The sequence below is a fragment of the Opisthocomus hoazin genome, chromosome Z, assembly GCF_030867145.1.
Source record: "Opisthocomus hoazin isolate bOpiHoa1 chromosome Z, bOpiHoa1.hap1, whole genome shotgun sequence".
In the NCBI taxonomy this organism is placed as follows: Eukaryota; Metazoa; Chordata; class Aves; order Opisthocomiformes; family Opisthocomidae; genus Opisthocomus; species Opisthocomus hoazin.
The window spans coordinates 12632866-12704954 of NC_134454.1; positions in this window are offsets into that span (position 1 = coordinate 12632866).

Sequence of the window (72089 nt, forward strand, 5' to 3'; positions counted from 1 at the left end):
AACACTATTCAAGGCTCTAAAGGGAAAGAGGGGTAAAACAAACCTACATATACCAGGGCTGACCCAACCCCACAACAGCCACTGCAGCTAAACCAGAAAAGCAACCCGTGCTTCTATCAGTCACCCCCATACAGAAAGAGATATACACAAAAAAACATTTCATCCAGTAACGCATGGTGATGAACCAGGGCCATCAGGAGAGCAGGAGGAACAGGCACACCCGGAGACAGTCTCTTGATCCCTGTCCCCGAGTCAGCTGTGAGATATGCGGAAAGATTTCAGCCGCCACCCAGGCAAGCACATCGTTACCTGACTGCACTCGTACCAGGATAATGAGGCCAGTAAATTGGAATTAGAGGGCAAGGAAGCCAAGCAGCTGGGATCCCTGTCTAGAGAGCGGGGCATTGACAAGGCAATTGAAAAAAAAGACACAGGCCATCAGCCTCTGGAGGGGACTTCTGTCAGGCATGAGGGAAAGGTATCCCTTCAGTGGAGACATGGTAGATTATGCAGGCAAGTGGACAACCACAGAGAGAGGTATCCAGTACATGAGGGAATGAGCCATGTGGCAGACTGTTTACTATGACCTGAACAATGCACAATTACCCACCAACCCAAATGAAGTCCAGTGCATACGACCCATGTGACAGAACATTGTATGGAACGCACAATCGTCATATGACAACTCATTGGCAATAAAGTTTACGAGGCCTTCTACAAGCAGCTGAAAATAGCCTCACAGTCACAGGCCCTGATTCTCGTGGGGGACTTCAACCACCCTGAAATCAGATGGCAAGATCGTACAGGCAGGCACATGCAGTCCTGGACATTCCTGCAGAGCATTGATGATAACTTTCTGATGCAAGTAGTGGAGGAACCAACAAAGAGAGGAGCTCTGCTCGGTCTTGTACTAACGAACAAAGAGGGTCTGGTTGAGGATGTGAAAGTTGGAGGTAGACTCTGGTGCAGTGACCATGAAATTGTGGAGTTCAGGATCCTGCGTGGAGGGAGCAGGGCGACAAGTAGGATCAAAACCTTGGACTTCAGTATGGCTAACTTTGGCCTCTTCAAGGAGCTACTGGGAGGAATCCTGTGGGTCAGGGCTCTAGAAAGCAGGGGGGTCCAAGAGAGCTGGTTGCTGTTTAAACATCATGTCTTCCATGCTCAGGAGCGGTGCAACCCCCTCAGAAAGAAATCTAGAAAAGGAGGCAGGAGATCCTTATGGATGAGCGAGGAGCTTCTAGGGGAGATCAGGTGGAAAACAAAGGTCCATGAAAAGTGGAAAGAGGGACAGGCCACTTGGGAACAGTATAGGAATGTTGTCAGAGCATGCAGGGATGCAACAAGGAAGGCTAAGGTCCACCTGGAACTGAATCTGGCAAGGGATGTCGAAGACAACAAGAAGGGCTTCTTCAAGTACACCAGCAGCAAACGGAAGACTAAGGAAAATGTGGGGCCGCTGCTGAATGAGGCGGGTGCCCTGGTGATGGAGGATGCCGAGAAATTAGAGCTACTGAATGCCTGCGTTTCTTCAGTCTTCAGTGCCAAGGCCAACCCTCACGAATCCCAGGCCCTAGAAGTAATAGAGGAAGCCAGCAGAAAGGATGAACCTCCCTTGGTTGAGGAGGACTGTGTGAGAGATTGATTAAGCAATCTGGATGCCCACAGATCCATGGGCCTTAATGGAATGCACCCACGAGTGCTGAGGGAGCTGGCGGATGTCACTGCTGAGCCACTCTCCATCATCTTTGAGACGTCCTGGCGGACAGGAGAGGTGCCCGAGGACTGGAGAAAGGCCAAAGTCACTCCAATCTTCAAAAAGGGCAAGAAGGAGGACCCAGGGAACTACAGGCTGGTCAGCCTCACCTCCATCCCGGGAAAGATGATGGGGCAACTTATTCTGGAGGCCATCATGAAGCAAGTGGAGGAAAAGAAGGTTATCAGGAGTAGTCAGCATGGATTCACCAAGGGGAAATCATGCCTGACCAATATGATAGCTTTCTATGATGGCATGTCTGGCTGGGTAGATGAGGGGAGAGCAGTGGATGTTGTCTACCTTAACTTCAGCAACGCTTTCGACACAGTCTCTCATAATATCCTGCTAGGGAAGCTCAGGAAGTGTGGGCTGGATGAGTGGACAGTGAGGTGGATTGAGAAATGGCTGAGTGGCAGAGCTCAGAGTGTTGTCATCAATGGCACTGAGTCTAGTTGGAGGTGATGTCCCACAGTGGTCACTACTAGGCCCAGTCTTGTTTAACTTCTTCATCAATGATCTGGATGAAGGGACAAAGTGTACCCTCAGCAAGTTTGCTGATGACACAGAACTGGGAGGGGTGGCTGATACACTGGAAGGCTGTGCTGCCATCCAGCGAGACCTGGACAGGCTGGAGAGTTGGGTGCAGAGGAACCTGACTAAGTACAACAAAGGCAAGTGCAGGTTCCTGCACCTGGGAAGGAACAACCCCATGCACCAGTACAGGCTTGGGGAGGACCTGCTGGAGAGCAGCTCTGCGGAGAGGGACCTGGGTGTCCTGGTGGACGACAGGTTAACCATGAGCCAGCAGTGTGCCCTTGTTGCCAAGAAGGTCAATGGGATCCTGGGGTGCATTAGGAGGAATGTGGTCAGCAGGTCGAGGGAGATTGTCCTCCCCCTCTACTTTGCCCTAGTGAGGCCGCATCTGGAGTACTCTGTCCACTTCTGGTCTGCCCAGTTCAAGAAAGATGAGGAGCTGCTGGAGAGAGCCCAGCGGAGGGCTATGAGGATGATGAGGGGACTGGAGCATCTCTCCTACAAGGAGAGGCTGAGGGAGCTGGGCTTCTCTAGCCTGAAGAAGAGAAGACTGAGAGAGGATGCTTATAAATGCCTACAAATATCTGAAGGGAGGGTGACAGGAGGATGGGGCTAGACTCCTTTCAGTGGTGCCCAGCAACAGGACAAGGGGCAACAGGCACAGACTGAAGCATTGGATGTTCAACCTGAACATGAGGAAGATCTTCACTTTGAAGGTGGCGGAGCACTGGAACAGGTTGCCCAGGGAGGCTGTGGATTCCCCTTCTTTCTAGATATTCAAGACCCGCCTGGAGGCAGTCCTGTGCAGCCTGCTGTAGGTGACCCTGCTTTGGCATATGGGTTGGGCTGGATGACCTACAGAGGTTCCTTTCAAACCCCTAACATTCTGTGATTCTGTGATTCTGTGATTCTGTGATTCTGTGATTCTGTGATTCTGTGATTCTGTGATTGGAAAGGCAAAGAGGCACCAATGGCATGTGAAGTAGCTGGACAACTCTGGCAATACAAAGAAGGTCTCTCTTCCTCCCTCATCTCAGCTGTGGAGAAACTGTCCCAACAGTTAGAACAAATCAAAGAGAGCATGTCCTACTCCTCATCTGCATGAACCAGTATCTCAGCTATTATTACTAAGCGTTCCTCTGCTCAAGAGACAGGATACAGAGAGCACACACCATGAGGCACCCTGTAGTTTTACCTGCATGACCACAGATAGGACAAGAGGAAGTGAGATGGAAAACACACCTCAACCCCAGAGGCATGAGTGCGTGAATTGCAAGAAAATACAATCACAAAAGGGGATTCTTCTAGGAAACATGTCCCTACAGTTTCTAGCAGGCAGTTTCCCAGACAAAGCAGACAGTTTGATCTTACTTCTAATCTTCTTAAAGGGACTTCTAAGTTTTTTTTACAGGAAATGAGTAACAAATACCAAGACCAGGATTACAGGGGCCCTGCCTCCAGCCAGGCGGAGGAAAGGAACAAACAGGTTTATTGGACAGTGTGGATTCAATGGTCTGGCACATCAGATCCACAAGAGCATAAAGCTCTAGTGGACACTAGTTCACAGGGTACCTTAATATCATCAAGCTATAAAGAGGCAGAACTCATCTGTATTTCTGAAGTGCTGGCGAATCCCAACAGCTACCTATATTGGAGGCTGAAGTGAGCCCAACTAGGAATGAGTGGCAAAAGCAGCCGATTGTGACTAGCCCTGAGGCTCCGTGCATCCTTGACATAGACTATCTTAGGAGAGGGTATTTTTGAAGGACCTGAAACCGTATTGGTGGGCTTTTGGTATAGCTGCCTTAAAGACAGAAGAAATTAAACAGGAATCTACCTTGCCTGGCACCTTGGATGACCCTTCGGATGTGGGGTTGCTAAGGCCTGAAGAGCAACAGGTGACAATTGCTACCGCAAAGGTGCACTGGTGGCAGTGTTGCACCAGCCAGGACTTCCTGATCCCTATCCATAAACTGATTTATCAACTGGAGATTCAAGGAGAGATTAGCAAGACTCACTCAGTCCCATATGGCCAGTGCAAAAATCTAATGGAAGGTGGAGACTGACAGTAGAGTATGGTGAGTGAAGTCACACCGCCACAGAGTGCTGCTGTACCAGATACGCTAGAGCTTCAAAACCAAGTGGGGTCAGAGGCAGCGAAGTGGTGTGCCACCATTAATACTGCTAGTGCATTCTTCTTCATTCGTTTGGTGGCAGAGTGCAGGCCACTCTTTACTTTCACTTGGAGGGGTGTCCAGTACATCTGGAATCAACTGCCCCACGGGGGGAAATACATTCCCATCATTTGCCATGGACTAATCCAGACTGCACTGGAAAAGGGTGATGCTCCAGAACATCTGCAGTACATCAATGACATTATTGTATGGGGTGACACAGCGGAGGCAGTCTTTGAGAAAGGGGATAAAACTGTTCAGATCCTTCTGAAAGCCGGTTTCGCCATTAAAAGAAGTAAAGTCAAGGGACCTGCCCAAGAGACCCAGTTTTTAGGAATAAAATGGCAGGATGGGCGCTGTCAAATCCCAATGGATGTCATCAACAAAATAGCAGCTATGTCTCCACCAACCAGCAAAAAGGAAGCAGAAGTCTTCTTAGGTGTTGTGGATTTCTGGAGCATGCACATTCCAAATTGCAGTCAGATTGTAAGCCCTCTCTACCGAGTGACCCAAAAGAAGAATGATTTTGAATGGGGCCTTGAGCCACGACAAACATTTGAACAAATTAAACAAGAGATAGCTCTTGCAGTAGCCCGTGATCCAGTCAGATCAGGGCAAGATGTTAAAAATATGCTATACACCACCGCCGGGGAGAATGGCCCTATCTGGAGTCTCTGGCAAAAAGTACCAGGGGACACTCATGGTTGACCCCTTGGGTTTTGGAGTCAGGGATACAAAGGATCCAAGGCCCACTATATTCCCACTGAAAAAGAGATTCTGGCAGCATATCAAGGCATTTGTTCTGCTTCAGAAGTGGTCGGCACTAAAGCACAGCTCCTTTTAGCACCCTGACCGCCAGTTCAGGGCTGGATGTTCAAAGAGTGTGTCCCCTCTACATACCTTGCCACTGATACTACATGGAGTAAATGGGTCACACTGATCACACAGTGGGCGTGAATGGGAAACCCCAGTCACCCAGGAATTTTGTAAGTGATCATGGACTGGGCAGAAGACAAATATTTTCAAATGTCACCATAGAAGAAGGTGACACATGCTGAAGAGGCCCCACTGTATAATAAACTGCCAGAAAATGAGAAGCAATATGCCCTGTTCACTGACGGATCCTGTGTGAAAGTGTTGGAGGTGGAAGGCTGCTGTATGGAGGCTACAAAACAAGTCACAAAAGCTGCTGAAGGAGAAGGTGAGTCAAGCCAGTTTGCTGTCATGAAAGACATCCAGCTGGCTTTAGACATTGCTGATCAAGAGAAGTGACCAGTGCTCTGACTCTATACTGACTTATGGATGGTGGTAAATGCCTTGTGGGGGTGGCTGCAGCAATGGAAGAAGAACAACTGGCAAAGCAGAGACAAACCCATGTGGGCTGCCCCATTGTGGAAAGAAATTGCCACCCAGGTAGAGAAGCTGATTGTAAAAGTACATCATATGGATTTCCACTTCCCTACCAGCCAGGCCAGTGAAGAACATCAGAGCAACCAACAGGAGGATCAGACTGCCAAGATTGAAGTGGCTCAGGTGGATCCGGTCTGGCAACAGAAGGGTGAACTGTTGATAGCTCAGTGGGTCCATGACACCTCAGGCCATCAAGGAAAAGACGCGACATACAGATGGGTTCGTGACCAAGGGGTGGACTTGACCATGGTCACCATCGCACAGGTTATCCAGGAATGTAAAACATGCACTGTAATCGAGCAAGCCAAGTGGTTAAAGCCTCAGGGGTATGGAGGACAAAGGCTGAAATACAAATATGGGGAGGCCTGGCAGATTGATTATATCACTCTCCCAGAAATCCACCAAGGCAAGCACTGTGTGCTCACAATAGTGGAAGCAACCACTGGATGGCTGGAAACCTACCCTGTGCCCCATGTCACTGCCTGGAACACCATCGTGGGCCTTGAACATCAAGAACTATGGCAACAAGGCATCCTGGAAAGAATTGAGTCAGGGAACGGAACTTATTCCCAAAACAACCTCATAGACACCTGGGCCAAAGAGAAAGGTAATGAGTGGGTGTATCAGATCCCCTATTATGCCTGAGCCTCTGGGAAAATTGAACAATACAACAGACTGCTAAGAACTACTCTGAGAGCAATGGGAAGTGGGATCTTCAAACATGGGGATAGCATTTAGCATCACCAGAGGATCCACCTATTGAGCCAACCCTGCTCAATCAAAACTTCCACATACTGTAGGAGGGGATAAAGTCCCAGCAGTGCCCATGAAGAATATGTCAGGGAATACAGTCTGAGTTTGTCCTGCCTCTGGCAATGGTAAACCTACCCACAGGATTGCTTTTGCTCAAGGACCTGGGTGCACTTGATTGGTGATGCAGAATGATGGGGTAGTCTGATGTATACCTCAGGGGGATTAGAATTTGGGTGAGAATAGCTGTAATCGATGGCCTTGCTGGACTTGTCGAATGCAAGACAAAAGACAAACGGACTGAGGCATCAAGAGCCGAAGAGCTAACAAACGAAGTAAATAACTGGTGCTTATCTTATCAGACAAAAGTAAGGGGGGATAGCCCATCACTGTAAACTCAGTGATCTGTGGGGCGCCGCGGAGGCTGCGCAGCCAGAGATTGCTTCAGAGATTGGTTTGGACAAAGCACAGATGGCCCCCGAATGCACATACCAAGATGCCCGCTCTGAAGGCGTGTCACACTGCTGAGTCCTGCTTCTGACGACATGACATTCCATGCCAAGAGCCAATCGATACACAATAATTGACTTAGTCCCACCTCGCAAAAAGATTTCTAAACATATAAAAATTGGCACTTGAAAACTCTCTTTGGAAGGAAGAGCCAAGCGAGAACTTCACCTGACGGACAGGTCGACGGGCCTGAACCTCTCTTCCCCCCCCAAGAAGGGACGCCTTTTTGGTAAGAGTCGCGCCTCTGACTTTGTCAGATGTATCCCCGGGAACACATTGTTAACTAAAGCGCTAAACTATTACTTTGAGCTCAACTTTTGTAGACAGTGAATTTATCAACGGCAATTCCAAATCTGTGATAACTGTCGCTTGAATAAATTACCTATTGTTTCAACTTAGCGAAACTGTTTCAGTGAAAGTCCTTGGAAGGGCTCTGGCAGGCTAGTTGAATATCAGACTCCCCTTACTCCCCCCCTTTAACGCGACAAAATAGCCAATAAATTATATTGTATGGTGTTAATTGCTAAATAACCGTGTCACTGCATGTCATCACTACTATAGTTTTTTGTATGTTCCATCAATAGTATCACAGTAAGAATCACCCAAATCAATGAAGGAAGGACTTTGATGAAACCAAGCAAAAAGCAGTGGTGATGAGACTGGACCTGGTTTCAGCAACTGACACCCTGTAACTTCATCATGATCGACATGTGCAACTCACAGACCACGGGCATGGACCACACCAGATACACCAGCTGCAAGCTCTGGATGCATCATGCAACCGCACAACACCACACATCATCTCTGCTGCCCTGAAAGACAGTTACAAGAGATGGAGACCAACATCATGGATTAAATGAACTCCAGGGACATTTTAGAGAGGTGGTCCATAGACTAAGGGAGTAATATTTATGTGTATGTATTAAAGACAGAGAAAGTGGTGGTAATTAACTGCAAAACAGGGGACCTGGGCAAGATGCTGATGGCATAGAATAAGGGGTGGATAATTTCCTGGGTTCATCTGGGAGAGGGTTAAATTTCACAGGAAGTCAAGAGGGGACACAGCTGGGACAGCTGACCCAAACTGGACAAACAAAAGGAGTATTCGATACCATTCATGCTCAGGTTTGAGTGGGGGAACTGGCCAGGGGGAGGTTAATAATTGCTCAGGAGTGTTCTGGGCATTGGATGCTGAGAGCTGCTCTGTGTATTTGCTTGTTCTTATCAGTATCTTTATTGTTACTGTTCACTTCCTCTGCTGTTTCATCAAACTGTGCTTCTTCTGACCCACATGTTTTGCCTTTTTCTTCCAATTCTCTTCCTCACGCCACCAGGGTGAGAGGCTGCACTGTGCTTTGTTGCTGGCCGGGGCTAAACCACCACACCCTTTTAAATAAAAATATGGTGTGGGGCTTCCATGGCTTTGGTAACTTTAAATACGCACAAAAATATCACAATGTAAAAGCGTAAATCTAGGAGTAACAACACGATGTTTCTGAAGCGAACTACCTCTCCAGATGTTGTTTGCCTATACAGCACAACACTCAGAAGTAAAGCTGATGTGAACATTACATAACTTCTCTACAGGTTTCAAACACTAGACTTAGTTACAGTGTTTAACATCAAAATACTTTGTTTTGGTGTAGACTTCTGTAATCAGAATATTTTGTTGCTGTGTAAGGACTTGTGTAAGAAGTATGAAAAAGCCGTATAAATAAAGAATCAAAGGCCACATGTCTAAAAGAAATTTAAGAATATGTTTTTATGTAATTGATGAGATGAGAATTTTGAAACGATTTATTTTGATTTATTTTGATTTATTATGTCATGCAATTTTTCTCTTTTAAGTAAACTGTCATTTGAAAAAATAGAAAAATATTTCAAAATTCAATTTATAAATACTTTATGAAAACCTTATTTACAATTTCATCTTTCAAGTTCGATTGTAGCCAAACAATCCAGTTAAATATTCTCACTAGATGCTCAAATGTGCCAGAAACACATAGAATGTGTTAAAGTAATACTTCTTTGAAAAGTTTGCTCTACGTCTATTCCCTTATAAACCACAGAATAGTGTTCAGAACCTATGGAAACTGAAAAGTTAGATACTATACTCTGTCACCCAATGACATGAATCTATCAAGTAAGGAAAATCCCTTTGTGTATATTGATTTACTTTGTTCAAGCTAGACATGGGGATCTGAACTAATGAGAGGAACTCAAGCAAAGATAAAGTTTGCCTAATAGAAACAGAAATTTATAGAGACAAACCTTTTGCCCAAATGCCTATTTAGCTAAGCACAGAGTCACTTTTTTTGTCTGCAAAATTTTGTGTTCTAAGTTACTCAGATAGATCTGAGTGTTTTACAGTGCTGGGTGTTACAAAGACATTTTTCCACTATTTGCAAGAAGATGCAAGTTCCAGCACAAGTAGGTCAGTATGCCTGCTTAAAACTCATTGGCACCATTGGGCCTGGCATCTTCATATGTTTTACACACAGGAGGACTGGCTAATATGGAGGAGGGGTCTGGTAATTCATGCAGCTCCTGCTCTGGTTTCGGCCAAACGCACAGCTCATGCCAGGGCATGATGTGTACAGGGAGCAGTGCCATTATGCCATAGCAAGAGCTACTCCTAGGCAGGACACAATGGACGGAGGGAGATACAGGCCCTCTTGTAGCCATTGTCACCTGCAGCCTGCTGTCTTCCACAAGTGTCATCCCCTGCATCTTTGCATACTTACTGAGAGTTTCTTCATAGTTCACTGACCTGTGGAAATGGTTTAGACCAAACTTCACGCTGGAAGGCATAAATATTTCTGCTTATCCAAAAAAGATTTTAAAGTGGGTCCAACAGGAGCCAGACCAATGAGGCTTTCATGCCTCCCAGTCACCCATACAGTGAAGACGGAGGAAGGATGAGCACTCTCTCCACCTGCTATGTAACACTTTTGCTCATAGGTACATAGATTAATGAATTCATGAATTAATGAAGTAACAAATTAGAGAATTCATGGTAGATTAGTCTTCACAGAGATTGAGCCTTTATTCTATTTGTCTTTTTTTTAACCTAATGAGTTCATAATTTAAAGCTCAGTTTACAAAATAAATTGTTATGTAAATTTGAAAGATCCAAGCCAACCATGATAAGGAGATACATAGAAAAAAGTGAATCAGCCAAAATCCCCTATAATGCTCAGAAACACTCGTGAGAGGCGCTCCATCCACTTGTGTGTTGTTGACTTCAGCAGTAAATGAGCACCTCCCAAGTCTTACTAGGTCAGGTATCATCTCCGATTACCAGCAGATTATGGAAACCATAGAGAGTTTCTCCATTATGCATTTTACTTATAAATATATGCAAAGACAACATCTCTGTTTCAGGAAGTCCCTTCTGGGACTTGGCCTATGCTGAAGAAATATTAGTCCAGACTTGCCTTGTTTCCACCATCTTCCCTGCTGATAAGATCACTTACAGCCCACTCTTTATAACCCAGTCTTTTCATTGGATAAACCCATTTGAAATGGAATAAAGCCTAGTATTGTTGATTCATTGCAACTGGGAAAGCTTACTCTAAAACAAAGGATTAAAAGTCAGATGTTGAAATGTGGAAAGAAGCTTTACAAATTTTTATTGAGTGCCATCTAATTTCTGAGACAAAATATCCTCCGTGGTTATTTCTTTCATACAAATCCATATACAAGATACACTTGAGAAGAAAATGGAAAACTGTAATAAATATTTTTTTAACTACTAGTGCATTATTGTGTCACATCACAGAAGAGACAGTGCTGTTCAAAGAAGATAAACTGTGGGAAAATGGATATAGTTCAAGAACAAATAGTTCTCCATTCCCATTGTAACTTTTGCTCTGTGATTATTACTGTGACATAAATTTTTAGTGAAATCCAATCAGTACAGAAGGCTTTCAGATGGCATTCAAGCTTTTAATGAACTGATCAGAATGAGTTTAACAAATCCTTCATGTGAGTAGAGCCTCTGATTACACTGAAACCACTCCAGCATATCCCTGGGTTATGACAGAATCTTTGAGCAACAAAAATGAAACTGCTTCAATACACTGCAGATAGAATGAGCTGCTTCAACCACAACTACGTTGGGCAGTTTCTCAGTCAGCAGAATTAGCTAGCTGATATTTATCTAAAATTATTGTAATTTACTGACCTTACATTTCAAATAGACAACAAATGTGTAGAGAGCTGCGTAGAGTTAATCCATACCTTAATGCTCCATATTTCAGACCAGACACAATACAAATCCTCCGTCCTTCCTGTAAGTGCCCATAAACTACAAAAGAAACAAGTACTGACGTCTGTGTTGAGAACAAAATAAAATCGAAGTAGAAATTTTTGGGTTTGCTGTAATGGTGTAGTTGTAATATAAATTTCATTTTACGGGTTCTTTGTGTGTGCCGTTCAAAATTATATGTATTCATGAATAAGAGAAGGAGGTGCAAGTAGTAATTTCTGTGAAGATCCAGAAAATCTTTCATTTACAGTGATTTTTAAGAGGTTCACTTTGCTTGAGTGCAAGGCTAGCTTGTGGATGTATCAAGTGGATAAGAAATTAGGGTCTGCCCTTTCTGAAGCACATTGCATGAGGATTACTCACTTCTGCATAGTCTCATAGAACCATTTACTTTGAAAAAGACCTTTAAGATCATCAAGTCCAATTGTAAACCTAACAGCACCGAGTCCGTCACTAAGCCATGGCCCTAAATGCCACATCTACACGCCTTTTAACTAAATCCATAACCTGTAATTATGAAAAGTTCCAAGTTAGGGGCTACTTTTCAGCAAAAACTGGAAACTGAGCTAGCACAAATTACAGTTCACACATTTATTGTGAGAATATTAGTTTATGTTCTGAAGACTTTACAGCCATTCATTTTTATTTCTGGCTTTAATCTGCTAAGTCCTGCAAGATCTGTGCTCCTACTGAAAAATGATCCTAATTTTTGTAGGTGAGAGTTTTGAGGACATACACTTGACATGAATTTAAGCACCAAGTCAGATGGCAGTACTTGAGTCCTGGATTTAGCTACACTTTATTCCCTATATTCCAAGAGGACACAGAGGCAGACTCTGAATGTGGGCACCAGAACCAGGACAGGTTAGGAAACAATCTGCAGAAAGGTGCCTTGGAGACACAATAAGTCTCAGAAAAGTGAAACTTCAGCCTTACCAGCTGCAAAATAGTTGCAGTGAGGTAACTGGTGGTACCTATCCTTAGTGTAAGGCAGTTTCTTCCTGCTTCTGACAGTTCGGCTCTGATCTGAGAAGAAAAATACAATCCAACATGTAACACTGACAAACTCTGTTTCATGTTATTTTCTAAGGCATATAAAAAGGGAACAAAAGAGGCTCACAGGAACTTAATTGAGAAGAATCACTACTTTTTTCTATGAGAGAATCAGAAGTCACCTTGTATACTTATTAGACTTTAACACAAAGAAGAAATAAACTGTGTTACAGCCTTTACAAATGTATGTTAAATTCATACAACCTGAAATCTCATCTTCCTTCTGTCAGGTAATTGTGAAAGAAATTGTGTGTTTTCAGAAATGTAGGAATGAACTTTCAGACTACATAGCTTGCAAGTAGGTCTCTGTAAGCATAAGAAACTCCTCATTGATTATTTTCCAATGTTTTCACCACTGTTGTATTGGTTTTTATTGCAGCTAGTCAACTACAAAAAATAGTCAATCATAGAATCAGAGAATATCCTGAGTCAGAAAAGACCCGCGAAGATCATCAAGTCCAACTCCTGACTCCACTTATGACAATCTAAAGGTTAAACAATGTATGTAAGAGCATTGTCCAAACGCTTCTTAAACAACAAGAAACTTGGTGCCATGACCACTTCCCTGGGGATCTTGTTCCAGTGCTTGACCACCTTCTCACTAAAAAGACCGTAACTGCACACAGTGCTTGAGGTGAGGCTGCACCATTGCTGAGTATAGTGGGACAATCACTTCTTTTGATCAATTAGCTTACAGTACTTCATGCACTCCAGGATATGGTTGGATCTTTGGGCCACCAGGGCATGTTGTTGCCTTCTGTTGAGCTTATTACCAACCATACCCCCCAGATCTATTTCTGCAGGGCTGCACTCCAGACTCATGTCCCCCAGTCTACATGTTCGACTGGATTACACCAACCCAGGTGCAGATTCAGGCATCTGTCCTTGTTAAACTTTTTGCAGTTGGTGATTCTCAGTGCTCCAGTCTATCACAATCTCTCTGTAAGGACTCTTTACCCTCAAAGAAATGAATGGGTCCCCATATTTCAGTACTGTCAGCAAATTTACACAGTGTGCATTCAAATCCTGTGTCAGGTCATTGATAAAAACATTGAAGAGGACTGGGCCTAAAACTGACCCCCGGGCAACACCAATGGAGACTGGCCACCAGCCAGAAGTTATTTGTTTACTACAACTCTTTGCTCCTGAACCTTCAGCCAATTTTTCACCCATCATGCTTGTGTGTATGTCCAGCTTTATGCTGGACATTTTATCCAGAAGTATACTGTGAAGGACTGTATCAAAAGTTGAAAATTTAATATCTGAAGACTCTTTCACGGCCACACTCAGTAGCTGACTCTTCAGTGTCCTGAGCAAGCGTTGCTATATTTGCTGTCCTAAACCCTACATTAACAGAGATATATCTGAATTAAGGTAGTTTCTTTTTTGTTAATCATTGGGATAGGTTGTCATGTGAGGGTATATGCATTAATGTACTACTCATCTGTTCAGCAGATAGAAAGGAATTCCTGCACTGCCTCTTGCATATCCATATGTTCTCTGTATGTAAACCCACAGTTTTAACACGAACATCAGTGTTCAAGATAACCTACACCGACACATAAGTGACGGTCTTATTCTTCCTTATTTCCTAGGCTGTACATTTGGTATGGAACACTGCTAAATAAAACCAAATCTATTTCAACTATAATTTCTGTGAACTATATCATAAGTTATTTCTCAGCAAATCTGTGTAGATCAAAGAAAATATTACTCAAGCCTTTACTCAGGTTGTCTACTTTTTGTAGTACAAAGATCTGCATAAAGTGGCTTGGAACACTTCTTTCTTTCTTTATGAAAGTAGTAAGTATCTATCCATCAAGTACCTTCTTTTAAAAATTTGTCCAAGGCCACTGTTCTAATGTAACCATATATGAGAACAAAGTTAATTTTTAGGATTTAGATCTGTTCAGACAAAACAATTACTTATCTGAATACATTACTATTATTAGGTGTGGAGTCCTGGTTGGACGAGAGAAGACATAGTCTGGTGTATTGAGCAACCCAGGCTTTGTCCCAGAGATAGACCTGGAAAGCAGCAAACGCGGAACCCTGCTGAGAGAGTAAAGTGGCAAACACGGAACACTGGTGCCGCAGGGCTGCCGCACCACCGTTTCCTGCCGTGTCACTGCTTCCTGCCACAGCGCTGCATCCGGCCACGTCGCCGCTTCCTGCCACAGTGACGCCTCCTGCCACAGTGCTGCTTCCGCATCGAGAAATGAAGCTTTGCACCATTTGCAGCAGTTTTGACTATATATGGTTAAGAGTAACTAACCAATTAGAAGCCGTAATTGCTTTGCTATATATACCCTGTTTTGATGACTAATAAAAGAGAACGATCTTACTCACATTGGGATTGTATCGTTTCTATCGGTTCCGAGTTCCCACTCCAACAAATGGTAGCAGAGGAGGGTTAGACGATTTACGGATCAACCTCTCTGCGGCAGAGGATGGGCGATTTCCCTGCCTGGGTCTCCTAGACTGCGGTAAGCAGTGAAAGGAGAGAGTGGGATACGTTGGCTGGGAGTGGGGGCTGCCTAAGCAGGCAGTCACGTACAACCGCCTCCCAGATAAAAGGGGCCCACTGGTGCTGCCTGGCACAGGCACAATTTAAGGTGGAGGCCAGAACCGCAGGCATGGAGGTGGACGCTGCGACAATGTTGCTCGTTGGTATGCTCTCTAAGAGAGGAATAGACGCAACGGCAAAGCAACTCGTAAAGTTGATTAAGTTGGGGCAGCAATGGGGTCACTTTGTGGACACTCAGCTACGGTTTTCTGTCTCGGAATAGCAAGAGTTAGGAGAGACCATGTGGGAAAAGAAATAAGGGGAGAGGAAAAGGAAGAAAAGTAGATAAAAGCTGTCCGGGAGCTTTGGCGAACTGTATTAGGGACCTTAAAAGCTATGAAAGCGGAACGGGAAGTAGCTTACGCAGCGGCACAGATGCTGGCTCCTGAATTCGGAAAGGGGAAAGCGTCTAAGCCTGGGAAATTAGCACGGGTTTTTGGCTTAACCGTGGTAAAAGGGATGACTGGAACTACCTGTAAATCGATTGCCGAGATTCGGGCTAGTGCAGAGGGTAATTCAGACGCTGTGAAAGCGGTGGACGTCTTGCCGGAAGTTATTGTTAGAGAAACCAGGCAGAGGACTGACCTGCATCCGGAAATGCCGCAACCACCAGGGAGAGGGGAGGAGTGGCTAGTACCACCCACAGAGGGGGCCGGGGAGGAGGCGTAGCCTGACCAGTCGGCCCCCCCTCTCTATCCTCCGTTGCCACCCTCCAGCGAGGCCTCTTCGCCCTCTACCCCATCTGGTAGCGAACAAAACGAATTGCAGGAAAAGAAAGCATGTGATCTTTTACAAGCGGTTTTGCAGCGTCTCCAGGAAGTGAGCTTACAATTGCAACATACGTCACCCACCGCCAGCTCCTCTCAGCAAACAGATGAGACTCCTTTTCCCAAATGTTTAATCCGGCCTCCAGCTTCGGTCAGACCTGGCCGCTGGAGCAGTGTCATAAGGGATGCTATCCTAGATGGACAGTGGAACGTTGTTTCCTGTATTGGGGATATTCAGGAGTTAGCCTGTCCTGTGTACAGGTTAATGGGCATGGCAAATGGGAACCACATGACTGCAAGATTTTGCAACAGGCCCATAGCACCATAACGCAATATGGGGTGAAATCTGAGGCCTCTTGACAGATTGTTACTTGGATTTTTTCTGCTGACTTGATGTGCCCGTATGACTGTCAGAATTTAATGCTATTGTTGCTAACCCCTACTCAGTTCTTATTGTGGGGGTCGGGGTGGCAGCAACGGGCAATAGATGAAGCAATGCAACCTCAGAACCAGCAGGATCCTTATCATGGAGTAACACCAGATATACTCATCGTACATGGCGCCTACACTAGCTTGAAAAGGCAGTTAACCTACCCCTCCCATGTGCTTCAGTTGTCGGCACGTCTTGCTCTGGAAGCTTTCCTGGTGCTGCCTGGTTCGTCTGCTCCACCCTTTGGAACCATAGTGCAAGGAGCCACCGAAAGCTACAGTAATTTCATCGACCGGCTGTGGGACGCAGTAATGAATCATCCAGATTTAAACAATGAGAGCAAGCAGCAAATGTTTCAGGTACTGGCTTTTGATAATGCCAACAAAACTACAAAGCAATTACTTGCCAGTCTGCCAAAAGGAGCAGGAGTTGAAGAGATGCTATCCAGAGAAGCAACAGGCGACAGTTGCTGCTGCCGTGCGAGGTGCAGTTAGAGAAGTTGTCCAGCAACGACCCAGCGCTCCGCAGATGAGATGGCCATACCACGGTAGCTGCTATCGATGTGGAGAGGTTGGGCACACCCAGCGTAACTGCCGTAGCACCGTCTGGTGTGAAAAATCCCAAAACACTACCCACGCCACAAAAGCATGCTCGGGAAACGGGAGGAGGAGCGCGGAGAGAGGCCGCGTGCAGAAAGAAGTGAATCCTTCAGACAGAACAAGAGTTTTTTCCAACAGCCTCACGCCGCAACCAGAGGCAGATAGGGAATCGACTTGGAAACCACAATAGACGTCATTCTTAACGACACCACCGTGCATGAGATTCCTAGCAGCGCGGCTAGGCCATTGATTAATCAAAACAGCAAAATAGAAGGACTTTTAGTGGGATGTTCATCAGCAGGCGTCAAAGGACTACTTGTCATTCCTAGAGTCATCAACACCGACTATGCGGGGCAAATTCATGTCATGGCCCATACCCTTTGTCCTTCTTTGTTTGTCCCAAAAGGCAGCCGCATAGCACAAATTGTAGGGACAAGTAATTCACTCAATCATTCTTCAGCGAAAACTCTCCGTGGGGATCAGAGCCTCGATTCCACTGGTCCTGCTGTATGTTTCACTACAAAGATGGACCACCGGCCCACCATGCACGTCATAATGAGTCAGAGAAACGAGTCAGTACAAATCTACGCAATGCTAGACACTGGAGCTGATGTCTCGATTGTAAGTACTATTGTCTGGCCGGAAGAGTGGCCAGTAAGTGCTCCCGCAACAGCTATCACAGGTGTAGGGGGACACTCTACCACCATGATGAGCAAACACCCTGTGTGAATGACTTTTCCCGAAGGGCAAGAAGTTAATTTGAGGGTCTATATTATGCAACTACCTGGAACCCTTATAGCCCTGATTGGGCACGATGTTTTAAGTCAAATTGGAGCTGTGCTAACTGCTACTCCTTTTTAGTCATGGGCACTGGCGAGCAGTCGCCCAACCCACCATTAACCTGGCTTTCCAATGAACCCATGTGGGTTGACCAGTGGCCCATGACAGAAGAGCGACTGCAAATAACAGGACAATTAGTAGCAGAGCAATTCGATGCAGGGCACGTCAAACCTTCAGTTAGTCCGTGGAACACCTCCATATTCATCATTCCAAAAAAGAGTGGTAAATGGCGTCTTTTACACGACCTGTGTAAAATCAACAAACAAATGCAACCCATGGGAGCCATACAGCCTGGAATGCCATCACCTGCTATGCTACCATCGGGTTGGCACATAATCATTGTTGACTTAAAAGACTGTTTTTTCACTATTTCTTTGCATCCGCAAGACACTCAGCGATTTGCCTTTTCAGTACCGGTTACCAACAAAGCAGAGCCTTCAGAACGATATGAGTGGGTTGTCCTGACACAAGGCATGAGAAACTCACCCACGCTGTGTCAACTTTATGTGGCTTGGGCCTTGGCCTCACTCAGAAAACAGTGGCCGAACATGATCATTCATCATTATATGGACGACATCCTTTTGCTGTCAACAGGAAGCGTTCTGTGATGATTCCTTGATGCAGCTGACTACTGTTTTAGCCAGCAAAGGCCTTGTTGTCGCTCCAGAAAAAATTCAGCGATCCACACCGTGGAAGTACCTTGGATGGCGTATTTCTGACGCCGAGATCCAAACACAAAAGGTGGAGCTGGCAACGAACTTGCGCACACTAACTAATGTACAGATTCTACTCGGAGATATCCAGTGGGTGCACAACTGTGCTGCTATTTCCAATGCTGAGATTGCACCGCCGGCGTCGCTACTACGCGGCTCACACCCCAGCACTAAAGTCACACTATCAGAGACACGACAGACGGCTTTGCAACACATCGTACAGCAACTTCAGAGAGCCTGGACTGCTAGATGACTTCTAACCCTACCTGTCTCCTTGCTTATTCGCAACCAAGAAGGGTCACCCTGTGCCCTTGTTTGTCAGTGGCAAAACAAGAAGGGGGAGACACAGGACTGTGCAGTGTCATCGAATAGCCCTGACTTTGCCACTGACAAGCCTGGAAAGGGTGATGATCCATTTTACATACTAGAATGGGTATTTTTAAGCGTGCAGCCGAAAACTAGGATACAGACATGGTCAGAGGCCATAGGAGAGCTAATTAGAAATGGTAGGACGCGGGTAGTGGAAATGACAGGACAGGAGCCAAATGATATTAGCATACCTGTCAAGACAGCAGACTTAGAATGGTGGTTGAGGCATGCCCTACCTATACAGGAAGCCTTATTAGGCTATGGTGGGAGGATACATTCTCAGCAACCAAAGGGGAAATTGTGGCAAGTCTTGAAGCATAATCAATGGCTTGAGAAGCCCAGAGTTCAGGAGAAACCGCTGGCCGAAGGGGTTACAGTATATACAGATGCAGGCAAGAGGCTGCGTAAGGCAGTCTGTGCCTGGCAGGAGGGGGGCCAGTGGTGTCATCACATGATACAAGGACAGAATGGGGATTCGCTACAAACCTTGGAGCTGACCGCCATAGTCTGGGCCTTAACTAATTGGCTAGACGAGCCTTTGAATGTAGTAACCGACTCCTTTTATGTGGCCGGAGTGGTGCCACGGGTAACAGATGCCCTGCTTAGGGAAACGGTTAACCCTGTATTAGGTAAGCTTTTTATCCAGTTGCGGACCGTACTGTCTCAACGAGCCGCACCTTGTTGTGTCATTCACATGCCTAGTCATCAATGGGATTTGGGACTAGGGCATGGTAATCAGATTGCTGACAATTTAGTTAGTCCCACATGCCCTATGCCTCCAGTAGACAAGTTTCAGCAAGCCAGACAGAGTCATGAGAGTTTCCACCAAAATGCAAAAGTTCTGCGAAGGCAATTTGGGCTGACAGAGAATGAGGCTCATTATATTGTACAGACCTGTCCCAAGTGCGGAAATCAGGGTCCAGGGATAGGCCAAGGGGTCAATCCAAAAGGTCTGCAGGCACTTGCGTTATGGCAGATGGATGTTACACATGTTCCAGAATTTGGGCGGCTGAAGTACGTACATGTCACAGTAGACACCTTTTCAAAAATGATATGGGCTACTGCTTTACCTGGGGAGAAAGCACAACAGGTTTGTAAGCACCTGCTTGCGTGTTTTGCGGTACTGGGAGTGCCTGAAGAAATTAAGACGGATAATGGACCTGCATATGTCAGTCAAAAGCTAAGATCGTTTTTATTGATGTGGGGAGTTAAGCACTCCACAGGGATCGCACATTCTCCAACAGGGCAAGGGCTCATAGAGCGTACTCATCGTGTTCTGAAGGACTATTTAGACAAGCAGCGAGCGGTTGAAACAGAAGCGCAACCAAGATTGCATCGAGTCCTTTTTACATTGAATTATTTGTGCCTTATGGGTGACCGGGAAGCACTGCCGATGGTTATACACCTCCAGAACCTAAGGTTCAATAGCACCACGACTGTGCCGCGGTTTAAAGTAATCTATAGGGACCCAACTACTGGAGAATGGGCTGGCCCAGTACCAGTAATCTTTAATGGTCTAGGATATATGTGTGTTTCCACAGATCGCGGTCCAGTCTGGGTGCTTAGCCGAGCCGTGAAGCCTGCTTTGAGTCAACAAGGACAGTTAGCCGAGGAGCAGCAAGCAGACTCTCACGAACAGAACAATCAAGTAGAAATAACCTGAATCAAGGAAGAGATATATGAACGGTCACAAGGAGATATTTGTCGCCAATATCAATTGTGATGTTTGTAAGACCTGTAAACCTTGGATTTTGTGTGTTTGCTACACTTGCCAAGGACAGTGGTGGTGTCGAACATCACTTGCAAGGTGCTGGTGTGATCATTGCTTTGTAGAAGAATGCATCGTAGCTCGTATTTTAGTTGTTACAGGGCACGAGGTGGAAGGGAGTGATAGTTACTTTAATAACTGCACAGACTGGGAAAGATTAACAAACCAAAGAGCTAGAACTGTATTGGTAAACGGTCTTGAATGTAGCCGAAGTAATCTAGTACCTGCTATTTGGACCGTCCCTAAAGCAGAATGGGAAAAAACGAAGATACAATGTTTACGTCGGTTTGGATGGAAACGACAAAAGAACAAGCGGTTATCCTGTTAGTCGTGCCTTTTGCTCTTTGCCAAATAGCTGGAGGAGGAGGAGTCCTTCACCGCATTGAGCCCACACAGAACCTATGGGTTACTTGGGTGAACAGAACGGGCCAATCAGCATTTTGCTTATCTCTTGCTTCTGCAACAGAACCTTTTTGCACTTCTTTAATAGGTGTACCTAGTTATGATGTTAGTCATTTTGCTAACTACAGTACAGGCAGATGTGCGAAGGAAATTCAGGTCAGTAACTGTAGTGCAAAACTCATACGAGGTCTAAACTGTACATTACCCTGGGATCCTCAAGAGTTGAACGTGCTACAGTCAATGAGAACTGGTAACACGACTAACAGCTGGACTCAAACGTGTTTTGTGTTCACAGGGCCCGCCTTTACTTGAACCAATCATTTCCGTTCCTTCAGCTGGTCAGGGTGGACTAATGTTACTCTGACTGGTTCTTATTATGACTATCAAGGCCGTTCCAGAACTGTCACCTTTTGTGGTACCAATAACACAAACAAAAAGAGCCCCCAAACTTAGGCACCTATGGAATGAAAATGAGAGGTGGTTTTCCCTTGTGGAATAATGATACATACGCCCAAGGCCCTGCGACAGGGCCTGGCAAGCAATTCCTCATAAAGTCTATGGCGGCCCATGTTACTTAGGTCAGTTGACATTACTAGCTCCAGACCAACAGTTGTGGAAAAGTGTAACCACGCGCCCTAAGCGAAGCATTACAGGTCTTTCTCCTAACTGCGATGATCGAGTTACCCTTTCAAGTGCCACAGAGCGCGTATTCATGGGGCTGTTCGTGCCTGGTGGCGCCGCCGGCTCGGCATTAAACCAACCAGGGAAATTGGCATGTTGGGCAGCAAAGCAAGCCAATGTTACCGCAGAAGTCTTGTCATCTCTGTTATAAGATCAAGACAGTCTACAACATGCAGTGTTACAAAATAGGGCAGCAATTGATTTCCTACTATTGGACCAGGGACATGGTTGTGAGGATTTCGAACGTATGTGCTGTATGAATTTGTCTGATCACAGCGAGTCCATCCACAAGCAGTTACAGTGGCTTAAACAGCACACCAACCAAATACAACAAAATGAAAGGTACTTTGACGAATTGCTCACCTCGCTCTTTGGTAATTTGCCCGCTTGGCTTAAAGTATTAACTGTAGAAGGTTTGCATATATGTATCATGCTGATTGTAGTTGGAGTTATAATATGTATTTTCTTTAACTGTCTTAAAAAGACTCTTTCCAGGATGATCGACTATGCCTGGCTCGCTCAAAAACAAGAAGGAGGAATTGTGGAGTCCTCGTTGGATGAGAGAGGACATAGTCTGGTGTATTGAGCAACCCAGGCTTTGTTCCAGAGATAGACCTGGAAAGCAGCAAACGAGGAACCCTGCTGAGAGAGTAAAGTGGCAAACACGGAACACTGGTGCCGCAGGGCTGCCGCACCACCGTTTCCTGCCGTGTCACTGCTTCCTGCCACAGCGCTGCATCCGGCCACGTCGCCGCTTCCTGCCACAGTGACGTTTCCTGCCACAGTGCTGCTTTCGCATCGAGAAATGAAGCTTTGCACCAATTGCAGCAGTTTTGATTATATATGGTTAAGAGTAACTAACCAATTAGAAGCCGTAGTTGCTTTGCTATATATATCCTGTTTTGATGACTAATAAAAGAGAACGATCTTACTCACATTGGGATTGTATCGTTTCTATCAGTTCCAAGTTCCCACTCTGACAATTAGGCACCATTTAAAATCTGTTTTACAATGTAAGTAAGCATAAATTAATTTCTTATTTTCGTAGTCTTCTGCTCTACGGTGGCACAGTAAGCATGGATCCTATAAAAGGGAAGCATGAACGCAGAATTGCAGCTGAAACTATACTGTAACACAACGTAATAGGTTTCACAACTCAGCTTGGATATATCTTAGCTTTAGGCTAAGAAATATAAAAGCAAAACAACAGACTTCTAGGTTTTAGCCTGAGGACGCTTATGATGATTGCTTTTCCAACATACACAAGTTAGTCGAACCTTCTCATTGCTGGGATGTCTCACCCTTTTGATGAGTCTGATAATTTATTAGGAACATCCTCCATTAGCTATTTCTTTAGAACCTTGTACCGTGACATAGTCTCCTCTTTCTAAATTTCACAACACATGTATCTGTTCTTGATACATCACACAAAACTCATTTCCTTCTATCATCAGTACTTTTTCAGGAAAAAAATTTACTTTCTATAATGTTTCAGTTCCTTGTTAGATAAAAAAAATCAAATCATTCTGATGTTCAGAGATTGAGTTTTGTTCAGAGATAAAGTTAAAATAATTTCCAAGTACGAGAATTCTTTGTTAAATATATTTCCTGTTAGCTACCCACTTCTCCAGGACTCATAAAACAAAATCCTTCACTTTCTGTCACTAAAATATTGAAGCACCTCTCTTTATTCGAAACAAACCAAATAACAACAACAAAAAGAATATTGTTTCAAGAAAGTTAAATACCTAGAAAAAGTATTCGTGTTCCTTTGTATGCATGGTGGGTAATTTCAATCTCTTAAGAAATACAGTTCAGAACAGGACCTAGAAAATTAAGTGCTGATCCAACAGCTGAACCAGCTGAACTGGCTGAAAATTTCAACAAACCAACCCTCCTCACGGGACTCAGGACTTCTGTTTCCTTAGAGATCTTAAGGTTATAATGAAAAAAAAAAACAGTACTTTTTTGAACTCAGTAAAGGAATTATTTTGGCCTGACTGAAACTATTGAAATCATTTTCAAATTAAGTTTAAGGTTTAGTTGTTGGAGTGAGGTATTGTGTGAATTTAACCAAAACCGGCTCACCTTCAAGATTTTTGTGAATTTACTAGTCCAGTGGAAATGGTCAGTCCTCAAAACTACCTTCACCTAGCTGGTGATACACACCAGAAGTGAGGGGATCATTGCTTACTCTGACAAGAACTGTCTTTGGGTCATATGAATATATTCAAATACTGGTTTCTAAATTCTGAGGGATCAGACTGTACAGACACTTCTACAAACATCATGTTAAATAGATTTGATCGAAACAGAAAATCAGGCACCAGCATATAGTTACTTGGATTATCAGAACAGACTGTAGACTTTGGGGCTATATTGCAGAGCTGATACTAGCCCTGTGTTGCAGGAATGTTTGCCTTATGAGAACACCTTCGTCTGAATTCAAATCAAATTGCTCTGCAACTCCTTTTTTGGAAATCAGGAAACATTACACTGTGTACAAACAAACAATAGGCATTTCTATATTTTCTAATTCATTTTTCATTTAAAGGAGTCAGATAACCTCCAAGTTAGTTCCTTCCAAAGTCTATGTTACTTCTGGTTTCCTATATACTAAATATCATGGCAAACTAGATTATAACCCAGATTTTAAAGCATGTGTGATCAATTTAATTAGGCAACTTACTATGTTGTATATGAAGTAATACAACACAACAGAACAAGAATGCAAGGGAACTACCACAGATTGTGCTTGTGCTTAAGTGCTGAGCCCATATGTAAGAAATGGAATAACTTCAGGGATAGGTTTTGTTAATTTTATGGAATTGATTAACTATGATTTATAGCTATTGGTCTTCTACAGTTCTGTGTCACTTGACATTATTTATGTCAAATCACCAGAGTGCTTGACATGTCATTTTGTAGTCTGACATGAGGATGTAATGAAATAGGGCAATGTAGAAGAGAGATCTATTTGTCTTGGCAACCGAAAGTCACTTCAAACACACATAGCATCTACACATCATCCAAGAATAATATTGTATGGAAAATGGTACATCTCTCTAGCCCTTTATTTTCTTCTGCAGCAGTTCAGAAATGTGCTAAGACTCAGTCTGAGTGGACTACAATCACACTGAATTGTTGACTCTTCTTTGCCCTCTCTCCTGCTGAAATCCTCCACCTGAAACCCAGGCATGCTGTCACAAGTCATACTAGACAATTTGAATGTCTATTATGTGTTAAAATCTTTACGTAAATCCATTATGCAATCTGTATATATAGCTTTAAATTGACAGCAGAAATGTCAAGTATAATTAAGTTCAGACATTCTTTTTCCACAACCAGAGACTTTTGTCGCAAGTAATCCAGTGTATTCAAAACAGATTATTTGAAGTTTCTTCAAGTTGAGGGTGGCACACACGTGAACAGAGGAAGACAAAATAGTTTTGAGTACACAGATGACTTTATTTTAAAATACACAACTGTTGGGTAACTTCTCAAGAGGAAAATTGGCTTGGTAAAAGTATTTTGCAAAAGACATACTTTTTGATTGGCATATTATAGCAATCTTCAGATTAATGTTTCTAGGTAAACTAATGTGAAGTCATAGACTACTTTTACTGAAATGAGTGTAGTACTGTGCTTCATTCAAATGAAAGAAAAGTGCAACTTCTTATTCAAATATACACATATCTATTGTTATTTTATCTACTGTTATGTTAAAATGTATATAATAGTTGTAGCAGTGACTATGGCATGAAGGCTACATGCTGGTTTAAATTTAAGCCTTCAATTTCATTTAACTGTGAACTTTTGAAAAACTTCAGTCCTTTAGTTTCAGCTTGATTCAAAATATACTATTCTTAGTGGAAGACTATCCGTATTCCACAGAACTTTCGGAGAACTTAGAGGACTTTAAGTCAGCACATCTTAAAAAATCATACTGTTAGTTTAATTCTTATTTAATCCTTCTTTATATTCACGGAATTTGAAGTCTGATGAAAAACTACATTTTGAGGGAACAATCATTAAATTAATACATGCAGTCTCATCTGGTCATCTTCACTTCTTATGCTGCATGACAGGACATTGAAGATACAGAATAAAAGACCAAGTTCTCCTCTGTCTCTTGTATCATTACCAACTGCTGAATGTATATATTCCTACATAATCTTTATTCAAACTAATACGTACTTCAAGAGTCAAATACCCCAAGTTAGTTAATAATGAAACTTGAAAGAACTGATTAGTTCGTTCATATATTATGTAATACAGATTGAAATTTGCCTTCATTTACTCTCTTGGAAGATGCTTTATTCTGTGACAGCCAGCTGTACTAAAGTGCCTGCCCCACCTTACTGCATCACAGAAGTCCTTAGAGCATTATCTCATATACCTCAGCTAAGCCATCAGGGCTTCCACAATCTTAGGTCATCAACAGGGAAAAGAGATGAACCTCATTGTGCTTACAGTTGGTGAAAGACAGATCAACTACCTGAGGCAACCCTTCACTCAAATCTGTAGTCAAGGCTTCAAGTCTCTCTAGATCTGTGTACAGTTCTTGATCAGGCAGATAGAGGAGTCCAGCTTTGCTGGAAGCTCCAAGTTGCAGCGCTGGTGTTCTCCTCCAGGTTGCTACACAGTCAGACCCATACCGAAAACAGCAGCAGTGACTAACTGTAATTGATATATTTCACCCGTCCGTAATAAAAGCACTGAAACCTGACAGATACTCAGAATCTTTGGACTGATAGCTATGTGCAAATACTGATAAAAAATACTTCCTGTTTCTGAAGGAAAAAAAGATAAAGATACTTCCTGTTTCTGAAGGAAAAAAGATAAAGAACATTGATTTTGTCTCATTTTGCATCTAATCAAATTCTTAATAACTGCAAGATCTCATGGACTTGAAGCAGTATGTTTTAAATGTATTTTCAGCTTGTTGATTTCTTCAAGTCTGGAACACTTTTCTAAAGAATACATTTCATTTCAGTCATATGTTTGAGATCTGTTTCAGAAATAATTTACTGAGGGTCCTTGTATTCAGCTGTATATCTAGCTTATTATAACTGTTCCTTCTGACTTAGAAATCTAGGAAGCTTTTCACAAAAGGAATGAGTCAGGCAATTAGAGAAATTACATAACAATTATCTCGCTATTTGTCCAATGAGCAGGTTTAATATGAGAGTAGTGTGTCCTTCATTCAGGCGGGACTGTTTTGGAATACATACTTTTTACTTACTTTGCGACAAGCTGATGAACTAAAATGGTCCTGAAGAAAAGCACCCACTATAAGTATAATGAACTACGGTTCAAATTCATTTCAGTTTGTCAAAGTCTTGAATGTGACCTGATTCAATTAATGTTGTTATTATTACCGGGAGTACAATGTGCTTGCTTGTCACTTCTTGAAAAGAGTGCAATGCCTGCAGTTAGGACACTAAGTGTTTTAGACATGTTGTTGTAGGAAAAGTAAGCTTCTCACATTCTTTTTTCTAGAACTTTGAATTTAGAGAAGTGTGCATTTCCAGATGAAATAACATATTGTCTTCACCTTTAATTTAGAAACATACCAGATTTCTTCTATTAGTGATCATTTTAAGCCACTAATATTTCTTGCCCTTGACATTATGCAATTCTCTGGGTCACTTCTTAACCAAAAATAGATAAAAAACTTCATAATGAAACTATATAAAATCCTGCCTGGAAAAGAAAAATTACTCCCCAGATATTGCTAGCTTTGAAATCACTGAAATATATCTTTTGGGAAAAAGCACAAATCTGATGTGATTTATCTCACTTGCTTCCAAATCTCTCACAACTTCTGTGATTTTTCTCCCACATGCTTGTTCCTGCCTGCCTGAAAAAGCTGTTGCTTAAATATCGTAACACCTATAGGATACCTTCATGGAGCCTGAAGGCTGTGCCTGCAGCACATGTGGGCAATGCACACGCATATCATTTATTTAGATTACAAATTGAAACACTGGCATCTGTAAATGCTAGTCCTCATCATTTTGGACTATAACATTTTTAGAGAATTCCCTGTGTACGTCAACTTTGACTCCAGTAACACTTGTAAAAGCAAGTAGCTGGTGAGAGTACTTCATATACATGAAGTAGTTTCATGAGTCTCAATGTACACTAAAGCATATTGTACAATATAGTATCTATGACAACCTAATATCACATCTTTGGGTAGCTTATTAGATGAACTTTTAACCAAGTTCTAGGAGGTTACTCTGCTCCAGCTGGATCTCTGGTTTCCTTCTGAGATGTGTTTGTGTTTTTCAGGCTGGCAGAACACCCTCAACACATTGTCCTTTGCGGAGTAACCTTAACAGACAAGCAGAGTTGCAAAGCAGCAAAACTCCTTTGCCTGCTGGGTAATCAGCAAATGTCACAATCAGAAATCAGTCCTTGTGTTGAGGAGATAGCAGAGACTGTCCATATTAATCTGAGGTTACCTTTCCAGTGATTGGGGGTGGGGGGGTGGAAATGAGGAAAAGGCAGTGGGGAAGTAAAGTAGTCTTTATGGAGCTAAGAGGTTTATAAATATGTGAAGTTTCAGTAGAACAGAACTTGATCTGAAATGTAAATGTGGTACGCAATGTACAGTAACATTTGCTAACAGTCATGTAATAACTGTTAATGGCCAATAGCAAACCTGCTCCCTTCTGCTGCCAGCAAAATCATACAATGATCTACCAAACCCCATTTTCTCAAAGACCTACAAAATACAGCTTGTAAGATCATTTTTAAAAAACAAGTGATGGAAAACTCACTTCATCTTTGAAAACCAGCTCTTTTTACACACATTATGTGAACTATTTTCAGTAATATACTGTAGACTTCAGTTTTTATATCAATCAGACACATTTGGTAAAAAGCTTGGTTTCCAAAAGCAAGAAAATCCCAGCATTTAAAATTCAATATTTAATCTATGTTTTTTTTTAAGGAACTCTATTTCCTACTTTATTCTTGCTCCAGTAATACTGCCCCATCCTTCTGCAGAATTTTTATTTGTTTTCCTTTTGTTGGTTTACACATAGCCCTTTATCCTAAAACAACAAAGAAAAGTACAGATGCTGCTGTCTCCATTCCCTGCTCTTACATGCGTTGGCACATCCACTAATTCTTCATTACATAAATAACAAACCATCTACGTGGGCTACAGAACCAGCCTGCAGACTTCCTTACTGTTCTCTCAAGCGCATGCCTCCTTAGGGGCATGCTTCTAAGGCACGGCTTTTTTGCAAGGCTAGAATGTAAAAATCAGAATTTTAGATCACCACGTTTAATGATTTGTGTTCATTGAACTCTCATTGTATCAAAATTTGTCTATAAATATAGGCTTGATTTCAATAATTAGTAGAATAGTCTTGTTTGATTGTTTGATTTTTTGTTTCTTTACATTGTGGGGATAGTAGAAAATAAAAAGACTGATAAAATTTACTTTAGAAGAAAACTGTGCATTTGTTTTGTCTAAATGAAAACAAGATGTAACTTGAACTCCTTTAAACTGAGTTCTTCTAAGAGCCCAACAAATTGATGTTATGTTTGTTTCAGAAGTGTGATATAAAACTTAACTATGACCTTTATTTTCTACTAACTCCAGATACTTTGTGCACTATCTTCAAATAGACAGAATTCCGCTTTTAAACTTCGAGTGGCAACAATATCTGAAACTGATTTTAAAATTAACTCTATTGAACTCCAATAAAATAAAATTTTATCTTTTAGTGAGATGTAAAAAATTATTTATGTCAATCAAAAGGTTGTTTTGAAAAAATTAAAATATTTCACTTGCAAACATTTGCAATTAAACTTTATATTATTATTTAAACTACTGATCTCGTTTTGTAATCAAAGTTAAATTTTAATCAAAGTTCAATGGAATTTAAATTGCAAAGTTGTTTTCTTACTTGAACTGTATTTAGTAGTTGCTGAAGCAGTCATTTCTAGTTCTGAGCTAAGCCAAGACTTGGTTTATATAGCTGTGTTTCCTGTGGGCAAGAAATAAAACTTGTATTTCTTGCAATGTTCATTTGAATAGTTCTGTCAACATTCTGTGCGAAATCAAAAATCTAATTAAGGATAGAGTACTCAACCACGCAAAACACATTCTGGGTTTCATTGTGAGAAAGCAGAAGACTGTAGCTTGTGCTATCCAGTCCAAGATGCTTCTCTTTATTTCTTAATTTTATTGTTTTCACTCTTAACTAAAGAGGCTTGATTGTGCCTTTTTGAACTTCCTAGATTAACTTTCAGTTGAATCAAACCAAGATGAAATCTTCACAGCCTAAGACACATGTCCTGTTCTATTTCAGTGATACACATTTATGCAACGTGCAAACTGTAATATTTAAGTGTATCGACTGTAGCAGTTTAGTAAGTAAGTAACATTTGGCTCTACAGCTCTCTCTTATTCCTTCGCTTTCTTCCTTCTCGCACTAGTCAGACAAGGGCTACATCCATCCTGATTTTATACTACTCTTCTCAGCTGTAGCTATTGTGAATTATGTTCAATACGGACTAATCTCTTTTCACTTTTACTACTGCTGAACCAGATATGGGTAGGAGGATTTCCAGATCTCAAAAGTAATCCTGAAGAGTCCATTCTTAATGTTGATTATGCTACATTAATTCAAGACAGCTGAAAGTTTTCTTCTTTGGAACTGTTTTTAATTATCTGATTGACTAAGGATTAAAATAAAATAAGAGTTATGCTTTAGAGGTAAAGAAAGGATTATCGTATTTGGGAAACACTGACAAAATTAAGATGTGAAATCAAAGGAGACAAAAATCCAGAGGGTGAATGCTCTTTTGCTTTATATTTGTTAGAAGAAATGTTCACACAGCATTAGACTACTAAATTATCACCTTCAATGAATACAGTTTCTTTTAGATTCATTTATTTTTCTGATAGTGACTGCAAAAGTAGTGACTACAGATCTACATACTTGAAGTTCTGCTTGAATTAGACAGAAGAAATGCTTTTAAGCATGAGAAGATACTGGGTTTGTAAACTTAAATTAGTTTACTTGCCAAGGAACCCACAATGGGTTTGCTTTCATTTGTGATTTTGTCATCTACAATAGTTACAGCAGATTGGCTTCTTTTAGTGGCAGTTCACAACACTGCGTGAGTTTGCAAAAATGATGACTATGACCTACACCACCTCCAAAAGTCCTGGGAAAAAAAAAAAAATGAAATTTACTTAGCTAACTAAGTTTTCAATTGTCAAGTTCCCAGACCATGATTTCCTTGGATGTTAGTTACCTGGAATCATCACAGTTCAGATGCAGTGTTTAGGTACAGATCACACCTTGATGAATCAGCTATGCTTGCACTGTGTGCACTTGTTCCATTACAAAGGGAAAAGTTATCCCTGATTAGATATTGATGATGCAAAACTAACAATAATGTCTGAGAGTTTTTCATTATGATGATTGCTACTTCTTAATTCTTTCCCAGAAGTCACCTAGAATTTATATTAAACTTGAGTCTGCATACAAAACTCCTTATACGCTTTATATAGTTATGCTGGGTTAAAGGATCACTCAACAACTGCATATAATTCTACTTTTACTTACTTAATTTATGGCATTTTCTAGAAAGATGATGAGTCAAAGGCGGGTTGGGAATCCCACAGGAGAGTCAACCCCTAGGATATCATCACACTCGTTAAAGAGTCAACCTGTTGTTTTAATCACCTTCTGAATTGCAAAAGCATTACTCAAGACTGAAACATTTTATACTTTGAACTGCAAGACACTTGTATGCTCTAGGAATTCTCACATTTATATTGACTCTGAAGGAAAAATGTCTGGAAAGCTTCCATTGTTTACTTTCAAAAAGAAATCTAACACTGTGTTTACCCACAGGTGGGGTGGATTGAGCACCATTTTCTACTGCAGGTCTGTTATTGCCTTTCAACACTGAAAACATTTGTTTTTCAGTGCAAAATTCTTCCCAGGACACCAAACAAGAGGAAACACTGGCGTGAGGATCCCTGCTTCAGGCTTGCATGGTTTATGTGCCTTGTAAAGCCCAGCATGATAAGGGTGCTGGAATCTCTCTTTACAGAAGCAAGTATTCAGAGATGAGAATGAATCCAAATCACAGAATTATAAAAACAATAACATTATTGTTCAACTTCACCTTCTGCACAGAACTGAAAAAACAAAAACAAAAAAGTGGAGGCAGTCTCTATATTTTAATCATTATTTTTCTCAGAAAGCAGAGTACCTTTAGTAGTCTATTTGATGCACATTGCAAGACTCTGATTCACTGATTTCAGCAACGGGTGATAGACTACATAGTAAGTTTTCAGTGCGTGTTGAAGTGAATGAGTTTTAAGCTTTTTTCAGATCAGTGCAAACTTTATCTTAAGTATTTTTCAGATTCTTCATCACATTCCATTATCTAAAGCTGAGGTAGCTATTATTCAGTTTCAAACATGAATAGCAAAGGTGATAAAAAGCACTTCTTCTTGTATTTTTTTCTCCACCATGGCCAAATCTGAAAGTTGGACCGAAAGTCAGACCTGAATTTCAGAAGAGCAAAACCAGAGGTTTAGCTGATGTGGCTGGGCCATCTCTGGTTCATAAACCAGGTCATTTAAAGGTAGCTTAGTCAGCTCTGCATAACAAAGAAGTCAGGAATGACTAGCTCTGATCTTCAGGTCTGGCCACCCAGTATTGCACATAGAGATAAAGCATTTTCTGTGGCTTTGCTGAGTTTCCAGAACCCCACAGTGCAGACGCCTGCTTCAGACAGCTGAAGTACAAGTCCATACTGCATTTGTGCCAGCCAGGAACTGCAGTGTGCCTGGAGGATTTCTCAGCTACCCCCAGCTGTGCAAATGGATCAAATGAAAGTCAGAACCTGGCCAACTAAATCGTTGTAAAATTACTGTTAAGGAATTATACTATTCTTCATTAAATCCTTAGCTTTCTATTCATTATTAGAGAACTGTGGGTAAGCAGAATATAATTTGAGCATTTGCAGTTAAGTTAGTCCAGGTGTTATTAAACAAATATGATGTAACTGACATGTAGCACATTGCTTATTGTCCCCTAGGACCTGCAAGCAGAAAACACGTTGTACCTCCTGAGGCCAATACGATGGGGAAAACATTTTAACAAGAAAACAAAACAGTTTTAAGCAGCATTTTAACACCATAATCTGAACCATACTTTCATATTTTATGAACAAAAGCACTTCCTTGGTGTAAAACAGAAAATACAATGAAGACATTTGAACCGTGGAGGTTTTGTCAAACTCCGAAATACAAAGTAATGCAGATTAACGGGCACCTGAATGAAAGTAATACAGCTCCAGAGAGAAATACTCATAACATGGAACAGTCAGCCTGTTCACAAAGACCCTGTCAATACACACCTCAGTAGATGCGCTTTATTTATGAAAAAGAACAGGTTTGAAACAGGGGGAAGCTAAAAGAAATACCGAGTGTTCTGTGCTTGCACTGAGGGGTGACAACAACCCAAGGAAATAGCGCACATGCCCTGAAGGAAGCTCTAGTGGCTGCAAAGTAGCACTGCTGCCTTTCCATCTTTGAAGAAGAGCATTGCATTTTGAATTTCTACTCGTATTAAATTGCAATAACTATTATTTAGTCTGTTTCTTAGCAAGAAGGTCTGACTCCAGGTTTGGTAAGGTTTGTTTGAGGAGCTGTGGACAAGATGTAGAAAGAGATGCAGTTGCTTATAAAAAAAGAATACAATCCAGGGGACTGAACCTGAAAAATCTTCTGCACAAGTCATTATAATTAGCACTTATACCAGTTTGCCAAAATATGGTTACATTCAGGTACTTCTCAACTTCCCTCAGCTAGATTTTGGATTTTCATCATTAACATTAATTTAAATAATGCCAAACCACTTTGTAAGCGTAAGAAACTACCATGGTTCTTTGAACAGGGACCTAAGTTCATTTTCCTTCTGTGCCTTCCCAGGAGAACAATAGTGATTTGCTGGTGACAAACATGTACTGTACACACTTCCACTTCCACAGACATACATGTTTTTTCAGAGAGGAAAGACAGAAGAAAATTCGTGAGTTAACAAAGGTCTGCAAAAAAGTTTTCTGTCATTCTATGTCAACAGCAGTGGTAACAGAAGACAGACCAGCCAAATTACACAAGTCTCGCTGGAAGATATGTCAGATTCCTGGCCAATGCTCCATCTTTTTTGAAGATAAAATTTTTCTCCTGAGAGTGTGATGCTAGCAATAAACAGAACACCATACAAGCCTCTATTACCATGGTGAGTACAGTCATGGCCACTGACTGAGGTCTGTATTTCAAACCAAAAATTACAAAAATTGTCTTTTACTTCTTTGAATGTAGGAGTCACGTATGCAGAATAAGAACAGCACATATTGTATTCTCTATTCACTCACCATGGAGTTAGTCGCAGGATTGATTAAGCACAGTGTTGAGCTTCCGTGATTAAAATATTCCAGTCATGGACCAGTAAAACTTTACATGCCAACCCATTATAAGGATTTTAGTGCAAAATAGACTAATTAGCAATCCAGACTTCCTTTACTCCATTTAAAAATTATATAAACAAATGAAGGTATATGTTGTAAAGCTGGTCAAAAGAGTTATGGATGAGAACTGTTGTAACTTTACACTAGGGAAATCCTGGGAAATGTGTCAGTTACTGTTAAAACATCAATGACAAGCCTGGGAATTCAGAGAAGGAAAAAATCAAAATAAAACAAAAACTGCAAGACTTCTGTAGGCAGCATCTATACACAGGAGAAATTAGTAACATGAATCCATGTTCCTACTTCCAGTCAACCAGAACAAGAACTAATTCAGTCTCTGAGTCCCAAATAAGAGCCAATGTCATCAGCCTATTAGTTATTCTTGGAAAAATTTCTCTCCTTCTCATAAAAAAAAAAAAATTATGGATAAGTAAATAAACAGAAAAGGTGGACTTTTCTGTGGAAATTGGCACAAAGGCAGGTTATGAAATCTAATTTTTGACACAATGGAATTTCTAAGGCAAAAGACCGTAATCTTTTACCTCTTTTCTGCAACCTATGCGAGACCACTGCAGAAGACAGGGAAAGGGTGAAAATCAACACCTGGCAGATTTTAAATAGAGCTGTTATACTACTAAGACAAGTATACCTTCCTACAAAGTGCACATGACTTCCTTCCTTCCTTCCTTCCTTCCTTCCTTCCTTCCTTCCTTCCTTCCTTCCTTCCTTCCTTCCTTCCTTCCTTCCTTCCTTCCTTCCTTCCTTCCTTCCTTCTCTCCTTCCGTCGCTCCTTCCTTCCTTCCTTCCTTCCTTCCTTCCTTCCTTCCTTCCTTCCTTCCTTCCTTCCTTCCTTCCTTCCTTCCCTCCTTCCTTCCTTCCTTCCTTCCTTCCTTCCTTCCTTCCTTCCTTCCTTCCTTCCTTCCTTCCTTCCTTCCTTCCTTCCTTCCTTCCTTCTTCCCTCCCTCCTTCCTTCCTTCCTTCCTTCCTTCCTTCCTTCCTTCCTTCCTTCCTTCCTTCCTTCCTTCCTTCCTTCCTCCTTTCTTTTTTTTCTTGTTTCCTTCCTTCCTTCCTTCCTTCCTTCCTTCCTTCCTTCCTTCCTTCCTTCCTTCCTTCCTTCCTTCCTTCCTTCCTTCCTTCCTTCCTTCCTTCCTTCCTTCCTCCTTTCTTTTTTTTCTTGTTTCCTTTTATTCTTCCCCCTCAACATCATCTTTCCTGCTTTTGTGCTTTTAATTTGGCTGCCTGAATTTTGCTGCCTCGCAGAGAGAGATCCTTCCAGAACAGAATGGTATGATTGTATTTTCCTTGTGGCAGCAAGACGTCTTTCTTGTTCCATTTGCAACACACAATTTCCATTTTATTGTTATCGTGTAACTATAGATTTCTGATGGAGAAAAGATGTGTACGGTAATATTTTGATTCAAACATATAAACTGGTCTGTAGTTGAGACATCGCTGTGAACCTCAACAGAGATTCAGTCTGTTAATTGTTCCTTATTTTTATTGTAGTCTAATTTACTACAGTATTTTTTATACGAGCACCCTGGTGCTTTTTCATATACCATCCAAAACATCCCAAATATTTGCTGTCACATAACAGAGTGCTAACAGATTTTCTACTTTTAAAAATAAATCTCTTTAAGAAATTTTTCACCTTGAAATCTTTTTATGTTATCAGTGCTTCAGAGAAGTCTATATTTTCTTACAATGATAAACGCAAATATTTAATGTGCTCTGAGATCACATTCTGCATTATTTAATGTTTAATAAGTTCCTAAACATGTACAAAAATAACAAGTACAGTCCCTGCTCCAAAGCAATTAACATATGTTAACTTCAAGTACAAAACATAAATTTTATAGAATGGTTTTAATGGAGAATCAGATTCAATGAAGTATTGTTTTGCAACTTAAATTACTGATTCCAACTGTGATTGTCAAGGTTCTTGTTCAGTTGCTCACTCCGTTTGCTGCCTTTTTGAGACCTGCAATCAGATAGTTACTATGTTTTTTTCTGAAAGTGACAACTACAATTTCTAAACCATGTACATGGACAGGAGATGTGAACACCTGTGTCCCCCATCCCATACGAGAAGTCTATAAGCAGCAGAATATTGTGTAAAAGGTGGAAGCGGAAAAACATCTCATTTCGCCTGGCTGCATTTCCTAAATAAATAGCTCCATCTTAATTTTTGAAAAGTAAAACACACAGCTATGTGTGTGATAAGCAAAAAGGTCACACTTTTCTGTTGTGCCCTATTCACTAGTTTCCCATGTTTCGCTCCAGTCATGGGAAAGGTTATCTGAAAATTTAGCACAAAGACAAAGAAACATTCTCAGTAGTTTCACAGATACAACTAAGATGCTTAAGCTCAAACTGTGCTACTCCATCACCAGCTCAGAGCAGAAACTGTCTACAACAGCCTATCAGCACAAGCAGACTGTGACTTCTATAAAGCACCTCTACTTATGACAATTTTCTTCCCTAATCTGACTTGTCGAGCCCAGCCCATACCAAAAGAGCCTGAACTAAGGTTCTTGAAGACTTCAGTTCTTGTAAACATTCTGCTCACTCAGCCTCTAGAGGTGGGACTCATTTAACAGTCGTTAAATTTCATATATGAAAAGTAAATCACTCTAATGCTTTAACCAAGGAACTGAAAATCAAACCACCTCTAATGCTTCCTAACATTAGTACCATAATATTGGCAATGCAGGCAAGATAACGAAACATAGATGCTACAGGATGTGAGAACACCTGGTGTTCAGACAAAATAAAAATCTGCCTTTCTTCCACTTACCACAAGACTTGGTTGTTTCTCTTTATGTTTGATTCTTTTTCCTATTACATCATGCATGTGTTTACAAAAAGTTACTCATCTGCTTCCAGGTAAAACAAGGAGCCAGAGAAATTTCCCTTCTAAATTTTGGGGACTTTTCTGAGCATATTATCACGCACTATGTACACGCATCACCTAAATTATCATCTTTTACTCTGAAAAATATGTTCCTAACGTAAAGAATACTGCATTTGTTGGTAAAATAGCTACACTTTGAATCTTCTATTTTATGAAGATTTTAGGTATATTATTTTGTGATTACAAACCCACTTCTGTCTTTTAAAATACCATTCATCTTTTGTTGTCAGTGGAATGCTGTGAAACAAAAAGAGAAAACAGTTGAAGCCAGTTTAATCTTTGAACCCTACATTAGGATGAAATATCAGATTTTAAAGGTCATATGTTGGAAGAGGAAATGAGTTATTATTTGTTCAGATTTTACAACAAGGAGTAATAGTAAAAGCTTGTATACATTTACACACACACAAATCCGTGTTTTTAATACACTTTTAATCATACACACATAGGGAGGAAGCATATGAAAATATTAACAATATGCAGTTGTATACAATCCTTCTGCTGTATCTTGTTTTGTTGCAGACTTTAAAAGTATGAGATGGACAAAGAAGTTCAGTTTCTGAGAGCCTTTTTTTCACAGGAAAGAGATTATCACAGTGAAGACAGATACAAAAAAAGTTACTACTCTTCCTCCACACATCTATCCTATCTCAATATAAGTTTGAGGTTACTGGCTTATTTCACATAAACACACAATTTCACCTCCTTTTCTTTCCCTCTTCTTCCTCTTTTGTTCCCTTTTATTTTCTTTCCTTCCTGGCTGTATGTGTAGGAGGATTTTCTTTCTGTGTGTTGTACCTCACTATCTCTTTGACAAGGACTCAGTACCACATTTTTCTGGGCTTCAGTAACTCAAGGAAACATGGTTAATTCTGTTAATATTTCCCCAGTGAACATCTGAAATGGCATAACCACAAGGAGTCTGGCTGTTCTCTTATGACCTGTAAACAAAGGCACACAACCAGCATAAAAATTCTGTCCAAAATGGTTAAAGCTTGGCAAGCTTCTAAACTGAGGTCAAGGGTTCCATACTAAAGACCACTGCCAAATTAACATCAGGTATCATTTCCAGTGCCATCTGTTGCTTAAAGCATTTTCAGGAAGAAAAATATGTACAATGCTGATGCAGCATTATGCTTTAAGTGAAAATAGGTCATGAGAGAAATGACAAGTAAGAACAAAATATTTGGGCGTTTTGGTTTGGGTTTTTTTTTTCTAATTCTGTGGAAACGTCAGACTTTGTCTGTACATCCGTACTTCTGCCTCAGGAACTAAATCATTAAGTTCTCTGCCTATCACTGCATCTTTGCAGAACCCTGGTAGTACACTCCTCCACCAGAGATGTCACTTAAAGACAGAAGTTCATGTTTTCCGACCTCTGCAGCTTTAACTTCACATGGGCATCAGATTTACCTATCAGCTCCAAACTCCACAGTGCTACTTCAGGGTCATCTAGTGCTGGAATTTGCATGAGCCAAGCAGATCTAATTTACTTTTTTTTCTCTGTTTGGTGATGGAAAATGACAAAATTACAACCAAGTAAGTCAAAGGTTTAGAAACTTAGAAATGAAAGGAGAAAAAATCTTAGGTTTATGTGTTTATTTTCTTAAAATTTTGTAATTTTTCTTGCCATTTTGAACTACTTCTACTGCCATTAGAAGCTGGCTGTCAGACTTTCGAGATATACAACATACACAAAACAAACGCCACCTGAAAATATTCCATTAACGGAAGGAGGTGATTGTTAGCAGTGTAACTGCCTAATGCATGTTAGGACTATTATCACCAGGAGACTTAGCCCCATTTCTGTTTTTTCCCAGAAAATCTAAATGATTGTGTAGAGAACAGACAGTTAATAACATTACAGAAATAAATGGCCCAATTGAATCTACCTGACATCCTTATTAACCACATAAGTCTAATCAAAAACAGAAGATTCTTTTAAAAGAACTAGACAGACTAACCTAGGGTCTTGTTTTAATCTTGTAAACATAATGATTAGCAGCTGCCCAGAGCCTCTAGGAAGAAAACTGCAAGAAACTGAAATACTTCTTGAATTCTGTGTTTTTGTTGTGAAAATTGGGGTAGCATGCTTTTATCTTTCTGTACTTAATCAAATGCAGGCAGGGAGGAGCCAAAAGGGGAAAAATGAAAGCAAAAGAGATACTATAGCTCTAGCATTTATTGGGGATGTAAGTCAGTCTTATAAAACAACAGACACTAAGTCACTGGGCTTTCATAAACTGTCTCATTGTCAAATTGAGTAACATGAAGGTTTTATATTGTTCCCCATTGTCTTTTAAAATAGTCCCATATACAAGGATGTAGCTAATGGCATACATCTGTAGGAAGGCTGTGTTAGTAAAATAGTTTATGTTACTCTGGTTAGTTTCTGAATTACAACTACTCTGTATTTTTTTATAATAATATAAACTTCAGGGATAAATTTTTTTAAGGAAAATTAAATCTCAACTTTTAATTGGAATCAAGCATGCTTCAATATATTTATTGAAAATAAGAACAAATTTTATGTAGTATGTACAACAAAATAGCGATTAAAAGCCAATAAAAACTTATTAAACACCTCTCTAGATTTCTTCTATTTCATACTTATTGTTATTGGCATGCAGAAACAAATATTTATGTCTGTGCAGTGGACATCCCACCAGTTCCATAATATTTTACGCAAGTTCTATACAATGATAGGTTTTACAACTACTGAGACACTTCTGTATTTATTTTATGAAATGGGAATTCTTCTTACCACCCTTGTCCAGGTATATGTACTGTCTCAGTCTAATCTTCTTATAAACACAAAACCCAGACATAACCATCCTTCTACTTAGCCAAGCCCTGCTTTTTAGGATAAAAGAAAAGGAAAAAAAAAAATGTGGGAACACAGACTAGAAAAAAGCAATGCTCATTCACATCAGTGGGTGACAGGATGAAGACACCTGGCCTATAAGCAAGACAGTCTTACCAAGTGACACATCTGACACAGTTCCATCCCCTTAATCTGTGTTTCAGAGGATTCTCAAACATAGGTAGTCATTGTTGTGTTCAGTCTACATTCTGTATACCCTTCTACTGTCACAAAACCTTTCCTCTCAAAGAAGAATTGGCTGGCTCCAGATCTGAGCAAAAGCTTCCAAGTTAACTACATAGTGGACTTTGACATCTAAAACCACACATACAGGAGTTTAAATATCTAGCCTGTAGATGACAGTAGCCTTTTTTCATATTTAAGTTCTTATTAACATGTTTCACCACAACTACTATAACAAAAATTACTGTAACAACAAAAAAAAATTACGTATCTGGCCAGACGGTGTTTCAAAGTGCCTTCTTCTTTTAGGATTATTTGTCAGGCAGAGAACTTACTAAGCCACTTACATGCCTTCAGTAGATGAAGCTTCATCTCTGGATTGCAATAAAGTTTAGACAACAGATACATTCCTAACTCCCCAGATTTGGACATAACAGGCAAAGAAATTTCCATAAAAGAGCTTTCAAGTCCTAACTCGGGGTATCCTATGAGTTTGGGATACAGTAAGTGTCAGACAGCCACTGGAACACAACTGTCTGGTTCATGTACAAAAGAACCCCTTCCGTATAAAAGCATCACCTGAAAATGACTATGAATCTAGGGTCACAGTTTAAAATTAGTAGAAGTACAACATAAAACTCTTGCATCTTATCCAGTCATGAGTCAAATTTATAGTGAAAAAAAAAAAAAGAAGACAAGCAGTTAGGAAACCTATGCAAGTCATGGGCATAGTATTCACAGACTAGGTACTCTTGAGAGTACATATAAATAGACATAATACTCCTGATCGTTGGGCTGCAAAGAAGCACAGTGGGAAAAGCAAGGAATAAAGATGTTCGAAATAAATTTCCATGATCACAGCAAGCCTAAGAGAGGCCTGAGAATTTATCTGTATCCTCTGTGAGGTTTCTTTCATAGAAAGTATTTTGTGCCTTAGGAAGGTTAAATACCACCACTCCAGAGGCAGAACAAAACCCAGTTAAAGAGATGTCTCATTGCAGTTAAATTCTTGTAAGAATAGCTGAAACCTGTTCTGTACTATGCAAGCCAAATTCAGAGCTGATTTAAGCAGGTCCATCTTGGTTTAACAAAGTTGTGCAAGTTTGATTTTAGACCTTTTTCATCATCATAAAATTGTCACCTTATGTGACCTAAAATGAGATCTTTTTTTTCTTCCAAGTTCTCCCTAGTGATGCAGTGAGTGTTAGTGATCATTGCATGGATTTGAAAGTTCTGAATCATGTGATGTGGCACGCTCAGTGTGAAATCTGACTCCTCTCTTCCTACACTCCACTGAGACCAGTACCTTTCATCAAAATAAGGAAAATGTATGTTTTATTTTTGTAAACACTGTCCCATACCACCAGAAACCCTTTGAAATCAGAAATACAGCTCAGGGCCTGTAGCTGAGTTGAATTTGTTTGGAAGAATACATTAAAGGGACTGTAAGCTATATACTTAAAGACAGAGTAAAACAGAAGAACCTGGGTTTAAAGAGAGACTGCTAGGTACTGAAGAGCCAAAATTTAGGTATTGTAAAGAAAAAAAGGGTCTCTGGAGGAAAGATTTGCAAATCTTACAGTAACCAAAGTGTTCTTGTGGCATTTTTTCAACTACTAATGAAAGAATCATGTAGTTAAAATGCAAATGATTTTTGCCCCAAAGGCCAATATACTATACTACTGCATTACAATGCCTGCATGTGTAACGCATATTTGTATAAATAAGACACAGCAAAGAACCTAAAGGGCTTAATTCTTTGTTCCTTAAGGCTGATGTCAGTGGTAACTCTCTCTGACTAGAATAAAGCAGGCTCTGGATTCCAGTGAGCCTAGGCTCATAAATCAGTTTGTGGTAGCTGCGATAAGCTAGTGGAAATACTGGGATGGTACCATAGAACACACTGAGCAAACTGGAGCTAAATTTTAGACACCTAACTTCTCAGAAATTCTCCAACATTTTACCTTTCAGAAAATCTATGTATCTACTTTTGAGGTCTGCTCTCATTTTTGTTTACAGAAATGCATTCTCTGATTTCATGATAAATTAGATATGTTTTACTTATAAATGCTGTGAAGTAAGAGTATTCCCATTCAGCCATTTTTTTGACAGTGCTAATATTTTATGAATGTTACTCCCAGTTACTGTCTAATTTGATTGTATAGATTTACAATATTATTTGTTGGTAAACAAGACTTTATACAGTGTAAAGAATCCTTGGCTGGTAAATGAAGTGTTATTAGAGAGGAAATTTTGTAGAGAACATGGCCTTCAAACTGTATTTTAAAGAAAAAGTAAGGAGTACTGTTTAAGACATGTTTTCCCTTTTTCTATTTTTTCTAAATATCTGTGTTCTCAGTATTTATACAACAGAAAATAACTGCCCTGAATGCCTGGCTTATGGTACCTAATGCACTGACAAAAGAAAAGTAGTTTGATGCAATTTGCATGGCTTTTTCTTTCTTGCAGTTATACTGAATATATAACATGGATGAATACATTTTCTCTCTGACTACAGTTTCCACTTCCTCCTTTGTCTCAGGGCTATTTTTACATACCAGTTGTAATGTGTATGAAAACAAAAGTATCATGTACTTGCTGTTTCGGTAGGACAAAAAAAAGCTAGAGAAACTGAGATGTTTATTAGTCTTTCCTACTCTTTACACAATGAATATAATAAAGTAATTCAATGAAGTGTGCTTTGCCATGAAAAAAATTCAGTATCTTTACTAAAATAAATCTACATTTTTTTTTCTGTGATTTCAAAAAGCAGTTCTGGCTAAGATTTTTCTGTTGCTCTTTGTTCAAAGTTCACCTTAGCAATCTGTATTGAATTTATGCGATCTTGGAGTTTTTTCCTTCACTAGAAGAACTTAGGTGATCAAGAGAATTTACTTCACTAACATGCAAATTGGTATTTAGGAGCAAATCTATCTGAGTGTTATGTTAATCATTTATTCTTCTTTTCCTGTCAGTTATAGTTGCTTTTTCAGTAAGGATATTTATTTTCTTGAACTCACTTGAACTTCTTCTACTCACTTAGAAAAATCAAAACAATATAAGCATATTAAAACAGCTTTAATAGCAATATTTCAGCACCTGGGAAAAAGGAGTATTCCATGAAAAGTCACAAACAACCACACAGAGAGTAAGGGAAATCAGGTCTTAAATGACATTATAGAGAATCTGTACTGTGGAAAGCAATGAAAAAGAAGTGCAGAGGTTGTAAATCATAGCAGAGATTTCAAATAAGCTTTTAGCCTGTTCTTCATGAAGTGGTAAGAACACACTAGGTAATTAAACTTCTTTCAGATCTCTTATTTCTTTAGCATCTGGGCACTACCCACCTTCTCAAAAGAACTAACCACTACATCCCAAAACTGTGCAGGAACAAAGGCTTCAGTTTTGGAGAGATATTTAAAGATGTCAGAAAGTCATCTCTTTTGGAATGAACAAAAGATGGGGCCTTCAAAATTTATCACAAACAGAGAATTTTAAAAAAACAGCTTCAGACCACTTTGCTTGTCTTTTGAAGAAAAAAAAAAAAAAGGCAAACATTGCCATTTTATTCAAATTATTTACTTTGCATATATTGATATGCTTATGATTAAGCTGAATTGAAATATATTTCAGATAGGAACGATCTGTTGTAAAAAAGTGAAGTTATTGAAACTTTCACTTTTTGTTAAAATAGTTTTTTAACCAAAGGTAACTAATTTCTATGAAACCTGTTGCCACTAATTGTCATTTTCTCAAGGAATATTCCAATGGGAACTTCCAGTCAGCTACAGTACACATTTACATCACCATTAAGTAATTTGCATTGACACACTCCAGCTGAAAAAAAAAAAAAGGAAAAAAAAGCAAACAAACAAGCAAACAAAAAAGGGACATGATCTTGAACATACAAGAAGTATTTTATACTTCCTGTGCTTTCTACCTTCAGTAAAGGACAAAGTAAGCCTAGCTGGGGTTAACATATAATTCAGGTTAGAGCATTTATTTAGAGATGTTTGAATTCAATGAGTAAATTCTACAGTTGTTTGTAAGGCTGTGAACATCACTCATGTAAGATAAAATATTTCTACAAATTCCTGACAACTAAAGTCCTAGCAAGAGTAACCACCTTTGAAAAAATTGGAAAACATCCAAATTAGACAAAAAAGTTTAATGTTCCTAACTACAGAGCTCAACTTGGAAATAATTTCAAGTCCAGAGAAACCAATCCATGTCCGTACTTCTCAATGAAATGTTGAGAATTTCACTTACGCGTGTTATTTAAGACCCTAATTTCTGTAATAATGGTAGTAAAACAACTTTATTGCAGTTTCGAAGCTCATAAAGCAGAGTCAAAGAGATGTTGAATAATGGACCTGTTCATTGTTCAATCTTGAAAATGTGATGCTAAGTCTTCTTCCATTCTTCAAAGTCTTAAAAGTACAAATTCTAATATAAAACTCCTCAGGCTTTGAGCCTTTCAGTCTTAGCCTTTCCTTTGCATGAAAGCAGATTTTGCATTCAGTATTCTTTTAAGAAGTTTGTACTTGATTAAAAGACTCATTATGCATAATGACATGACAAAGTAAGATGACTATACTACTTCATAATTTAAAACTTCTTTTTTTGTGACCTATTCCTTACAGCCTTGACATGGGTAAGTAAGTTTCTGAGGAACTAAATCATTAAGTGTATCTTCTTTAACATTTCATCACTTCAGCAAGTTACTTTGATACTTGAGTGCAGTGGTTTAATGTTCAAAAATATTCCAGAGAACACAAAACAGAATTCAGGCTAAGAGCTTCAATACTGCCATGTTTATTTCATTAGATACAAATAGTGATGCCATTTCCATCAGTTTCCCTGACTCTAAACACAATTAGTGAACGAGCTGCTACACTTGAGTTGTGGCTACATAACTCCTACAGTAGGAATAGTATATAATAGAATGGATTTGGGTATGACTTGCCCCCAGAAGCCTTGCAGTAACAGTTCTGAAAATTCAGAAACCTGGCAAAGAGAAAGTGTCCTGAGTTCTGTCAGGACAGGGTTAATTTTCTCCAGGGACCAGGAGTGAACATAGCTGGGCAGGCTGACCCAAACTGGCCAAATAGAACAGGATATTCGATACCATATGCCATCTTGTTGTGTTCCAGGTGGGGAGCTGGCCGGGGGGAAGGGAGTTGCGGCTCAGAGCGCTTGGGGCACCAGGCAGTGAGAGTTGCTCTGTGCATTTTACTGTTTGTTTTGTATACTCTTCTTATCAGTATTGTAGTAGTTACTGTTTGCTTCATTCGCTGTTCTGTTAAACTGCCCTTATCCCAGCCCATGAGTTTTTGCCTTTTTCTTTCCATTCTCCCCCCTACTCTAGCAGGCAGAGAGGTGAAAAAGCGACCGCGTGGCCCTTTGTCGCCGGCCATGGCCAAACTACAACATTTAATTTTGTGCCTAACATGGGGTGGGGATAACGGCAACAATGAGCAAAGTATGTTAAAACAACTTTCTTAGAATTTGTTATAATTTGTTATACACATTTATTGTGTTAGTTAAATAGTTGCTGGTCAAAAATACTGCTGTCTTTGGTCAAATGGCTGTGGTATGTAAACCCTTAATTGCAATGTGTGTTCACTGCAGTGCTGTTCATCATCGCTGGGAAATAGATCTGGATTATGATGTTGGTGTACTGTATAATATCAACTTTATGATAACATCACTGTGCAGGAAATTTGGCTTGTATTTACATGCGACACTGTGGTCACTTCCATACCTCGGATGCAGTCCTTCAGAAATTATGAATAATTGAATCCACTCTATGGGGAAAATCGGAGGGGATGCTTTCCCTCACTCTTTCACCCCTCCTCTCTCCTTCATCCTGGTCCTAACAGCTTTTGAGAATTTCAAGTGTCCGTGGGATGCTCAGGCCAGCACGCTCCTACTGTTCTGTCTCCTGAATGGGTTTCAGGTCTTGTTTAGGGTTAAACAAGTAGTTAAAAACATTGCCTAGAGATCTGCCCCAGGGCTGGATAGCTCTGAGTGGCTGGGTGTGTGGGATGGCATTGGCAAGTATCTAGGACATTGGGCACCCCCGGTGTTTTTGAAACTCACCCCTGAACAATACAGAATCCTGACAAACTAGTAAAATATTTAGAAAATGTGTGGGGTCTGGCCCACGCCTACCAAGCCTTGTTCAGCACTACTCAGTGCTCTAATGGGGAAAGGCGGGGAAATGAAGCAGCCGGCACTGCCACTGTCACTGCCCCTCAGAGCCGGCTCTGCGGCTGCTCCAGTCCAGGAGGCAGTCACAGGAACCTTGACCGGCACTACAGTTTGCTGCTGCCACCACCGCTAGGGCTGCCCCAGCTTCCCCGGCGGGCATGGCGGCTGCTTCATCCTCGGTGGCAGGCACCTTAGCTGAGCCCAAAAATCAACCCACACCCATATCAGTGGCTCCTGTACAGAAAAAGAAATATGCAAAGAAACCATCCCGTGACAGATGACGGTGAGCAAGGGCCACAACAGGAGCAGGAGAACGAGGCAATGTCACAGATAATCACCTGGACCCTGTCCCTGAGCGAGCTGCGAGATATGAAGAAAGATTTCAGCCACAACCCAGGCAAGCACATTGTCACCTGACTGCTGCGGTGCTGGGATAATAGGGCCAGTAGCTGGGAATTAGAGGGTAGGGAAGCCAAACAGATGGGTTTCCTGGCCAGGGAAGGGAGCTTTGTCAAGGCAATTGGAAAAAAAGCACAAGCCCTCAGCCTCTGGAGGCGACTTCTGTCAGGCGTGAAGGGAAGGTATCCCTTCAGTGAGGATGTTGTATGTTAACCAGGCAAGTGGACCAATATGGAGATAGGGTATCCAGTACCTGAGGGAATTAGCCATGCAGGAGCTGCTTTATAATGACCCAGACAATGAGCAACTACCCACAGACCCAGACGAAGTCCAGTGCACACAAGCCATGTGGAGGAACTTTGTACAGAGCGCACCATTCAGGCCTGTAACTAATGGTGTCTCCCGGCGGTCAGTACTCGGCCCAGTCTTGTTCAACTTCTTCATTAATGACATGGATGAAGAGTTAGAATGTACCCTCAGCAAGTTTGCTGATGATAGTAAACTGGGAGGAGTGGTGGATACACTGGAAGTCTGTGTTGCCATCCAGCGAGACCTGGACAGGCTGAAGAGTTGGGCGCAGAGGGACCTGATGAAGTTCAACAAGGACAAGTGCAGGCTCCTGCACCTGGGGAGGAACAATCCCACCCACCCGTACAGGCTTGGGGCTGACCTGCTGCAGAGCTGCTCTGCGGAGAGGATTCTGGGTGTCATGGTGGACGACAATTTAACCATGAGCCAGCAGTGTGCCCTTGTTGCCAAGAAGGTCAATGGGATCCTGGGGTGTATTAAGAAGAGCGTGGCCAGCAGGTCGAGGGAGGTTCTCCTCCCCCTCTACTCCGCCCTTGTGAGGCCCCGTCTGGAGTACTGTGTCCAGTTCTGGTCTGCCCACTTCAAGAAAGATGAGGAGCTACTGGAGAGAGTCCACCGGAGGGCTATGAAGATGATTAGGAGACTGGAGCATCTCTCCTACAAGGAGAGGCTGAGGGAGCTGGGCTTGTTCAGCCTGAAGAAGACAAGGCTGAGAGAGGATGTTTATAAATGCCTATAAATATCTGAAGGGAGGGTGTCAGGAGGATGGGGCCAGACTCTTTTCAGTGGTGCCCAGCAACAGGACAAGGGGCAACGGGCACAGACTGAAGCATTGGATCTTCCACTTGAACATGAGGTAGATCTTCTTCCCTCTGAGGGTGACGGAGCACTGGAACAGGCTGCCCAGGGAGGCTGTGGATTCCCCTTCTTTGTAGATATTCAAGACCCGCCTGGAGGCGGTCCTGTGTAGCCTGCTGTAGGTGACCCTGTTTCGGCAGGGGGGTTGGACTAGATGACCCACAGAGGTCGCTTCCAACCCCTACCCTTCTGTGATTCTGTGTGATTCTGTGATCCTCATTTCCAACTCACTGGTAGTAACAGACTGGAGAGGTGAAGATGTACCAGCAGTGGACGAGGTAGCTGTCCAACTCCAGCAACACGAAGAAAGACTCTCTTCCTCCCTCTTTTCAGTCATGGAGAAATTGTCCCAGAAGGTCCAGCTACTCGAAGACAATATGTCCTACCCCCCACCTGTCCAGGTCAGTATCTCAGCTATTATGGGCAAGCGTTTCTCTGCTCAGGAGAGAGGATATAGAGGCTACAAAGCACAGAGCACTCTGTGGTTTTACCAGCATGACCATGACGAGGACATGAGGAAGTGGGATGGAAAAGCTACCTCAAACCAAGAGGCATGAGTATATGTGTTGCAAGAAAAAAAGTCACAGAAAGGGGATACTTCTAGGAAAAATGATGCTCCAGTTTCCAGCGGGCAGTTCTCCAGACAAAGTAGACTGTTCGATCTTGATTCTGATCCTCTTCAAGTGACCTTTAAGTCAGGTAGAGGAAAAGGACAACCGCATTTATTGGACAGTGTGGATTCGGTGGCCTGGCACGTCAGATCCATAAGAGTATAAAGCTCTAGTGGGCACCGGTGCACTGTGTACTTTCACACTGTCAGGTTACAAATGGTCAGAGTCCATCTGTACTTCTGGAGTGACAGGGAGGTCGCAAGAGCTGACTGTGTTGGAGGATGAAGTGAGCCTCACTGGGAAGGAGTGGTAGAAACACCACTTTGTGACTGGTCCCAAGGCTCCAAGCATCCTTGACATAGACTATCTCAGGGTATTTCAAGGACCCAAAAAACTATTGGTGGGCTTTTGGCATAGCTGCTTTGGAGACAGAAGAAATTAAAAAGCTGTCTACTTTGCCTGGTCTCTTGGAGGATTCTTCCATTGTGGGGTTGCTGAGGGATGAACAACAACAGGTGACAATAGCTACCACAACGGTGCATTGGCTACAATCTAGCACCAACTGAGACTCCCTCATCCCCATCCATTAGCTGATCTGTTAACTGGAGAATCAAGGAGTGATCAGCAAAACTCACTCACCATTTAATAGTCCTATATAACCAGTGCAAAACTCTACTGGAGAGTGAAGACTAAGAGTAGACTACCGTGGCCTGAATGAAGTCATACCACCGCTGAGTACTGCCGTGCCAGACATGCTAGAACTTCAGTATCAGCTGGAGTCAAAGACAGGCAAATGGTATGCCACCACTGACATCGCTAATGCATTCTTGTCTATCCCTTCGGCAGAGTGCAGGCCACAGTTTGCTTTCACTTGGAGGGGTATCCAGTACACTTGGAATCGACAGCCCCACGGGGGCAAACACAGTCCCATCATTTGCCATGGACTTATCCAGACTGTATGGGAAAAAGGTGAAGCTCCAGAACATCTGCAGTACATCGATGACACCACTTGTAGGGTGATCGAGAAGAGGCAGTTTTTGAGAAAGGGGAAAAAATAGTTCAGATAATTCTGAAAGCCGGTTTCACCATTAAGAGAAGTAAAGTCAAGGGACTTGCCCAAGAGATCCAGTTTTTAGGAATAAAATGGCAAGATGGGCACTGTCAAATCCCAATGGATGTCATCAACAAAATAGCAGCTATGTCTCCACCAACCAGCAAAAAGGAAGCAGAAGTCTTCTTAGGTGTTGTGGATTTCTGGAGCATGCACGTCCCAAATTACAGCCAGATTGTAAGCCCTCTCTATTGAGTGACCCAGAAGAAGACTGATTTTGAATGGGGCCCTGAGCAACGACAAACATTTGAACAAATTAAACAAGGGATAGTTCATGCAGTAGCCCTTGGTCCAGTCCAGTCAGGACAAGGTGTTAAAAATGTGCTCTACACGACAGCCGGTGAGAATGGCCTAACCTGGAGTCTCTGGCAGAAAGCACCAGGGCAGACTTGAGGTCAATTCCTGGGGTTTTGGAGCCAGGGATACAGAGTATCCAAGGCCCACTACACTCCCACTGAAAAAGAGATTCTGGGAGCATATGAAGGCGTTCGAGCTGCTTCAGAAGTGGTCGGAACTGAAGCACAGCTCCTCCTAGCACCACATTGCTGGTCCTGGGCTGGATGTTCAAAGAGAGGGTCCCCTCTACGTATCATGCCACCGATGCTATGTGGAGTAAGTGGGTTGCGCTGATCACCCAGCGCGCCTGAATGGGAAACCCCAGTCGCCCAGGAGTTCTGGAGGTAATCATGGACTGGATAGAAGGCAAAGATTTTGGAGCATCACCAGAGGAGGAGGTGACACGTGCTGAAGAGGCCCCACTGTATAACCAGCTGCCAGAAGATGAGAAACAGTATGCCCTGTTCACTGATGGGTCCTGTATGGACCCCTACACGACAAGCCATGAAAACTGCTGAAGGATAAGTGGTTTGAGCCAGCTTGCAGAGGTGAAAACCATCCAGTTGCCTTTAGACATTGCCAGTCAAGAAAAGAAGCCAGTGCTCTATCTTTGCACCAACACATGGATGAAGGCCAATGCCTTGTGGGGGTGGCTGGAGCAATGGAAGAAAAAAAACTGGCAGCGCAGAGGCAAACCTATCTCGGCTGCCGCATTGTGATAAGATATGGCTGCCAAGCTAGAGCAGTTTTTTGTAAAGGTGCGTCATGTGGATACCCATGTCCCTAAGAATCAAGTCACTGAGGAACATCAGAACAACTAGCAGGTGGATCAGGCTGCCAAGACTGAAGTGGCCCAGGTGGATCTGGACTGGCAACAGAAGAGTGAACTCTTTATAGCTCGGTGGGCACATGACACCTCAGGCCATCAAGGAAGAAATGCGACATACAGATGGGCTCGTGACCGAGGGGTGGACTTGACAAAGGACACCACTGCACAGGTTATCCATGAATGTGAATCATGCGCTGCAATCAAGCAAGCCAAGCGGGTAAAGCTTCTGTGGTATGGAGGACAATGGCAAAAATATAAAAACAGGGAGGCTTGGCAGATTGACTGTATCTCACTGCCACAAACTCCACAATGGTGGAGGCCACCACCGGATGGCTGGAAACCTACCCTGTGCCCCATACCACTGCCCGGAATACCATTCTGGACCTTGCAAAGCAAGTCCTATTGCAACATGGCACCCCCAAAAGGATTGACTCAGAACATGGAACTCGTTTCTTTAACAACCTCATAGACTCCTGGGCCAAAGAGCATGGTAATGAGTGGGTGTATCACACCCCCTACCATGCACCAGCCTCTGGAAAAATCAAATGGTGCAATGGACTGCTTAAAACTGCTCTGAGAGCAATGGGGGGATAGGACTTTCAAAAACTGGGGTACTCATTTAGCAAAGGCCACCTGGTTGGTTGACACCAGAGGGTGCACCAACCAGGCTCGCCCTGCCCAATCAAAACCTCAGCGGTCCGTAGAAGTGGAGAAAGTCCCCGCAGTACAAGTGAGGAGTCTGTTAGGGAAGACAGTCTGGGTTAGTCCTGCCTCGGGCAAAGGTAAACCCATCCATGGGATTGCTTCTGCTCGAGGACCTGGGTGCACCTGGTGGGTCAAGTGAAAGCATGGAGGAGTCCGATGTGTACCTCTTGGGGATTTGATTTTGGGCGAGAATAGTCCATAAATAAATTGTATAATGTTAATTGCTAAATAACCCTGTCACTGTCTGTTATCACTACTATAGTTGTTATATGTTATATCAGTAGCATCAAGTAAGAATCACCCAGACTTGTGAAGGATGGACTTTGATGAAACCTTGCAGAACACAGAGATGATGGGACTGGATCTAGCTTCAACAACTGACACCCAGCAACTTCATGAAGATTGACATCTTCATCCTGCAGATCGTGGGCACGGACCGCACCAGATATGTCAGCTGTGAGCTCTGGATGTAACAAGCAACAGCACATCTTCACACATCACCTCTCCTGCCATGGAAGACTGTTACGACAGATGGAGCCTGAAGTCATGAATTAGATGAACTCCACTGACACTTTTGAGTGATGATCCATAAACTAAGGGAATGGTATAAGTTTGTATGTATTAAAGACAGCAGAAGTGATCGTGATTAACTGGAAAATGGGAGACCTGGGCATGAAGTAGCTGGTATAGAATAAGGGGTGCATAATGTCCTGGATTTGGCCAGGACAGGGTTAATTTTCACCAGAAGCCAGGGGTGGACACAGCTGGGCCGGTTGACCCAGACTGGCCAAACAGAACAGGGTATTCCATACCATGTGCCGTCATGCTGGGTGCCAGGTGGAGGAGCTGGGAAGGAGAAAGTTAATTGCGGCTCAGGAGCGCGCGGGGCACCAGGCAGTGAGAGTTGCCTAGTGCATTTCACTGTTTGTTTTGTATAGTATCCTTATCAGTATTTTTTTTGTTACTGTTCACTTTGTTTGCTGTTCTGTTAAACTGCCCTTATCCCAGCCCATGAATTTTTGCCTTTTTCTTTCCATTCTCCTCCCCACCCTAGCAGGGGGAGAGGCAACAGAGCGACTTCATGACCCTTTTTTGCTGGCCATGGCCGATCTCTAACAGAAATAAATAAGATTTATTTCTGTGTGGGTTACACCAGAGTTTAATAGTTACCTTGTGCAAGAGGAAAAGGTCATGTAACACCCTCCACATTTCTACAATGTTTTTTCTCTCCATCCTCTGGCCATCACATATAGCTGAGTGTGACTTAAATTAAACAAAACCCTGCAACATTTGATACTGGAGACACTTTTAGATTGGCTTTATTCCTGATGGGTCAGTCTAGATCCTATTATTTCCACCTGTTGGTCCATGAAGTCCACTGGAGACTTTAGACACAGAAAAAACATCAGTATATGATCATGCAGACTTTAAGATAGCATTTTTGTCCTGAAAATCAGGTATCATTACTTATGCACAGTGAGGTGGTTCAACTATGCTTGCACATGGAGCGCAAGAAAAGTAAGCATTGCTCTAGTTTCTTTGTTTGTACAGATTTTGAAATAACATGACAAACAGAGACATGAACTATCTTCCAAACAGGTAAACCTTGTTATGTTCTAGCAGTAAAAATAATGTTGTTCACGCCTACATGGTTCAAGACTCTGACCACAGTAGTGAAACTGTGGGCCAGTGAAATTAGTTTCTTTGCTGCTTGCAAAACAAATAATATATTTTAGGACAAGGCTTATGAAGAGAACATCACATATTTCACATGTATTGTCCTGTCAATCCACAAGATTTTAAATTATTATATCTACTGGAAGTACAATCAACTCAAGTCTTCAAAATATCAGCCTGGCTGGTAAGCAACACTTCCAATGTCCTTTTATTTTGTAGTTCTTTTGTTATTAACAGCAGTGTTTGAAATGTCAAGAAAAAGAACAGGTTTAATTTATTATCAGCTTGTCTGCATTCCAACCGGTACTGCTTCTTGCTTCAATTTAGTTCTGATTCTCTTACTTTCCTCCCCATTTTCAGTATGCTAAAAGGACACTCTACGTAGAGAGTTTCGTCTATTCTGCCCGTTCTAGTACTTTCTAAACTGGTTCTTCCCTGATCCAGCTTGAATATTTTATGTTATTTGCCTCTTTTGGCTCATTCTAGACAGGGGCTTGCTGTAACAACAGAAGATGCTCTCCTAGCAGCACCTGACATCGTTCCATATTGTGGAAACCTTCCAACACGTTTCAAACAGAAGCCAGGATTTTAGTGAGAATTTGTTGTGCACTAGAACCAAAGAATATGCAGAAATGATCTGACGCATGCTGTACAATAAATATTACTGAGCTATGAGGAGACACACAATGCCTTTTCCGGAACAGGAGACACTTTGTATTTCTTCATATTACAGTGGAAACATAGAACAGAGACTTTTTCACATACCTGACAATCTCCAAGTTTGAGATCTACAGAAGTCATCTAGAAAAGGTCAGATACAGAAATTACAAATTTCATGGAAAATGGAAAACATGAGATATTTTTAATTTAGGCACATCCAAGATGATGATCCCTTCATAACGATCATAAACTCCCTCTAATGTTTTACACAAATTATCTGCACATATATAATTTAATTCCTTTTGAAAGTGACTGATCTCTTCATAACAATATATAGAATATTTTAAGACCAAGAAGAAAATTCGGTGTTTCTTAATAATTGTAATATTTTAAAAGTGTGTGATCAGGTGATGGACTCTGACTACAACTCGCAAATGTATCTTAAGATAAAAGGTTCAACAGAGAAAGAAATATAAAATCTTTTTCTAAAAAAATATAGGAAAATTTTAATGCAAATTATCTTTTTCAATGACAAGCCAGTGATAAAAAGAAAAAACTCAAGGGCCACTTGCATGGAATTTTAAAATGAGATGAGTTTAATAATAGTTACACAATATCATAGGGAGTACTTATGCATCTTATGTAAAAATTTCAAAGTAAGTTCTGCACTTACAGTCAAAGCAATTGTAATTACGTGGTTGTTACATTTCACTAACACTAATCACACAAGGTTTATACTTTTGGAAAGCTGTTGTACTAGTCCATGTAATGTCTGTATTCTACATACTATCCTGTGAGCATGCTTCCTACTTTTGAATTACAGCACATTTCTGCCACTTAGCCAGTTTCACTACTAATTTTACAGCTTTTATAGGTAACACAGCAGGTTACCTTTGTATGAGGGGGAAGAAATGTGGACCATTCATTCATATTTCACAGGCTTTAGGTCAATGGTGGGACTTAGACCTAGTCTAAGGCACTCTGGGCCCAGCCCCATCACCCTAGGTATCATTAAAGGATTCTTCCCATTTACGTCCAGCAAAACTGCAAAATAAGTACAATAGCAAAAGGTGGAGTGCGATAAATAAAAGTTTTACAAACTTTGTCATCCCCTTCATCCTAAAATGAGCTGCAAGTGTAAGTCAGATTACAGTGAAGGGTATTGATATCTTCAGCTCCACCTAATTATGAATAATTTCAAAAGGATTTTTTTAGTACTGGAAGCCATCTCTAGCTTCTCAGATCTTTAATGAACTGTAACCTGAATAAAGACTCATTTCTTTATCAGTACATGTGGGTATGACCTGTTCATTAGCCATAAATATTGCTCCACAAGAGCCTTATGGCTCTTATACAGGCATTATGTTCTTACAGTTTTGATTCTTCGTGTTTCTGTAACATAGAAGTCAGCCTTTTACTATTCCCAGTTGTGGCCCCTAATCTTTTGATTAATAGAATTCTCCTAGATAGTTTTTAACTCTTTACTTATTGCATTTTTCTTGCAATATTTTGAGTGATGTTTGCATAGTTTATGTGATATTTATACCAACCACTAGTTCATAAACATGTTTATTCAGGGAAGTATTTCAATCTAAAACTCAAAACCTTATGAAGTTATGGGGCTCCATTGTGTCTTGTATTTCAGACATCTGGAGAAGAAGATCTTAGGGAAGACGCTGAAAATCTTTTTACATGTAGCTTCAGTATGTGCTACTATATCTTTCATATTTCTATTTTTATCACAATTTTTGACCCTTAGGCACAAGGCCAGGAAGTTAAAACCCTGAAGAAGAACATGTATCACAGTCTTGAAAATGTTGACCCTTAGATGTCTTACTCTTTCGAGAAAGAAGCACAGTGGGTAGTCCAAGCCAGTTTGAACACCATCAGATCAAATGTCCCCACAGTTGCAATATGTCCCTGTCCTTCTCTTCCCTTCTGTTACTTCCCTGGAGACATATCCCCGATGTCTTTCTTGCCACTACCAGAACAACCTCAGGCCTACCCAGTGCCTACAGCCTCAACCTTATCGTTCCTCTCCTACCAGACTGTTTATGAAACCGTTTCTTCCATCCTTCCATTCTTTCCCACACAGCAATAACTACACCACTGTCCCACTTCAAAAGCCCAGTTTTTGGCATGTCTTCTGACTGTTTTACCACTACACACCTCACTTAATACATACTCAGTCTCCCCACCACTCTGAGTGCCTCACAGTATACTGTCACAATGCCTCTACTTCTTCAGCTTCAGCTTCAGCTTCATATTCCATAACTCCCCATCTTCCCAGCCTACAATGAACTTTCCTATTTTCCCATCTTCTCCAACTTCTCACTCCTAAAAGTATAATACCCTCAAGTTGTTTTGCTGAGAGGAAAACACACACAGCTTTCTTGTTTGACCAGACAATGGTGAGATACATGTACGCTGACTGATCAGCTGCAGGATGAGAAAACACTATTGTCTGTCATCACAAATCACACAAATATTTACAAGAAGTCACACATGGCTAACAGGTTATATATTGCAGAACCAGGAATACCCTTGAGTTAAGAATATCACAAAAGATGAAAAAGTAGGCACATGGTCAAAACAGAATGACTCAGAAAGAATCAAGTATTTTTGCTTTTCTGAAGTTTCTGTGCGAAGTCTAGATGTCATTACATGCCTCAAAAATAAAACTATACTAGACTCACAATCGTTTTTGTGATCTCAGCCCAGTAGATGGGAAGTAAGAATATTTATTGAACTGGAACCAGCATATAAAATTGGTAGAAAATCTCTGGTTTCTGATTTCCTATGGGACTGAAGGCTAGAGTCAAAGCTCCACACTGATGCCAAAATCAAGCCAGTTCTGCACATGGTCAGAAGTAGAAATTTAAGTATTATAGGATTGTATGCATCTCCAGAGTTAAGCAGCAAATCTTTGGAGGTTCTGGGAAACAAAGGGTCATGTAGGCTATAAATCAGTCAGTAGCAATCTAGACATGACTCTAAAAACTTGGCAAAATTCAGCCCATAAAATATAGGCATTTTGCACCAGAATTTGGAGAAACCTAGACGGCTGTCTTTGATTTAAAAAAGATACCAGAAAGATATTACTAGTACTTCCTACACCCTCTTCCTGTTGCAACAGCAGTAATTTCACCTTGATAATTAATTGTCTTTGAACCTATAAACATTTTCAACGTGTATGCTTAAATATTTCACTTATTCCAAAGTCCAGATATTTCTACCAGAGAGTTGCACGTGGAGATTCCAAGTTCAAATCCCAGGATTGATTTCAACTTCCTATGTCAGCAGAAATTGGAATCATTTTTCTTGGAATGTGCCATGTTTCATTTCTGCAGTTCCCTTTGGCTTAGAGAAACATTATCTATAAAGATTAAGTGTATTCTTTCACAAAGATGTGAAGCTACACTTTCCTAAGTTCTACTCTCTGGTTGGTTGATGACTGTTATAACTAGCTGGGAGCAATTGTAAAGCATTTAATCTCAATGCACATTATGTAGCGGATTACACAGAATATTTATCCAAGTTTAAACAAATAAGGAAACTGCTACTTAAGAATGATAAACAACTCACCCAATGTCACAAAATTAGTCAGGCTTATTGTTCTGAATGGAGGCCCTGGTATCAATTTAAGCCTTAGAATGATACTGACTAGATCGTCTTCTATAGTTGGAGGTCTCAATGGTTTTTTCCAGACCTTCTGAAAAGTATAATGTTGCCATCTTTTAATTCAGTCCGTCTGGCTATAAAATGCTGGTATTTACATACTGTCATTTAACTCATATTGCATGTTAAGTTTGCTTAAAAATTACTTTTCACGAATACTGAAGACAGATTTCTCAGAGACTCCTGCAAAGAGCAGGAGCAGTAGTTATAATACAACCTTTTAACTTACCCTCAAAGCATCTAACAATGTTACATCAAGGTATAAAAAACAACCTCCTGAGACATGTATGAGAGAGATGTGTCTATCAGAAAGAAGGGGAAGATCCTGGAAAGATGAGGTACATTTTTTAGGACAGGCCATGAATGATATTTCCTTGCCAGCTGGAGTAACACCCTGTCATGTACTAAACATCACTTCACATTTACCAGGTTGCCCTTAAAAGAAAAAATCATTCATTATGGGAAAACCTTGAAGACCTCACTTCATTGCTGTTAAAGAGTATGTGACTGGATCCTTCTCAGCCATTAAATGAGAAAGTATAACATGAATGGGATAACTAATGGTACTTGCTACTAGGTAGGAAGGAGGAAGACAGATAGAAGAAGTATCTCTCTACATGTATATAGATATACCTACCTATGCGTATAGAAGGAAGAACAGAGAAATACAGTAGCAGGTGGAATACAGATAGCAAAATGTTAATTGTTCACTGAAATGGAGAGTCTTGTGCCACTTTAATGTGACACTAGAAAAAGGAAAGGATACTAGTCTGTACCCACTGCTTCTCATTCACATGCAGAAAAGCAAGCCAGCTCTTTTACCTATTTGGAAAGAAGTCAGGCTGCAGCCTAATGTCTTTCTGTTAATAGATGCTTCCTGAAATCCTTGAGAATTTCAGTAGTATTAGAATAAGAACAGAACAAAACTAACCTCTGCAGTTACAGACCAGCTTGCCCTAGCACCTCATAAAGAAAAAAGTAGAAAGAGTGCTATTTCGCAAAGCGCATTCATGATACCACTTCTTGGCTGAATTTTTGGAAGGCAACCCATTTACCCACATCAAAGACTGTGACAGAATCATTTGGTAAACAGTTCTGCAATCCCCAAATAGGGGCTACAGTCCCAAGTGGGTGGGACCTGGCACATCCAGTGTCACCCCAGAATGTCTGATCTAATTGCAGATGCCGCCCTGTCCCAAGAAGTCCCTCCAGCCCCAGCAACCAGATTTTAAGGCACAGATAGAAATATAACAAACCTGGAAGACATGAGCCATCTCAAGCATCTGCATGGAGCATTTCACTCTGCTTTAGAGGGAGGCTAAAGGTTTCTGTAACATACACTCAGCCACAGTCTGTATTATTTCAAAACACCAACAGATCAGGATACTGGCCATCCTATATAAGATGTTTGCTAGGCGACCTCACAGGACCTCCTGGGACCCATGGATCAGCAGCCGACACAGCAGAGAACCAGGCCCAGGGGGACCACAGGACAGGTGCACAGACATGGCATACAGTAAGGCATAGGAGCACCGGTTCTCCCTGACAGATCTCATCACATTGCCAGTGACAGTCAACTGGATACAACACTTAGTCCCCTACTTTATGCCACTGGGTCAATTGCACTTATAAGGAGAACAAGCAGTGGTTATTGTATGCCTGGAGTGCAGCCCTCCTTTACAGCCAGGATGCTGTCCCAGCTGCAATCCACTTCAAGCCTTCCAAGGCCATGGACAGGGCAATGGCAACTGTAATTCACCATAATCACTGCTGAGACAGCTGTGCACTTTGTTCCCATGGCAGGGGCATCCAGTAGGCCAGTAAAATATGCTTCAGTTTTATTAAGCAATGTGTCTGGGACCAATCCGGTTATTTCATTAATGGAAGTAATTTCTCTTTCTGAAATCCAACTCTGATGCAAGATGGCCATTAGCTCCCCTGTATGGTTCCAGCATCCTCAGTACAACCTCTCCTAAGGCAAGGGTTAGGAGGTCTAGGTATTTAGATATCTCAGCTTTATTTATTATTGCCATTGCCAGACATTTTTTCCTGATTGACTTCTAGCTTATCGGAGAAGTATATTAGTCCTTCAATTCATTAGCTGCAAGGGAAGAACTTTAAAGTCTTTGTAGTGGTTTAACTCTGGCCAGCAGCTAAGCGTCATGTAACTGCATGTTCACTCCTCTCCCCTTCAGTGGGACAGGGTAGAATAGGAAGATCAAAAGTGAGAAAGCTCAAGGGTCAAGGTAAAGGCAGTTTAATAAGTGAAGGAAAAGGAAGGAAAAAACCAGAAATGCTGTGCAAATAGCTCAACACTTCCCACAAGCAGACCGAAAGCCAGCCAGTTTCTAAGTAGTGGATACCTCCCCAAACACTTTTCCCTTCAGTTTTAATTTCTGAGCAATATTTTAAGTGGCAGGGAATACCTGTTTTGTCAGTCTGAGTCAACTGAGAAGATTGTGTCTACTACCAAATTTTTGCCTACTCCTGGACAGTCCCTGAGGTAGTGCAGAGTGGAAAAAAGATAATGCCTTGACACAGTGCAATCACTATTCAGCAACTGCCAAAATTTTTGTGTGTTAACAACATTATTGGAATCACAAGTCCAAGACATCACACACTATGACCCACTAAGAAAAAACATAACTCCACCCCTGACAGACCCAGTACAGTCCTATAAGGTTTCCAGGAGCTGTTGGACTTCTGCAGGACTTCAGCAGCCAGCCAGTCTTACTCAGGCGTATTTTTCTCCCTCTTGATCATATGGAGAGAGGAGTTTTAAAACAATAGTTCTCCAAATAAGATGAAGTAGAAGAAACTACAAGGTATATCCTATCCCTTCCACTGGCTCTAACGCATCCGCTCACCTGTAAGGATAAGGAATAACATTGCGCCTAGTTTCTATGTTCAATGATACCCAGAATAAGGCCATTTTGACCTAATCAACTGCTTTTCTCATCAGTGATTCTCCCTGTATCATTACCATTGTTATGGAGTGTCTAACGACTTTTGGCACAGTCCCCAGTCAACAAGGCTTTCTTTCTTGGCTGAAAATTTGAAATCCACAAGTGCTCTCCCTCATGTGACAATATTTTCACCTCGGCAGTAGTAGTACAGAACTTTCCTGGCTATGAAACATAGAGTGTACTCTGACTTTCAAGCACAAACCAGAAGAATGCACCATGTTAAAAGAGCTTGATATTTTTTCACAGTATTCTTACAACACTAGTTGGAATTTCCAAATATGTGACTAATGAAACTCTTCTTATTAATATTTACTTTCTATAAAAGTGAGTAGACCAGCCCAGCCATATCAGCCTGAGGCTCAGTTGCCACAAACCAAGACTGCCAGAGTATCTCTTAGAGATAGAATGAATACAGGTACTATAGAGATAGAAAGGTATAGTGAGAGAAAAAAAAATCTATGACTTAAAGCTTTCCAAAAGTGTCACTAAGTCTCCATATATTCTCCTGTAATCTGGGAAAAGAGAATGCTGAGGACCCATCATTTGATCTGCTCTTACAAGCTGCATAAACTAATACACTTCTGTAATTTACACATACCTACTCACAAGTTTATATGTACTCGGTGTATGTATTAGGTGTATATTGTTATCTTACAGAAAGGTAACTCATATACGTTTATTAAAATATGTATTAGAGATCTGCAACCATTTTTCATCATGATCAAAGTTTTAATGGCACTGTACATGTGAAAAATTCAGTAGGTGGCTGCTAGGATCTTTAAAGACCCAGAGCACAGTACGCTTGAGGAGAGATAGAGGAAACACTTCTGCCTGTTCATTCCGGAGGAGAGGTTGAAGGGGGATCCATCTCTAAGTAAACAGAAGAAAGAAGTTTAGCAGGAGCAGTCAACACGGATTCACGAATGGGAGAGCATGCTTGACCAATCTGATAACCTTCCATGACGGAGTGACCACCTGGATAGATGAGGGCAGGGCGGTGGATGTTATTTACCTTGACTTCAGCAAGGCTTTTGACACTGTCTCCCAAAACATCCTCATAGGCGAGCTCAGGAAGGGTGGACTGGATGAGTGGACAGTGAGGTGGATTTATAAAGAATGAGATGTTTAACGCACAATTAGCCACCAGTAAACTTTTCAGGTTACTGATACCTTACAGTTCTGGCAAGGCAGCCTACATATGGGCTAACCTAGAGGTGTATGATGATAGCTATATCAGATGGATGTTTGACATAGTACCTGAAGTGTTTGCTTAACAGGACTGACTAAACCTTCTCCTAACTAGGAGTACATTAAGGGTCAATGACACACTTAGGAAAGAAAATTTGATCTAAAAGGTTACTTGCCTGATTTGTTCTGATCTGCACCTAGAAAAATCTAGAAGATGATCTGTGATTTTAAAATACCTAAGGAAAATACCAGAGATATTTAAAAAAAAATCCAGGAAGACAATGATTTGACAGTTTGACAAAAATGTTTTCTGAAATGGCCAAGCATCATTTAAACACAGTGAGGACTGTGGGGAGGATTGAGAACTGGCTGAATGGCAGAGCTCTGAGAGCCGTGGTCAGTGGCGCAGAGTCTAGTTGGAGGCCTGTAACTAATGGTGTCCCCCAGCGGTCAGTACTGGGCCCAGTCTTATCCAACTTTTTCATCAATGATCTGGATGAAGGGACAGAGTGTACCCTCAGCAAGTTTGCTGATGACACAGAACTGGGAGGGGTGGCTGATACACCGGAAGGCTGTGCTGCCATCCAGCGAGACCTGGACAGGCTGGAGAGCTGGGTGCAGAGGAACCTGATGAAGTTCTACAAAGGCAAGTGCAGGGTCTTGCACCTGGGGAGGAACAACCCCATGCACCAGTACAGGCTCGGGGCTGACCTGCTGCAGAGCAGCTCTGCGGAGAGGATTCTGGGTGTCATGGTGGACGAAAATTTAACCATGAGCCAGCAGTGTGCCCTTGTTGCCAAGAAGGCCAACGGTCTCCTGGGGTGCATTAAGAAGAGCGTGGCCAGCAGGTCGAGGGAGGTTCTCCTCCCCCTCTACTCTGCCCTTGTGAGGCCCCTTCTGGAGTACTGTTTCCAGTTCTGGTCTGCCCACTTCAAGAAAGATGAGGTGCTACTGGAGAGAGTCCAGCAGAGGGCTGTGAAGTTGATTAGGAGACTGAAACATCTCTGTGTACAGGTAAAGGCTGAGGGAGCTGGGCTTTTTTAGCCTGAAGAAGAGCAGGCTGAGAGAGGATGCTTATAAATATCTTAAGGGTGGGTGTCAAGAACATGAGGCCAAACTCTTCTCAGCGGTGCCCAGCGACAGGACAAGGGGCAATGGGCACAAACTGAAGCACTGGGAGTTCCATCCGAACATGAGGAAGATCTTCTTCACTTTGAGCATGGCAGAGCACTGGAACAGGCTGCCCAGAGGGGTCGTGGAGTCTCCTTCTCTGGAAGTATTAGAAATCTACCTGGATGCAGTTTGGTGCAACCTTCTCTCAGTGAACTTGCTTTAGCAGTAGCATAGAACTAGGTGATCTCCAGACCTCCTTTTCAATCCCTACAATTCTGTGATTCTATAAATCTGATCCACAGTGGCAGTGCAATACGTAGCTAATTGACTTCCATATATCTTTTAAACAAATTTACTACACATTCTGTTAGTTAACTGCAAATCGTAACTTATGCTTAATCACATGTTCTAATTATGTGATTTCATGTACAGTACTAATTTTAATTACAGTATTAGGACATGTAATTAGAAATTGTATGTATCTGGTTGAGGATGTTCATGAAATTCTGTTTCTGACACTAAAACTCCTTAAAAAGATAATCCATTACAGATATTAATGTGAATATTTTAAAGAAAGTAAATAATATTTTTGATCATATATATGCCACTAAATATTTAAGTCATGACATCAATAACCACTCTTTGTAATTTCCATGAAACTGCTTACTTGTGTAAAAGGGAAATATTTATGGTAAATATTTACTGGATTTATATTTACAGGATTTTCCAGTAATGCTTGAACAGCTTCCAGAATTTTTACATTTCATAATCCTAGTCACTTCATTTTGAGATCTTCTAGATTTGTTGCTATTCCTGATTTACAGAGAAAGTCTTAAGCACGTCAGAAGTCTCTGCATTATTCATGCATAAGAATTTTGTTTATAAGCAGAGAGTCATACGAAGTTTAAGGTTCCTAACATAATCCTTGCTTCATATTAGTGACATGTCTATAGTAAAAGATAAATTAAAGGGCATGCAAGGAAAACAGCAACACAACAGAAAATTCTGTTTATTTTGTTAGGAACTAGGGTACTTAATAACAAGAAACCATAAGGGTCACACCTTTTCATTCCATAAAATTTATTTACCTTCTCATAGTTCCAAAGTGATATGTAGACAAGGAAGGAGGAGCCGCCTTACGGAATTACCAAGAGTTGTTTTTATTCATCAAGGAAGGAAAATCCATGGTAACAGATGACCCTAAGTCTAATTACTAAAACTTCAAGAACAGATAAGAAAAATCAAGCACAGAAAAAGATTAAACGAAGAACTGCAAGAGCATTCAAAGAACTACTAAGTGTCATCTCCACAAATCTTCATTAAACTCGCTCACAGTTAGCAAACACATCATTTGTCAAATGCATTTAGAGTTTTAATAAACTGTAACAATGATAAAGGCAACTACTTAACAAACTTCTTAATGTTGTGTAAGAACACTAAAAATATAAAGGCTAATGAGTCTTTAGTCATGAGAGATATACTGTTACAGGAAAGTGTAGATCATCATGAATCATTTCTTCCTTAATCTTTAGGTAATATTCTGTTCAACAGAGAAGTGAAGATTACAGCAGCCTTACGACTCAGGGGAGTTCCTGGGGAACACCTTCTGACCTGTTAAGATCACTGACTACTTTTGGTCCCTGCAACTGTACAGGCTAGCTAAAAAGAGACATTATCCCGGCACCATTTTTGAGAGAAAAGCACACATACAGAAGTGGCTGCACACCTGAAATCCAGCTTACACAGGCAGCAAAACAGAACAACATTTAACCACACGTTTTGATATGTCCGTTAAACTACCTTCCTTCCTAATATTTATTTTCTCTGTAAGACCTCTGAAAGAATTATTTAATGTGGAAGTTATAGATGAACAATGGTTTTTCATAACAGTAGCTGTATCGGAAAGGAATTAAGAGAACACCAAGGCTCCTAGAAGTACTGTATTCTTTATGATCTGATATATTACAAGGCAATGCACATAGCAGCCCTGTTAAATTCTAGTGGTTTTTAGGTGCGGTGGTGAAAAAGAGAATTCACCTTGTTAAGGAAATGCCATCTTTTTAGTGGGATGAAAGTACCTCAAACAGGGGATTTGAAACAAAGATATGTAATTCTTTGATTTTTTGTTTTGGTTAAGGTGTTGGGATGTTGGTTCCTGATTGTCTGATTTCTCAGGAAGCCTGCTTTCCCAAGAAGATGGTGTGCTGGAGATATGGGCAGCATGGTCAGGCTTAACGATACAGCTTCAATTCCAGGAGATGCATAACTTTCCTTCTTTTCTGCTTCTTGTTTACAGGTGCAAGATTTAAATTCTATTAAATCTGTGTTTTTCTGTAGATCAGGGTTTCATTGGAATATTTATGGTCAGTGTTAATTCCTATGGCTTTGAGCACCATCGTTATTTTTTGAAGTTGTGTAAGGAAAGCTTATCCCATATATGCTCCTGAGGGTTTTCTTCATTTGACTGGCTGCCTGCTGCTTCCTATCTTCTAGAGCTAAATATTGTGCCAAGAGATTAGCATGTCTTCTACACCTTCATATGAAGTTTTAGTGAAATGACAGTGGTGCATAAAATGCACTACAGTACTTTCACATTGGTGCATTTAACGTTTTTGCTTTTGATCCCATATGGTAAGCTTTTACAAATCATAATTGCCGTGATTTTTAACACATAAAGAAGTAGTTTCATTTTAAAAAGTCTTTCTGAAAACGGATGCTGTATGGACTAATTATGCTGGTGTGTATATATTGTGTAAATGCTATATTTATCTCTGACACGTCATGTACATATGCATGAAATCTGGCTCTTAAAAGCTCTCTTATTCCAGCTGTACCTCTGTGAGGTTTCTGACATCAAAACTGGTTGCTGTGGAAATGATCATGTCACAATGCTTCAGGTGGGAAGAAAATAATTACTCAATAGATAATGAAATTCATTATATTCATTAATGATTTCTTTGATGGAGTGTAGGGGATGTTTGTGATGTCAAGCTCAGAAGATGAGATTGAATTTACAATGGTCTTTGCAATTTGAAGAAACCACCTAAAATCAACAAGAAATTCAGAAAAGGCAGATGGACCAAAGTACACAAAAGCACATTTTAGAATGGGGAAAAAATGAGGGAGTGCAGCACAGCTTCAGAAAAAAGACCTGAGGAACCCTGAACTATAACACTGATTTTTAAAGCAACACAATGTTATTCTGGAATGTATTAGCAACAAAGTCATATGAAAGGCCTGGAGGTGATTATTCCATTCTTGTGACCTTATGTGAGATTTTGGCTTTCTGTATTCTGGCTAGCTAGAAATACCTTTTATGATAGATATGAGAGCATCAAGCCAGAGGAAAGAAAGAAAAAATAGACATTTTGAAAATTACTTACAAGAAAAGACTGAAAGAACTGGGCTTTTTTGGTCGCAAAAAAAAGGACTAAAGAAGGACATGGCTATGTTCTAACATGCTAAAGAAAATACGCATCAGCTTTGCTTGGAGAAGGATAAGAACAAAAGGTCTTAATTTAGACAAAAGGAAATTACCCCAGGTACCAGACAAAAAAAACCAGAAACCCACAAAAACAAGTCATTGGGGTAAATCTTTGGAACAGGCTGCCCTTGTAGATTACATTATGGATTCCTCTTCTCTAGGGTCTTTAAATAGCAGATCAGACAAACAACTGCCAGGGTTAGTCCTTGTGCACTTGATTCCAAATCAGTTTCAGCCAAAGTTTTTGGTGATCTGTTGACGTTTCTTCTAGCTCTACATCTCTAAGAAATAACGATTTTTAATTATTATTTTTAAGCGGATATTATACTTTGCCAAGATGTGTAAAAATATTTAAGGTGTGAAGTTATTTTCAGCTTTTTTTGTTTAAATAATTTTCAGAGACCTGTCCAGACAGTGTCATGGTTTAACCCCAGCTGGCAACTAAGCACCACACAGCTGCTTGCTCACTACACCCCTGTGGGATGGGGAGAAAATCAGAAGGGTAAAAGTAAGAAAACTCATGGGTTGAGACAACACTGGAACGGGTTGCCCAGAGGGTTAGTGGAGACCTCATCCCTAGAAATATTCAAGGCCAGGTTGGATGGGGCTCTGAGCAACCTGGTCCAGTTGAAGATGTCCCTGCTTACTGCAGGGGTGTTGGGCTGGATGACCTCTAAAGGTTCCTTCCAACCCAAAACATTCTGTGATTCTATAACGGCAGTTTAATAGGTAAAGCAAAAGCTATGCACTCTAGCAAAGTAGTACAAGTGATTCGTTCACTCCTTCCTGTCAGCAGGCAGGTGTTCAGCCTTCTCCAGGAAGACAGGGCTCCACCATATATAACAGTTACTTGGGAAGACAAATGCCATCACTCTGAACATCCTTATCTGCCCACCCTGCCCTCCCCTGCATATGCTGAACATGACATCATATGGCATGGAATATCCCTTTGATCAGTTGGGGTCAGCTCTCTCAGCTGTGTCCCCTCCCAACTTCTTGTGCACCCCTTCCCTCCTCACTGGTGGGGTAGTGTGAGAAGCAGAAAAGGCCTTGACTGTATGCGAGGACTGCTCAGCAACAGCAAAAACAAACCTGTATTATCAACACTCTTCAGCGCAAATCCAAAATATAAGCCCATGAAGAAACATGAAGAAAATTAACTTTATCCCAGTCAAAACCAGAACAGACAAATAAAGGAACAAACTCCCTTCCCTCTCCCTCTTGCCAAAAAATGTTATAGGGAAACTCGAGAAAGAAAAGGAGAGAATGAAACTAATAGTTTTGAGGTGTTGACCAAGTTACACGTTTAATAGTAAACTAGACTTCCGTTGGAAAACTTAGACTCTACAGCATTCTGGACTTTATCAGCCCTTCCATTTGAAAAGAATGGTGATATAACAAGAAAATGTAAAAAGCCTACATAGTTGTAGATAACTCTTCTTTGATCTTCTTTTCAATTTAAATACAAATTCTTTAATGTGGTGTTCATGTGTCCTGGTTTTAGTATGTGACTAAATTTACTACTAAGAGAATAAGAATTATTAGTTTTTTTATCTGAGGCTTAAGCCTCAAAAGGCTTTGGGAGGTAGCACGGAATTTGGAGGTATGTATATATGGTAAAATTTCTGCTAGTTTTCTCATGAACAAATGTGTTAATGATGAGATTAAGTTTATCTGTGGTTTTCAGAATCTCCTCTAATGCAGTGAAGAGTTTTGGTCACTTTTAGATTGCAGAAGATGTTGTTAAACAGTATCAGCCTTACAAAGCTACAGTCAGAGTCTTGATGACTAGAAATATTTTGGTTTTGATCAGAATTTAAATTTTGGTCTTAAGTCCTGTTAAGAGAAATTTTCAAACTGTGACAGGGGCTTGAGCATGAATGGATGTTTCTGTGTTTCTTATTATTTACCATTTTAGTTGTGCATTTATAGAATTATGCAAGAACAGATATTACTCTCATTTCTGCAACTTTGCTGTAAGTAAGAGTCACAGCAGCAATAACTGCAAATGATCCATCTGTGATCTGCTTTTATAACTACACAAATGATACACAGCAGTTATCTTTCCTGCAGAATTACTTGAGAATGAAGTTATTTTGGCTCTGAAATTAACCCTGAAGGGCTACACAATTCTAGGGGTGTACTAGTGTTAGCTATTTATTAATAAAGAATAAGTGAGTCAAGGAATGAATCTTCCATCTGCACATAAATTACGGATAAATGAAACAATAAAAGCCATAAGAAAGGAGACTTCTCTTCCACACGGGAGGAACTGAGAGCCAAGTATACTAAAGATTTACATCAATGCCAAATTGGTACCTGTGGCTGATTCTCTTTTAAAACTGAACAAATTGTTGCCAACTCATTGAAGAGGTCTAGCATCAGAAAAAAGAGGACATAACTGTCCAGGAAACATCTGCTCTGAGGGACAGCTGTAATTATTAAAAACATGTTTGCCATCAGATAATTTCTAGATGCAGGATTAGCACTGGTTTACAGACAAGGATACAACTGCATTCTAATTAGGTTATAAAACTGGATATTAGGAATGTATCTAGAATTTTCCTGTAATATGTAAAGCTTTCAAATACATACTTCCATATTGTACATAGGAAGCTGAACTCTGACAGATACTGAAAGAGATTGTAGTGGTCTCTTAAGCTACATAAAGTCAAATGCTATATGCTTGGAATGAATTGTAGTTTGTGTGGTAATCATAATCATGAATGTAATGAAAGCCATGTTTGGCTAGAAAAAGATCTCTCTGAGTCTCCTTACATGTGAATTGCTGCTACAGTTTTGAATACACAGAGAAAAGATGAAATGCAGGAATGTGGCTGGCTTAACTGGGATACTGGCTAGTAATAGAGAAGAAATGAAGCCTCACTCTATAAGCAGAGAAGGAAGATGAGAAGAGATCCTGGAAAGGAAGAATTTACTTTCTTCGGTCACTGGGAAATACAGACTAATGTAGGTCTTCTAGATCTGCCCATCTGATCACCTTAAACTTTTTGACTATTTCTGCCAAGGTAGGAATCTCTAATCTTTGGGAATGTCTAACCCACTTCCTGTTCTTTATTTCTGCCCTATTTTTGTCTTCTTGATACCTGTCTGACAGTTGTGGTTCTTGCGTAAGGCAAATGACCGACCTAACAGAAGCATCTGCTATGTTACAAGGTACAGGACAGTACAACAAAGACAATATTGGTTGGAAATAAATGAACAATAATTCATACACAAACAACATAGATATTCTGACTGCTGGAGACTACAGACTCTAGTTGCATTGACTCTCCAAATATCAGCCATGTATTTTCAACAGCCTACTCTTCCTGGAGGTTCAACTGTAAAAGACATGAATTAAATAATCCTAAAAGACACTAGCTTCATAGCTTCCAGATTGCCCCTGTCTGTCCAAATTAGTACCAGGATTGTATAATAGTTTTATCGCAGTACTTGTTGCCTCAGATAGCTGTTCTGTCTCCTCTGGCCATAGGTGGCTTTCTTGTAGCCTTCCTAACTGCTCATTACTAGGTGTCCACCTGTGACTCACTCTAATGCAGTTCCTGGATTACTATCCACGCACAAGTGTACTTACTAACTCTCTCCCAAGGGTGGATGTTGTAACCTGAACATATTAATCCCTTTTTATTGTACTTTTGTGATGATAACTCTGTTGTGATTCACTCTTATTTGGTATAATAGCCAAAGCTCTACTCCTCAAGCTCACAACTTAATACCATCTCAGGATCTAATTCAAGTAGTGAAGTGAGGCATTACAAACCTGAATGTCTTAGATCAAGTGCAAGTTAAAGGTCTTACATCGAGCAGAGAGAAATACTCCCTTCTGTTCAAACAGTACAGTGTTCAGGCAGTTGTAGGCTGGTACTGGCATTGCCTTCATGTCAGTTTGGATGAAGTCAACAGATCACAAGGAATGACCTGATATGTCACTTTATTTCAACACTATCAGCAGATGAGAACTGCAGTATAGATGCCAAATTAGGTTCATGTTTTCCAGAGATTCCTATATTTGAAAAAGTACATAGAGAAAATGTTTTTGTAGTCATGTTATCACATACTCTTGAAATTCTTAAATAACTTCAAATAAATTGTGAACTTTTAAAGATGAAGAGCTACTGGAGAGAGTCCAGCGGAGGGCTACAAGGATGGTGAGGGGACTGGAACATCTGTCCTACGAGGAGAGGCTGAGGGAGCTGGGCTTGTTCAGCCTGAAGAAGACAAGGCTGAGAGGGGACCTAATATATACTTACAAATATCTGAAGGGTGGGTGTCAGGAGGATGGGGCCAAGCTCTTTTCAGTAGTGCCCAGTGACAGGACAAGGGGCAATGGGCACAAACTGAAGCACAGGAAGTTCTGTCTGAACATGAGGAAGAACTTCTTCCTTCTGAGGGTGACGGAGCACTGGAACAGGCTGCCCAGGGAGGCTGTGGAGTCTCCTTCTCTTGGAGATATTCAAGACCCGCCTGGACAAAGGTCCTCTACAACCTACTGTAGGTGACCCTGCTTCGGCAGGAGGGTTGGACTAGATGACCCACAGAGGTCCCTTTCAACCCCTACCATTCTGTGATTCTGTGATTCTGTGATTCTGTAATCCAACAATTTTATTTACAGTTTATTTCCGTAAGATTTTGTAGCTCCAGAGTAGAAGCAAATTAAAAATAGGTCTATTAAATAGTTAAACTTTCAGATTTTAATAGACACTTCTCCTGAGTTATGAAAGAACCAAAATGGATTCCAACTATCTGGCAATTCCTAAGCTGATGAAAAATTGCTTTGAAGGTTAGTGGTATACAGTGTTGTATGAACAAGATTAGGCATAGGACAGATCCCACTGACAATCCACTTGTCACCTTCCTGCTCCATCTGTATCCATTTACCACTTTCCTCTGGCCATCAGCAACACCACTAGGCCAATTTATTATCCAGTTTAGAATGTCACTGTGAATAATGCAGTGACTCACTAAACTATAGAATTCTGTGATTTCATGAGTTACTTTTTAGCCTTTTATGACAATAGAATTGAAAAAATTCTTCAGATTCAGTTAACAAATGTTCTTTTTTTTCTGCTCTGACTTGCACTGTAACTTCCTTGCATGAAAAAGATTCTGTGTTTACCAATATGAACTGCTAGTAATCTGCCCAAACATTGCACTGTTTTTTCCTACTTGGGGAAAAAATTTTCTTGCATACATTTCACTCATGCAGGTTTGAAATAGTTTCTTATTTCACTGCTTGGAACAGATCTGGAGCTGGTGTAAGTTGCTATAGTTCACAGAAGTTTTGCCAGTTCTTTCTTGGGCAAAAATATGCTGCCTTTTTTTCTTAAATATAGATTAGTTACGGATTTATTTTGTGCCTTTACCTTTGTAAAAATAACAAAAACTGGAGAAAGCATCACTGAAGTATCTCAACTGTGAACACTTCCAAATAAAAAAGGGTATGAAGTACAAATCTGTTCACTTTCTGTGGTTAAAACTTTTATGATTGTCTTTCAAATCGTATTATGTTTGTTTCCTGTCTTCCTTTAGAATTTTGAAAGAATTCCTTATTATATTCTCTAGTTATGAATTATTCATGTTAGCTCAGTAAATTATCCTAGTTTTTGTCATTGAAAATGTTTTAATCTTGTTTAAGTATAAAGTATTTCAAGTAGAGAAAACTCACCAAATTCCAATGAATCATTCAGCAAAGGACAGACAACAAAAGTTTTCTGTCCCAGTGATTTTTGTCCTTTTTGGAGAGAAAACCATAGCAATAATCAGTTCTCTAACATATTAAGTGCTGAATAGCTTGAAAATAACACTTTTTTCTTTGACTTAGTAAATTTCTGCTGACATTCAAAATGAAATCTGT